Source organism: Mus caroli, unplaced genomic scaffold (assembly GCF_978045245.1).
Source record: "Mus caroli unplaced genomic scaffold, Mus_caroli_1 scaffold_19, whole genome shotgun sequence".
Classification (NCBI taxonomy): Eukaryota; Metazoa; Chordata; class Mammalia; order Rodentia; family Muridae; genus Mus; species Mus caroli.
The window spans coordinates 87,968,063-88,040,151 of NW_028227274.1; the positions used below are offsets into that span (position 1 = coordinate 87,968,063).

Here is a 72,089-nt window from a genome sequence, read left to right on the forward strand (position 1 = left end):
TAGTTTTTATTAATTCTGTTTTAAATAAAACACTTTAACTATTACTTCATGCTATCTTTACTCCTAAAGACACATTCCAGTAATCCTATCTTCAAAAGCCCTTCTCTAATATCTTTTAGCATTGGTCTTTTGAAGTTTCTGGTTTTCTCTTGTACTGTGAGCAAACTTCTTGAGGATACACTTATTTGTGTGTGTGTGTGTGTTTGTGTGTGTGTGTGTATGTGTGTGTGTGTCTGTGTATTCATGTGTACTTGTACTTGTGTGTGTTTACATGTGCACACGTGCTCATGTATACATCAATGCTTCGGGGCTTTTGGATTTATGTGTCTATATCTATTTGTGTGTTTGTACACATGAATGCATGCACGAGTATGCAAGAAGTCATCGGGTGTGCCCTTCCCCCAGCCTTGAATAGGCTAAACAAACCTCCAATGGTTTTACAACCTGGCTGGAGTCTGTATAAACTCAGAGCTGAAAATTAAGCTTTGAGCCTTGATCAGAAAACTTTGTCTTGGCTTAATCCTTCTCTCACCTACCCATCCTTTTTCATTCCCAGCCTCCTTTCCAGGTACCCAGTTCTCTGTGGCTCCTGGACAGCTACAAGTGGTACCTGAATGTGGGGACTAAACAAGGGAGAGTCAACTAAGGAACTCTGTCTTTGGTGGAGCTCCAGAGAAAACAGAAGAAGTTACAGTATCCTGTATGATAAGCAACATACAGTATCAATGCTAGTGCTAGCCATAAGTTTCATTTTTGAAGGCTGTTGTTGGAGGTGCAAAAAGATACAGGCTAGTCTGGGACAGTGTTGACCTGACACTAATCGCACCTAAGGGTGTGACAGAGCAGATGGGACGGGGGAATTCTAAATAGGCATTTGTCCTCGGCCTCCAAGAGCTGCTTCAGGTGACAGGGGCAGGGTTTAAAGAACAATTGTTAGAAAACATTTTAGATTAGATAGATTCATGCTGCCCATGGTTCCAGAAGAAAGAACTTTGGATAAGGAAACCTGAGAAAAAATTAGAGAAGTTCTGAGAACCATCCAGGCAGATTCTATTACCCCCTGCCTCTGGGCACTAATAAAAGATGCTATTGATGAAAAGACCTTGCAGGTTAGCTAGTGTCCAGGGAGAGCTTGAAGAACTTCAGGAAGAATACCTGTCAGAGGGCTTCTTCAGAAAAAGGCTCTCTCAAATCTAAATCATAGAAGTATAGAGACACTGATGATGAGCTAGCTTCAGAGGAGGAAGCTCGTTTAGAAAAAGGAGCTGTCAAATATTATGGTCAGGATTGGCCTCCTTGTACAACTTCTGCTCTGCCTATGGCCTTTACTGCAGAAGATGCTGCCCAGATGGATATACAAGTACACAAATTAGGGTTGGAAATTAAGCTGCAGAAATTGACTAATGAGCTACAGGAGCTAAAGAAGGTATCAGGTAAAGGAAAGAGCAGCAATCCTGAGATATGCCTATAGCCACTGGAAAGAGCTGTGAATCAGGCTTGTGGGAAAGGGCAGGCTACATCTAACATGTTCACTTTCCCTGTAGTTGAGATAATTAACCAGCAGGGCAATAGAGTAAGACAGAATCAGATGTTGGATTTCAAAGTGATAAAAGAATTAAAAAGCAGCTGTGGCACAGTATGGACCTACAGCTCCCTTTGCACAGCTTTGTTGGATAGTGTGATAGAGACAGATTTAATCGCCCATATACCTGGTGGCCAGGCCTTGTGTTTGATCTTTGCTAATTAGCACCTAAATTGAATAACTGAGACAATCCTGCAGACAACTTTAATCTTGTTCCTTTTAACTTTTGAATTTGTATCTTAAGCAGATTGGTTGCCTTCACACAGGATGCTTTCAGCAAGCTCAGTAATTCACTATGGCAGTCATTCCTTGCTATGAAGAAATGCATTGAGTGCATATTCATATGTCCTTCAAGGCTTTGGTTTGAATGAGAAAGAGGGTGTTTTTGAAGGTCAGTGGTCAGAGATGGGCAACCACACTCTTGAGCTCCTATCAACCTAAACCAGACACATACATCAAAAGCTATGTATGCAGACACATACATCAAAAGGCTATGTATGTAGTCCAGAACAAGATAGGTAAGAAGGATCAATATAGATCCAGACCTAAGACAGGCACAGCAGCCTAGCCATTCTATTCCCTAGACGGGATCATAGAATACAAGTAAATCTTGCACAGCCATCCATCTCATCTTTAAAAAACAGAAAAGGGGGAATTGTGCCCTTCCTCCAGCCTTGAATAGGCTAAACAAACTTACAACCTGGTTGGAGTCTGCACCAGGCCTCTCTGCATTTACATTTCCCTACCAGACCCTTGAGGAGTTGACCACCTCTTGCTGAGTTTGCTTTGCAACTCAATCCAGATGAAACAAAGGATGGGTCTTTGGGTTTTCTCCTATATAAACACAGAGCTGAAAATTAAACTTTGAGCCTTGATCAGAAACCTTTATCTTGGCTTCATCCTTCTCTTGCCAGCCTGTCCTTTTTCATTCCCAGCCTCCCTTTAAGATACCCAGTTCTCTGTGGCTGCTGGACAGCTAAAATCAAGTGTCTTTCTTCCGACATCCCATCCTTATTTTTGGAGATAGGGTGTTTAATTGTACCCAGACCCCACCAATTGATTAGGTGGCTTGGTCAATGGATCTTTTTCATCATGGCTTTCTCAGTGCTAGGGATCTAACCAATCAGGGGTGCATGCTACTGTGCCTTGCTTCTTTCATGAGTGTTAGGAATCCAAATACAGAACCTTATGCTGTGTCACAGGTGTTTAGCCTTAAGTCATCTCCTCAGGTCCAATCATTCCCCCACCCTCACCCCCATTTCATTGAAGTAGACTTTCCTGGGGAAATAGATTCTCACTTTCTCATTATCATTACCTGTTGTAGTGCCAAGCATGTAAAACAAACTACTATTAGTTAGTGTGTGATGATCTGAACCTGGACCTTGCTAAGATTAAACAAACTGCCATGACTGTTAAGTTTTCAGGTCTCCATATCCAACAAAGGACATATTTATGATCACAGACTTCTATTTGAAGAAACCAATGAAGAGAACCAGAAAGAGGATGTGACCTAAAAGAAAACAGCCTGTTTTCTTACCATAAAATTGCATTAATCTATGATGGAGAGTCAGATTTTCCCTAAAATTGTGAAAATTGTATTTCTCATTTACAGATTTTTATTTAAAGAGGTTCTTCTTCTTCTTCTTCTTCTTCTTCTTCTTCTTCTTCTTCTTCTTCTTCTTCTTCTTCTTCTTCTTCTTCCTCTTCTTCCTCTTCCTCCTCTTCCTCTTCTTTCTCCTCTTCCTCTTCTTCCTCCTCTTCCTCTTCTTCCTCTTCCTCCTCTTCCTCTTCTTCTTCCTCTTCTTCTTCTTCTTCCTCTTCTTCTTCCTCTTCTTCTTCTTCCTCTTCTTCCTCTTCCTCCTCTTCCTCCTCTTCCTCTTCTTCCTCCTCTTCCTCTTCTTCCTCTTCTTCTTCTTCTTCTTCTTCTTCTTCTTCTTCTTCTTCTTCTTCTTCTTCTTCTTCTCCTTCATCTTCTTCTTCCTCTTTTTTTTTTAAAGGAATCTTGGTTCATGTGTGTTTTTCTTCAATGTTAATCATGATATAAAATAGTTTGTGCTTGCAATAACATTAATGATCACTCTAACTTCTTTTTCAGGTAATTATATATGCTAATCATAGTCAGAACTTAAAGTGATCAAGAAAATATACATAAAAGCTAATATATATGTTTTAATAGTAGGTATTAAAGTTTAGATAAAGGTAATATGGATACTTAAAGGGTATTTTTGACAATGTAATTAGATCACAAGGACATTTCAATTATTCTTAAATAGGTGCAGAATTGTTTTTTTGTGATTGCTTAAACTAGACATCAAAAGGCAGAAAAGAAAATTGACTTTTAAGAAAACACACTTTAAATAGCTAGCTAAAAGAATAAGTGGCAACCAAGCTTTAGCTAACATATAAGACTCATTACTGACAAAATTTACTGCACAAACGCTTCATAATAACTCAAGAAAAAAAGCTATGGATAGTCATTCATAAATGCATTTGTTTATATTATGAATTATAAACTCATGTTATCTATTGGGATTTTTTTTAAGATTCTATTTTTCTAGATCAACTAAATAGTTTTGGTCTATGTAGTATAATACATCTTCAAATATATATGTAATGAGTAAATTTTTTAGTCATGTTTGATAAAATAACTGTAACTTTTAAAATAATATGATCATAATTATATTAATTTGTTTTATGTTTTGGTTAGTTTTGACTCTATTAAAGTTGACATATGGTGACTTAGCTTCCACCAACCATTCAATAATGTAATATGCCAGTGTGCACGTGATGATTAAAATTTTGGTGATGTGCTCAATACTGAGGATTGAGTCAATTCCCAATTACTGTTCACACTTATGCATAATCACATAATATTATGAATAATAAACAACCACCATAGCTTTCTTTTCAAGTTATTTGTAGAGTACACTAGTCCCCAGTGATGAATGACCTCAACATGCACCATTGTGATTCTCTCATGTATCAAAAGAACACTTGTTTAAGGAAAAACAAGCTGGAATTAAAAAACTGAAAGCCAAATGCAATTTAGTTTACCAATTGCACTTCACTGCCTTTAATATCTGTCTTAATTCATCCAGATTGGCTCAGAATAAACATTACATATGATGCATCAGCAGGTATATGAGAAGAGAAGACGATTTTTTTCGTTCCAGCTACCAAACTTCTTATTTCCCAGGCAACTGTGTGAGGAGACTGTTAGAACATTACTTATCAGCAAAACAGAAGTATAAAGAAAAGTTTTGTCCTAGTGGCCAAAAAAACTGTCTTAGACAGTAAACTGTCTTTTCTATTCTTCTTTAGGTACATTTTAGACAGGATGTCACACAATTTTAAAACTTGCTTACTCCAGCAGTACCACAGAGAACAAAGGAGGAGAAGGAAATTACACACACACACACACACACAAACACACACACACATATATATATGTGTGTGTGTGTATATATATATATGTCAAATTTCCATAAACTTTATGTGCAATAGTGCAAAGACATTTTGTGTCATGTGGCCAGGTTTAAGGCTCAGTATCCCTAAGATATAAAAGTACCTAGCTTTCCTCCAGGCATGTAGATATGACCATGTAGAAGAAACATTGAAGAAGCAAGAGGAACTTCTGTTCCCTCACAGATTATGATAATAATCTCATCAGGTAGCAATCAAGGAGTAATCTGTTCTTTAAGAGTCAATGGACATGTATTCTCAATCTACAAGTAGTTTGTGAAACCCATTTGAAATTTTGTATGTGGCATACAGTTCAAGTATCTTTTTCAGTCTGAACTCAAATGATGGTATAAAGTGAGGAAAAGTAAGAAACACTATCTTCCTGGTTTTCTTCCTGGGCTGATTCCCAGGAATTGGGCTTGATCATGGTACAAACTGTTCTTTATTAATATAAACATTTGGGCTGGACAGGTAGCTTCATTAGTAAAAGTAGCTATAGTAAAATCCTGAGGACCCAAGTTTGAATCTTTAGAACCCACATAAAAGCTGAACACCTACTTTGTGTTTGTCAACCTAGTATTCTTAATGAAGAAAAAGAATACTCTTTAGAGACTCACTGGCCAGATAACCTGGTATACTCATCAGTAGAGACCCCGCCTAAAGTGGTATAGAAGGCAAGAACTGACAATGAAGTTGTCTTTGGACAGACACAAGCATAATAGCAATATAAGCATACTTGTATGCATATAAACACACATATGTAACAAGTACACATCTACCTCTAAAACATGGGTGGATTGTGTGGACGAAACACAGATTAAGAACTGGAACTTCCTATACTAAAATACCCACATAACCTTAGTCATGTTAAGTAACTAAGAATTAATAAACTCAGTACTATAAATTTCTGAAGTTAAGACTTACGACGATGTGTCAGGGGTCACGTAACATGAAGGAGAAATATATTCTAAAATAACATAAGGAAATAGAGTGTAATAAAATGAGTCTAAAAACAAGATTCATGGTGAAAAAGGTGAAAGATGCTCATGTTCAGAAATCTCAGAGAGAAAACAATCCTTAGATGAAAGGGGAGAGAAATTGACCAGGAAACCATAAATAAATAAATAAATAAATAAATAAATAAATAAATAAAAACAGGTTGGTTATATTATTAACTGGAAACACATTGATTCATGAAGAAAATTGAATCATATTTTTTTTTCAAAGAAATGACTCATTTATTGATGGAGGGTCAGCAGGGGAGACCAGGTTGGGGTACATATTAATAAGGAGCTCTCTCACTCCAGGCAACAGGCCTCTCTTTCCTCTTCCTTCAGCACTTCTCTGGTAGGAACTAAACTAAGGTACAAGGGCAGAAACACACAAGGACTTATGGGAGCCAGAGTAAAGGTTCTGGGTCAGGAGTGGGGAGCTGTGAGTTCAGAGGTAAGGCAAGGTGAGAGGCTGGGGAAAATGTTAAGTCAAGATCTAAAATATCTGGGCATATCAGAGGTGGAGAATGTTTCAGGAGTGCTGGGGAATGGACAGGAAATAAAAGAAAGGATTTTCTATATATAAGGAGGTAGGGTGGGGCGGAGGGCGTTAATGGGAACTAGAAGAGCCCTTCCCTGGCAGATTGGAGAGATAGTGGGGTTTAGGAGTTAAAGGTGAAGCAAAGAGAAACAACCTGGTCTGTGGGCTTGGCCCTCATGATGAAGGTGCTCATGGGATCAGATGGAACAAGGGAGCTGGGTGCAGAGGTGGGGTGCTCAGGATCAAAGCATTGCTGGTATGCCCCAGGGGCAGAGTAATGGCAGGAGACTTAAGCCATCTCCTCTTCAGCCTCCTCTTCGAACTCGACCTCTGCAGCAGTGGCATCCTAATACTGCTGGTACTCGGACACCAAGTTCATATTGCTCTCTGCTTCCATAAACTCCATCTGGTCCATACCTTCGCCCGTGTACCAGTGCAGGAAGGCCTTGCACCTGAACATGGTGGTGAACTGCTCCAAGATGTGATTGAACTGCTCCTGGATGGCTTTGCTGTTGCTGATGAAAGTAGCTGCCATTTCCAGATTCCGGGATAGAATGTCACACAGGGCTGTATTGACATTGCTGGAGATCCACTCAACCAAGTAGCTGCTGTTCTTGCTCTGCACACTTAGCATCTGCTCGTCCACCTCCTGCATGGACATCCATCCCTAGAAGACAGTAGCCTTGGTCAGGTAGCAACCATGTAAGGTCACACATAGCCATCATGTTCTTAACATCAAACATCTGTTGGGTTAGCTCAGGAATGGTGAAGGCCTGGTACTGCTGGCTGCCCCTGCTGGTCAAGAGTGGGAATCCTAGCATGAAGAAGTGGAGACGGGGGAATGGCACCATGTTCACAGTCAGCTTGCATAGATCTACATTGAGCTTGCCTGGAAAGCGCAGGCAGGTGGTCACCTCACTCATGGTGGCTGGTGGCTGAGGTCCCCGTAGGTGGGTGTGGTCATTGTCCAAACAGTAGGTCTCATCTGTATTCTCTACCAGCTGATGTACAGACAGCGTGACATTGTAGGGTTCCACCACCATGTCAGACACTTTGGCTGGTGGCACCACGCTGAACATATTAATGACCTTGTCTGAGAACTCCAGGATCTTGCTGATGAGCAAGGTTCCCATGCCTGAGCCGGTGCCACCTCTGAGCGAGTGGGTGAGCTGGAAGACCTGGGGACAGTCACAGATTTCTGCCTCTTTGCGCACCATGTCCAGGACTACATCCACTAACTGCACCCTCGGTGTTAGTAACCCTTGGCTCAGTTGTTGCCTGCTCCGGATTGACCACACACAGTTTTCTGGCTGCTTCCAAAGGGGCCAGAGCAGATAGAGTCCACGGTGCTAGGTTTCAGGTCAACCAGCACAGCTCGGAAGACATAATTTCCACCTGTGGCCTCGTTGTAGTAGACACTGATTCTCTTCAGCTGGAGGTCACTGTCCCCATGATAAGTTCTAGTAGGCTTGATGCTATGTCATCACTAATGACTTTCCAGAACTTGGCTCCCATCTGGTTGCCACATTGCCCGGCTTCCAGGAGCACGATTTCCCACCTGATGGTGGACTGTTCGTGGACGGGTGTCGACCAGCTGCTGTGGCTCTGGCTCTGGCTCTGAATGAGATGGTTTCGGAACCGAATTATATAAATCTTAGTACTCAAATGAGGACTAACATTAGTTCAGTACAGAAATAGGCCAAGGAAGTGTGGTAGAGGTGTATAAGGTGTAGAGACTTAGGTGATTTTCAAGTGCTACTCCAAATCCAGCAATGGCCTGTTGGTGTCCTATGTGGCAGAATGTGAGCATGGTGATTAATTTGAATTAAAAAGCCTCTGAGCTTATACAAATAAGGGAGCTCACAGTGTTAAATTATAAGAAGTATGAAGTTGGCTACATTCTCTGTATTGAGGGATCTGATTTTAGAATGCAATGTAAATAATAAGCTTCCCTTCCTCCAATTTAATTCCACTCCAATCTGCCAAAGGAGCAGAATTTAAATCCCCCTACATCTGCAGCCAAGAAAAGCACTAGCTAAGTATTTATAAATAGAAAGCTACAGGTGGAATTCGAAGGGAGTGGAACCATTTCTCAGCAATAAAAAAAGCAGGGAGCCAGAGGCTTCTACAGATGACTTATAGGAAAGCACCCTTATTCCTTGTAGAGGCAGTATTAAAACAATAATGACTACCAAAAAATAAGAAGAAACCAGAAGTAGCAGGGTGTATTTAACTCAGCCAAACTTACAAGAAAGCACATCATGAACTATCAGAAGAGAATTGATAGCTCCAAAATAGGCCTTGATGAGAAAGAACTAGACAGACTTATGAGACTCTGCATAAGTATTCACTCCATAGTAGTACTAACTAATGTTAAACTTACTGGTAGTTAAATAGTTACTGTCCCAAGCAATTGTCTTAGCTTGTTTTTTTATTTTGTTGGAGACATATCCTTGCCTAGTCTCAAACTCATAGGACTCTGTTAGCTTCTGCCTTCTAGGTACTGAGATTAAAGGTGTATGCTATCACACTCAGTTCTATTTGCTTTTAACTCTCAACTTGATAAATTCTAGAGTGTTCTGAGACGGTACTCAATTAGGGAATTTTCAGGATGAGTTGAGCCTGTGAACAATGTCTGTGGGTATTGTCTTGACTATTAGTTGATTAATAAATATTAATATTACATAGCAATATTTTCTAGGTAGATAGTCCTGGACTGTTTAAAACAGCTAGCATTGATCTTGGCATTGATCAAGTCAAGAATGTTGTGATAAGTAAAAATAATACTGATGTAACATGATGGGCAGAATAGCTGGAGAGTTAATATCTTCTGATTACTGATGTTGATTTTACACAATAATCGCTCCTACCATTTCAAATATAGAGGCCTGACTCTACCTTTACGTTACAATGCTCAAGGTCCTTTTACTAGCAGTAAGAGGTTGGGAAGTCCAGGGTATCTCCACCTCTGTTCAATGCTACTGACAATTCTTTCTATGTAGAAGAAAGCTTTAAAAAGGGAGGACAGGGTAGGGGGTTTCCGGAGGAGATAACATTTGAAATGTAAATAAATGAAATATCCAATAAAAAATGGAGAAAATAGCGAATGCCTCTAGTTTCCTTTTTTTTATTTATATTTGCTTCGCATATATTCATGCTTGTGTGTGTATTTGTGTGTATGTACATGTGTGTCCCTCAAAGTTATCTGATAACATATCTGATGTCTTCCTAGATTACAGTCCACTTTGTTCATAGAGATAGGGTCTCTCAGGTGAATATGGATTTTGCTACTTCTTTCTAGTCTAGCTACTAAGTTTGCACAAGGATCCTGTTCCTCTGCCTCTGTGGTGCTGGAATTTCAGAGGGCCCACTATATGTATGTCTCATGGTTTTTTGTAGGTTATGGGAACTTGGAATCTTGTCTACACACTTGTATGGCAAGTGTTTTATCCACTGATCCATAGTTACAGCCCTGCAAGCTAATTTTGACAATGTATCAGTTTCCCCCTGATCTTTTTTTTCTTCCTTCTTTTATTGAAAATAGATTTTTTTCCACACCATACATTCTGAATATGGTTTTACCTTCCCTGACCCCTACAAGATTCTCCCCACTTTTCATTCCATCTGAATTCATACCCTTTCTGTTTCTCTTTAGAAAAGAAAAAGGCACCTAGAAAATAATAATGAAATAAAACAAAATAAAATAAACAAAGCAAAACAAACAGGAATATGGCAAACATATGTAGACACTGTGTTACACACATTTATACACAAGGAATCCCATAAAAACATAAAACTGAAAGTCATGATATATACTCAAAGGAGTTGTAAGGTTAAACAAAGGTCCAGACAAAACATTATGAGACAAAGAACCTCCAAGATGCCATTGAGTTTGGTTTTGGTTTTGTTTTTGTGTTTTGTTTTGGTGTGTGTGTATGTGTGTGTGTGTCCTACTGCTAGACAAAGAATGAGAGACATTGGGACATTCAATCTTAAATAGAATGTTTTATTTATTTATTTTAACATAAAATATCCTTTTCTCATATAAAACATCTTGACCACAATTTCTACTCCTTCCACTCCTCCTTGCTCCCTCCACCTCCCCCACTTCCCCAATTCCACTTTAGTCCTTTTTTCTTCAAAGGAGCAAGCCTCCAAGAAACAACTAAACATGACAAGACAAAATACAGTAAGACAAAGCGAAAAAACAATAGGAGGAAAAGAATCCCAAGAGTAATCAAAAGAGTGAGAGACACACCCACTTCCATTATGAAAAGCCCCAGAAGAACAACAAGCTAAAGCTATAGAACATACTCAAAGGGCCTGGTGCATACCCATGCAGGGCCGGTGCTTGCTGAGGCCAAATTAGTCCTGATTAGGTAATTCAATGGGCCGTAATCTCCTAGTGTCCTTCAACCCCTCTGACACTCAAATATTCCTTTCTCCTTTCTGTGGAGTTTCCTGATCTCAGAGAGGGACCTGACTGAGATCTCTAAGTGACCCTTTTTCTCCTTGTAATGTCTATCTCTGCAACCTGCTCCTATCTGCTGCTGGAAGAAACTTCTCTGATGAGGACTTAACAAGGCTCCAATAAGAATAGAAGATTGTCTTTAGAAATCATTTCTTCCATTTATTAGGTTCCACTCTAGGTATCTGAGATATCCAGTCTCTAGTTCCTGGCCCTTTAGACAGTGTCAGACGTGGTGGTGTGATCCTTAAGTTAAATGAGGCATTGGTTAGCCACTCCTAACCAACTACTGTGCCACCATTGCCCCAGCATATCTTGTAGGTAGGACAGATTTTAGGTCAACGGTATTGTGAGCTGGGTTGATGTCCAGGTTTCTCTTTCTTTAGCCTGTGGAGAACCATCTTGCAACAAAGAGACTAGAACATAGGGGTGACCAACTGGTTCTAACTGAAGTACAATTATAACACTTTCCCTCCTCTTTTCTTTCTCTTGCCCAGCCACTCCCAGTTACTCTCCTTCAAACCCTTCTCATACCCTCACACTCTCAAGTGGATAACCCTTTTTCTTTGATTATATTTGTTACAAAATCATACTACACATACACACACACACACACATACACACGGTGCAATATTTCCTAACTGGTTTTTACATAGTGAAATAATCCCTTAATGTCTGTGAGTACAGGCCATTAGACAATTTATTATTAGCATCGAATGCTTTCTCATTACAAGAAATATGTACATACATATTTTCTGTTGTTCATGTGTATTTTTTCTTACACTGGATTAAGGTATAACTTTTAGTGTCCTCTACCTATGTCACTACATCATTATTAGCAAGGCTTTTATGATCTATTCTATATCTGTTCTTTAAAAGAATTATTTAAACTCTGGTATATGCTAAAATCATAGAAGTATTGAAAAAAATCAAAAGACTCAAAGCACAGTAACTGGTCTCAAAAGATTAAAATTCTACTAGAGAAGTTAGGCATAAAGACAAGCAAATCAATCCATGTACAGTATAGAAACGACAGAGTTAAGTGAAGAGATGGATGCAGTTGATGGGTTTGCATTAGAATCAATGCTGTAGACATAATGGAAATTTTATCTAATATTCATTGCTTCTGAAAACCAGGGCATGTGTGGAAACTCTGTTCTCTTTTTTACTACAATATGGTTACACCTATTTGTATCTTAGAGCTATGATTCTTAATCTCTATCTATCAACCCTCCCCCATTTCTTTCTTTTTGTACCATGATGAGACTTCTTGGCTCATATGGTTAAATACAATTTTGTAGTTTTAGGCACAGTAGAATCATCATATCTACTTCTAAAAAAAAAACACCAAGGCAGAGTTTTCCAGTTAAACACTGGTTGATGTTTCATAGGCTTTTTCCAGTTTGTGTTAATATCTAATAATGTGTAGTTCCAGTTATTAAGATAGTATTAATAATTAAAAAATAAGCACAAGTGACTAGACACCCCCAAGACAGTGTTCATTCTTCAAAGTATCTTGTTCATAAGCAGTTTCAAAAGTGTTTTGAAAATCGTGTCAACCCTTCTATTTTGAGTCATTTTTTGCACTGTATTTTGTCTCCAACATATTTCATCTGAGGAGATTGGTCTTGCCTGCATCCAGCCTGCTGAAAGCTCCTCTGACCACAGTGCATGAGGCAATTCATGCCCTCTTATCCAAGCCCCAGCTGTACACCTGGCCTGTTTCTCTCCCAGACAGCATGTGCTTGGCATCACATTTTCATTCATGTTCCAGAGTAGTTCGTTCTCAACACAGGACTTGCTCCCTCCTGTCTCCAGGTTGATCCTTTCATGCTGTGTGAACGTGTCCACATGGAATTACTTTTTCTAAACCACTTACAATCTGCTCTTTTTATATATACCTCTGATGCATCTGCCATTGTGTCTCTGTTTCCTGTGTTGTGGAAATAAATGTTACAAATTTCAGCCACAGTACTAAAGTTTTCATCTTACCAAACAGTTTTTTTTTTCTGTCTCATTTTGAACAAACGTCAAAATTTTTAATTCGGTCTCTAGTCCCAGTATATACAACAATCTCTTCAAGAATAAGTTCAGTTTATTGTTGTCAAGTTGTCATTCTTCTTAGGCTGAATCAGCTTTTAAATTTCTGTTATTTTGTAGGTAAGTCATTTATATAAATTGCATAAAGGTTTACATTAGCATGATGGACTTTCCTCAGTAAGAATATCTTCAAAGTCCATTCCTCATTTTAGTCCCCAAGCTGCAACATTCAGAATAATAAATGCAAGTTAAAGTTAGAAATAGGCTGGGGGACAGCTTAGTCAGTAAAGTGTTTACCCTCAAGCCAGGGACTTGAATCTGAGTTTAACCTGCAGGACTTACTGTTAAGAATAAGCTGGTATGTGTTTATAATCTTCAGCACATTGAGGCAGAGCCAAATGTGATTTCCAGCTTTCTAGACCAATTATATACCTCACTGGAAAAAAATGCAAATCACAGTTAAATTTTCCTCTGGATTTCAATCCTTCTATCCCCTACAAATACATGTACAATTGAACACACACAAAAATAGACACACATATACATACACATACTAAATAGTGTCATAAAAATGAGTGAAGAAATGCAGGGACAAAAAAAGGAGCAGAGGCTGAAAGAAAGACCATCTAGAGACTGCTCACCTTGGGATCCATCCCATCCACAGACACTAAACCCTGACACTATTGCTGATACCAAGATGTGCTTGCAGACAGGAGCCTAGTATGGCTGCACTCTGAGAGACTTTGCCAGCACCTGACTAAGACAGATGCAGATACTCACAGCCAGCCATTGGACTTCACCCTGGGGAAGGGCTGAAGGAGCTAAAGGGGATTGTAATCCCATAGGAAGAACAACAGAATCAACTAACCAGACCCCTAAGAGCTCTAAACTAAAGCATCAACCAAAGACCACACATAAGCCAGTCCATAGGTCCCTATACATTAGTAACAGAGGACTGCCTTATCTGGCACCAATGGGAAGGCAGGCACTGATGCTGGATGGAGGCACTGATATGGAGGCTTGATGCTCCAGAGAGGGGGTATGCTACAGGGGTGAGGCAGGAGTGGGTGGGTGAGTGGAAGAGCACCCTCTTAGAGGCAAAGGGGAGGGAGGGTGAGCTGGAAGATTCATGGAGGAGAGACCAGGAATGGGGACAACACTGGAAATGTAAATAAATAATTAATTAAAAAAAGAATCAGAGTCCAGAGTGCAGGGAAATGCAAATCAAAACAACCCTGAGATTCCACCTCACAAGAGTCAGAATTGCTAAGATCAAAAATTCAGGTGACAGCAGATGCTGGTGAGAATGTGGAGAAAGAGGAACACTCCTCCATTGTTGGTGTGATTGCAAGCTTGTACAACTACTTTGGAAATCAGTCTGGCGGTTCCTTAGAAAATTGGACATAGTACTATCGGAGGATCCAGCAATACCTCTCCTGGGCATATATCCAGAAGATGTCCCAACCGGTAAGAAGGACACATGCTCCACTATGTTCATAGCAGCCTTATTTATAATAGCCAGAAGCTGGAACGAACCCAGATGCCCCTTAACAGAGGAATGGATACAGAAAATGTGGTACATTTACACAATGGAGTACTACTCAGCTATTAAAAAGAATGAATTTATGAAATTCCTAGCCAAATGGATGGACCTGGAGGACATCATCCTGAGTGAGGTAACACAATCACAAAGGAACTCACACAATATGTACTCACTGATAAGTGGATATTAGCCCAAAATTTAGGATACCCAAGATATAAGATACAATTTGCTAAACACATGACACTCAAGAAGAATGAAGACTGAAGTGTGGACACTATGCCCCTCCTTAGAATTGGGAACAAAACACCCATGGAAGGAGTTACAGAGACAAAGTTTGGAGCTGTGACGAAAGGATGGACCATCTAGAGACTGCCGAATCCAGGGATCCATCCCATAATCAGCTTCCAAACGCTGACACCATTGCATACACTAGCAAGAATTTGCTGAAAGGACCCAGATATAGCTGTCTCTTGTGAGACTATGCCGGGGCCTAGCAAACACAGAAGTGGATGCTCACAGTCAGCTAGTGGATGGATCACAGGGCTCCCAATGGAGGAGCTAGAGAAAGTACCCAAGGAGCTAAAGGGATCTGCAACCCTATAGGTGGAACAACATTATGAACTAACCAGTACCCCGGAGCTCTTGACTCTAGCTGCATATGTATCAAAAGATGGCCTAGTCGACCATCACTGGAAAGAGAGGCCCATTGGACCCACAAACTTTATATGCCCCAGTACAGGGGAACGCCAGGGCCAAAAAAATGGGAATGGGTGGGTAGGGAAGTGGGGGGGGAGGGTGTCGGGGACTTTTGGGATAGCATTGGAAATGTAATTGAGGAAAATATGTAATAAAAAAAAAAGAATCAGTGATTATCTCTAAGCATAACTTCAGATTTCTTTGTATTGTTTCATTTATATATAGGTTTGTAACAAACCCTTCGGGCCCATATAACATTTCCATGGATGAGCAAATGCCCTTTGAATTAGAATGAATTGTGCTGCTCATGTTTCTATTGAAAACTGCCTTACACTTAAAAAAGAGTCTCAAAATGCTACTACTATGAGATAAGCATTCTGTTATCTCTAAACTGTGCTTAAAAATCTGGATGAAAGAATGCTGACTATTGACTTAAAAATGCATAATTAAAGTTCTGCTTAGCAAATAGAAAATCCAATTTAAAGAATCCACAGTCATTTTTCTCCAGAAGTCATCCTCTTCATTTAACAAGTAATTCTCCATTCTCATGAAAGCAAATATTATTGATTTACATTACATGATTTAATACTAAATAAATAATCATAACATGTGTCAAAATTAGAAGGATGCTGTTCTCTCAGGTTATGTCTGTCTGATTGCTATGGGCTAGGAAAAATGAGAACTTTTTATCTGCCTAGGAAGTGTTAATGAACCCTGTGGTTTGAAATTCCTCTTTTCAAAATGGTTTAATCTTTGCTGGTTCCCCACATCTGTTGTACAATCCCTGTAAATAGGTCCACACTTAATGTGGGCATGTTGTAGAGATAGGCTAAATATATTTAACACTTTATTTGCTGTATTCATGAGAAAACAGACCAAAAACAAAAAAACAAAAAACAAAAAAAAAATAAAAACAAAAACCCATTTCCTTCTTCTCCTTTCCAAAGAAGAGGTAGAGCTAGGTATTAGTTATTCACTTCTTCAATAAAATAGAATGAAACCTTGAGTTTTCACTAAATGCTTGCTTAACCCACAATTCTCTTTACAAATTAAAATTCAATACTTCTATCAAATGGTTTATCAGTTTATTATGTTTTTCCATATTGCAGATTAAATCTAAGGCCTCTCACAGGCAAGGCAAGCAAACACTACTACTTAGCTGTGTCTCCAGCGTTTAACATGGAGCCCAAACAAACCTTGAACTCCTGGTTCTCATTATCTTTAACAAATCTTCTGATTACTCTCATTACAAGTATCTCCATGCCAGCTTTTCATAAGTATTTCTAATCTTTCTCCTTTAATTCTCCTGAATTGAAAACTTGCACACATATTTGTCTTAGTTAGGGTTTCCATTACTGTGAAGAGACAACATAGGCAAGGCAACTCTTATAAAGGAAAATATTTAATTGGGGCTGGCTTACAGTTTCAGAGGTACCATCCTTTATCATCAGGGTGGGAAGTATGGCAGTGTCCAGGCAGCCACTATACTGGAAATGTTGGGAGGTCTACATCTTAATCCAAAGGAAACCAGGAACAGACTGGCATCCTTAGGTAGCTAGGAGGAAGCTCTATTCGGCCACCCCTACAGTGATACACTTCCTTTGACAAGGCCATACCTACTCCAACAAAGCCATGGTTCAAGTCCCTGCACCAAGCATATTCAAACCACTACAATACCCATCTAATAATATTTAATAGCACTGAAGATATTTTATTCTAATTCCTAAAATGTTATTTTTGTCTTTATAACTTTCACAGACAGCAACCACACATTACTGGATTAAACCCATCTCAGATGATTCGACAATGAAGTCACTATCCTTTTAAACTGAAATATTGGCTTACCTAATCTAAAAGAGCCCTTTAGTTAATTAGAAGGGTTGAAGAGGTTTGGATTTATAAAAACAAAGCAAAGCTTTGGTTTTTCTTTTGGGGTAGAGGACCTGTTGGCTACCTTCAGTATGGCTTGTTGACAGCCGCTTTCTTTGCTGTTTATAACATATCCAAGGAAAAATATAGTACCACTTCTCAATTAACACAGATGAAAGCTTGCTTCTTGGCCTGGCCTATATATTACCCCCGGATTTCTATGGCAGTAGTAAGCCAGAGGTTAAACAGTTTGGGAAGACACACTTGGAAGTTCTGCATTTGATTGAGTATATTATCCTTCCACATATAAATCAGAGGAGCTCCACAAAAGGAAGAATTTATGTCTTCTCACTTAGGTCCTTAGGAAATATACACTTAGTTCTAATGTGAAATTAGATGTTTGTGACATAGAGAAAACATAGCTAGATGCTACTGTTTTCTTTTATTATGAGAAAGACATGAAGGGATTAAGAAAAGAATCTGCATCTGTGAAATGATTCGAGGGGCTGAGAAGGTGAAGAGAACAGATCCCAGCTGTGCTGGAGTCTAGAATCCTCTGAATGCTGAACATAGAAAAGTAGTCATCCCTTCTTCTTCCTCTTCTTCCTCTTCTTCTTCCTCCTCCTCCTCTTCTTTTTCTTCTTCTTCTTTCTCCTCCTTCTCCCTCCTTCCTTCCTCCTCTTCCCCTCTTCCTCTTCCTCTCCCCTTCCTTCTCCTCCTCTTCTTTCCACATTTAAACGGCTGTCATTTTTTAATTTTAGAGATTCACAACAGAGATTATAACATAATTGCATCATTTCCTCCTGCCCTTTACTTTCTTCAAACCCTTCTAAATATGCCTCCTTTCTCTATCACAAGCTCATCAACTCTTTTTAAATAATTAGTTACATAAGATTAAGTGTGTATACATAGATATTCTAAATATAACCTGAGTAGTCTGTATAATGTTACTCTTTTGCAGGTTTTCAGGGATTGCTATTGGATTCGTTTTCTATTGTTGTTCTCTTCCATGGAAAAGATTATTCCCATACTTTCAGCATTCATTGGTTGCCTGTAGTATTTTGTCCAAGGTTGACACCTCATGGGATTTTCTCTGTCCATTTTGGCATGTTGGACCATGTCGCTGTACTGTTCATATTTTGGCAGTCATGTTGGTGAGATTTATGGGTCTAACTTATGACAATAGTAAGAGACACAATTTCACAGCAAACACCCTGATTTTCTGCCTATTAAATTTTATTTTTCGGTTTTTTGAGACAGGTTTCTCTGTATAGCCCTGGCTGTCCTGGAACTCACTCTGTAGACCAGGCTGGCCTCTAACTCAGAAATCCCCCTGTCTCTGCCTCCCAAGTGCTTGGATTAAAGGCATACGCCACCACTGCCCGGCTAAAAAATTGTTTGCCCTTATTCCATAATGTTCCCTAAGTTTTCGACATAGGAGTTGGTTTGCAGATATACTGATTGGATTTGGGGCTTAACAACTCTGCATTTGGCATATGGTTTTCTTTAGTGGTTGCTATATAAGAAAATTTTTCTGGATGAGGGGAGGGAACTATATTTATCTATAGGTATAAAGACAAGATGTTTAGATTGGTCTTAGAGATTATGCTGGTTTAGTAAATTAATGGTTGTAGCTTCTCTAATATCCATCACCTCACTAGCACTGATTGGTTTGGTGGATTTCTAGTACCAGTCATGGACTCCCTCCTGTTGGTCTTAGTTTAATTAAAGAGTTGTTGACTGATGCCAAGGTAGATTTGCCACTACTGCACCGTTGGAGTTCTTAGGCCAGGACAGTCACTATTGTGCTTCATTAATAACATAACTGAATATAACTGCTAGTTGTTTGGAAACTTGCATGGTACCTTCTTCCTTCTTTACCATGAAAGTTAATCCTCAGAGTGATGGTATCCAGGTCTTTTTCAGCTCACAGGCATCTAGGCCATGTTTCTGAAATTCATGATGACTTTACCAATCAGGACTTCTACCTCTAGTGGGCAACCCTTTACTATAATAATACCCTGTAAGTTTTGAGAGTCCTCTGTTCAACAATTCAAAAGAGGGCATGTCTAGTATTGGAGTATTTGTTAGATGGCCTTTGACTCCTGGGAGGTACTTTGAGAAATCGTTTAAATTATATATGTATATTAATACACAGAATTACATGTATTATAAGATTTAGAGATATGGCTAATAGCATGATTCCCTATGACATTTTCAGATATCCTTATTGTTTTTATATCCTCCTTAGTTTCTATTTGCACTCTCCTCTCTCTAAATTCCCCCCACTCTTTTCATTTCTATCATATATCATTTGTACCCTAGTATTATTCCTCACTGGACTGCCCCCCAGCAATCCTATCCCAGCAATGACTCCATTTGACTTTTCTGGTTTTTGCAGTCACTCTATGATAAGCACTCACATTTGAAGATTTTGAGTTAAGGGGCTCCAATGGGAGAGAACATGCTACATTCATATTTCTGGGCGTGATTACCTCACTTAATATGATATTTTCTGTGAAGTGTTAAGTTCAAGATTCCAATTACTTTAATATAATTAATAATTGATTATTCTATAGTATATTATATTATTTAAAGAATGTCTGATATTATGAGGAATTTATGTGCTTAAAAATAATATGGGCCTATGAAATTATTAAATTATCAAAAGTAAGAAAGTAGAGGAGTTGAAATCAGTTTGGCGGTTCCTCAGAAAATTGGACATAATACTACCAGAGGATCCAGCAATACCTCTCCTGGGCATATATCCTGAAGATGTTCCAACCGGTATGAAGGACACATGCTCCACTATGTTCATAGCAGCCTTATTTATAATAGCCAGAAGCTGGAAATAACCCAGATGCCCCTCAACAGAGGAATGGATACAGAAAATGTGGTACATTTACACAATGGAGTACTACTCAGCTATTAAAAGGAATGAATTTATGAAATTCCTAGGCAAATGGATGGATCTGGAGGGCATCATTCTGAGTGAGGTAACATATTCACAAAGGAACTCACACAATATGTACTCACTGATAAGTGGATATTAGCCCAAAAACTTAGGATACCCAAGATATAAGATACAATTTGTTAAATGCATGAAACTCAAGAAGAACGAAGACCAAAGTATGGACACTGTGCCCCTTCTTGGAATTGGGAACAAAACACCCATGGAAAGAGTTACAGAGATAAAGTCTGGAGCTGTGAAGAAAGGATGGACCATCTAAAGACTGCCATATCCAGGGATCCATCCCATAATCAGCTTCCAAACGCTGACACCATTTCATACACTAGCAAGATTTTGCTGTCTCTTGTGAGACAATGCCGGGGCCTAGCAAACACAGAAGTGGATACTCACAGTCAGCTATTGGATGGCTCACAGGGCCCCCAATGGAGGAGCTAGAGAAAGTACCCAAGGAGCTAAAGGGAACTGCAACCCCATAGGTGGATCATTATTATGAACTAACCAGTACTCCAGAGCTCTTGTCTCTAGCTGCATTTGTATCAAAAGATGGCCTGGTAGGCCATCACTGGAAAGAGAGGCCCATTGGACTTGCCAACTTTATATGCCCCAGTACAGGGGAATGCCAGGGCCAAGGGGTGGGGGTGGGTGGGTGGGGGACTGGGGGGGGGAGTGTATTGGGGACTTTTTGGATAGCATTGGAAATGTAATTGAGGAAATTACCTAATAAAAAAAAAATAATAATTCAAACCTAATAAATATAAAATATCACAGTTGTGACCCATCTTTAACATCTAGTATTATCAGAGGTGAAGAAATAACAGAGGCAGAATTATGATGGTTAATAAAATGAAAAGTAAAAGGGAATCAGAAGAAGAGGTGTGCAAAGAGGGCAATGGAAGTGGATATGGGCCAGGTGCATGATATGAATATATAAAAATGTCCTAATAAAACTGTTCATAATGTACAATGATGAAAAGAGAAACATAACCACAATGCAGATTTCAATAAATTAGAAACTGAAGATGAGTATCTACCAGTTTTTTCTGTGTAGAATATGTGAATATATATTCATACATATAAATATTTAATATATATTGAATAAACTTTCAGTTTTAAACATCTCTTTTTTCATCAAATTAATTTGCATTTTTAAATTCTCTTCTTCAGCTGAATGTGTTCTGATTTTAAAGTAGAGTCAACTGAAAAGAAAAATTACTTTTGCAGCAAATAACAATTTTTTTATTGTTTAGGTGCTTAGAGAGGGTAAGCATTCTTTACACTTGTATTGCCACTCCTGACAGACAAGGATTCTGCTGTATTTAAGTGGAGTGTCCTCATTCCTTGTCACTGATAGATGTGTTTTCTGTGTTTTCCCCCTCACTTGCTTTTCATCAGTCATGGATCAGTCATAGAAGCCTTCCCTTTATCTGAAGACTGTCAGCCCAGCCATCTGCTTAGCTGACACAGCTTTTTGGCTATGTGTACTGGAAAGACTCCTCTCACTTTGATAAGAGCAGCTGCCAGAACAACAACAAAAAAGGACCATTTGCACCTGCCTGATTGCATCTCTTATAGACCAAAAGCAAAACAGGTCTGCCATTCAACCTGTTCACCATTTACTGTGGAGATATAGTGACTGGAAGCCCAGAAATGTGGTCAGGAAAGGGAAGGCTTTAAATTTAATAGAATTTTACTTTTGTGCTTTCTTTTTATATAGTGAAAATTAGAGAAAATGAAAAGGTTATGCCAAAGGACAGTGTCAGCTTCTAATCTTATTTTGACCTCCTTCATTTTGCCTTAATGTCTGAATTAACTATAGTTTTAGGTAACCCCTTTACAGCCATTAAGCTGAATTTCTTCCTGTAAACTTCATCTCTACAATCTAACTCTCCCTTATAGATTAACTAGCAGGCAATTGATAAGCATATGCATCAGCTGTGGAATAGCAGATGTGACTGTTTTTGTCATCAGAATAGAAAGAGAAAATTGCATATGAACAATGAAAAGAAATAAGATTTGAACATGGCACACAATAAGGATGGATAGTGCTTGGAGGAAGTCAACTGAACATATCTGGGTGCACATATGAATGGCAACTTTTTTTCTGAGAAGGTAGCCTATGCAAGAAAATTTGTATCATGTATAAATATAAAACTTATGTAAATATTTATATTCTTTATATGTTATATTTTTCAAAGGTTTTTACTGCTTAACTTGTGCTCCACAATGCATATTCATTGTTTACAACTTTAATGATTTTATTGTATAATTTTACTTAATTTTTTAATATTTATTATTTTTAGTGTACTTTTATATGTGTGTGTGTGAGGAGAGAGAGAGAGAGAGAGAGAGAGAGAGAGAGAGAGAGAGAGAGAGTTGGAGGCAGGGTGTTTTTTTCCTCCTTGGGTACCCATCATGCCTTCCCAAACATGATATGCTGTACCCTCAAACCATAAACTGAAAATAACCTCTTCTCTCTTATATTATTTCTTATCATATACTTATTTTGATTTCTGAAATGAGAAGAGCAACAAATACAACATTAACTAATATACTTAGCTATAAGACAAGTTAATATGAATGCATGCTGTCATTTTACATCAGGTTGCAGAAATAGTAAATAGTAAACCCTGTCTCCATTTTTGGTCACTGAACTGTGTTGATATAAACTTTCCTGTATCTGAGCTGCAGTTAATAGATACTAGAACTTACAGCTATTATTATTTCAGACTTTTTCTTATTTATAGATGATTACTTAACCTGTTTTCTATAGTTTCTGCTTGAAAACCCTCTCACCTTCCAAGCACTGACTCAGGAAAGAAGAGGGGGGCGCTGTTCCTTCTTTGTTGAATCTGTCTATCATGCTAAGAGGTCATGTCTTTTACCCAAGACAGAGTGTGCTGTAATGGAGCCTCTTCTATTGTCTTCAGAACATGTTGTCCTTTACTTTGAAATATGAATCAACACTTTTGCTTTTTATTACAAACAAAAGTGCATAGTTTTTATTAGCAAAAGTTTAGTGGTTTGAAGGTTTTGGTGACTGAGACTTACCAGAATGCTCTGCATATAACCAAGGCTGGTAGTGACAAACTAAATTGTCACAATATTCACTCCCCTGTAATTCACATAACATCCATAACATGCATTCTGTCTACCTTCATGATCCAGAGAACATTGTAGAAAATGGAAGAAAAGATTAGATGATACTAGGACTATAAAATGGTGCCTCTTATAGATGAAAGAAGTTACAATCACCATGTAGCAGCTGTAGCTACTGGCAAGCCATGTACAGAATGAGACAAATGTAGGAGCAGATCTAGCTTGGAAGAAAAAAGAAGTCAGCTGAAGATAGGGCAATGGAATGTATGATTAAAACATATATACACACATGCAATTGTCAAAAACTGCAAATGATAGTCAAAGATACTGCAAATAGCCTTGACAGTTTCAAGTTACTAGATCTCTCTTATAAGGTAAGTATACAAGTACATACTTTTTTTGCAAAATAATTTTTATTTGAAACCTGAGGAACAGTGGCGACTGCAAGAAAACAGACTGCTTAAAATTTGCAACATCTGATCTTGATAGAAAGCCTGCAGAGGAGGATCTAGGTAGGCATTGCCTCATGTCCTGAGTGAAGTCCATAGTCACAGCATTGACTATCAACACATCCAGAAAATAAATATATGGGCATTGGTGCCTAATGTATGGTACATGGTATAATTCCAGCATTCAGGAGACAAAAGCAGGCAGATTCCCTGTAAGACAAGTCCACATAGTCAGTTCTAATCCAAGCAGGGCAAGTGTGATAAATTAATTCAACAAAATGATAACATCTTTCTGCTGACCCTCAGGGATTCCAATCCTTTTCCCCTATTTTTCTACTAGCCAATTATGTTCCCCTCTCTGCTCCCCACCCCCCAGCCAATCCCCTTTCCCTTGTGCTACCTTGGGAGGTAGGAGGTTGGCTGGACCCTCCAGAATGTACCAGAGACCTGGGAGGTGAAAGACTCTCAGGACTGAAAGAGAGGAACCTTAGATGATGCCATACAGTGGGGAAACAATTTTGTAGATCCTACCTCCAGCAGAAAGACAGGGCATCAAGTGAGGGATGGGATTGCCAACCCATAGTCAAAACTCTGATCCATAATTGTTCCTGTCTGAAAGAACTGCAGGGATGGAAATGGAGAGAAGCCTGAGGAAAAGAAGGTCCAGCAACAGGCCCAAAGTGAGATCCAGCTTAAGGGGAGGCCCCAAGACCTGACATCATTATCAAGGCTAAGGAGTGCTCACAAAAATGGGACTGAGCATGACTGGCCTCCAAAAGACCCAATAAGCTGCTGAAAAAGTCAGATGCAGATATTTGCACCAAACCAATGGACAGAAGCAGCTGACCCCTGTGGTTGAATTAGGGGAAAGCTGAAGAAGCTGAAAAGGAGGGTGGTGGCCCTGTAAGTGGAACAGCAGTCTCAATTAACCTGGACCCCAAGATCTCTCAGATACTGGAACACCAACCAGCAGCATACACCAGCTGATATGAGGGCCCCATACACAGTTTAGGACTGGGGTCTTGGTTTAGTCAGAGAAGATGCACCTAACCCTCAAGAGACTGGAGGCCCCAGGGAGTTTAGAGGTCTGGTAGGGTGGAGGTGGGGGGCAAGGACATCCTCGTGGAGACAAGGGGAAAGGGAGGAGGTTGGTATGTGGAGTCGGAGGGTGGACCAGAAGGGGAATGAAATCTGGAGTTTAAAATTAAAAACAAACAAACAACCCAATAACATCAAGGCAATGTGACCAGGCATCCTGAAGTCTTTTACTTCTTGGATGTGTATGGAGCTTTTCTTTCTGAAAGTTGGTGGAGAAAGATCATTGGGAAGAGAGGCCCCTTGGTCTAGCAAACTTTATATGCCCCAGTACAGGGGAATGCCAGGGCCAAGAAGTGGGAGTGAGTGAGTAGGGGAGCAGAGCAGGGAGAGGGTATAGGGGACTTTTGGGATAGCATTTGAAATGTAAATGAAAAAAATATCTAATAAAAAATGTGGGGAAAATAAAACAAAAGGAAAGAAAATAAGCTGAGTGCTTTCTCTGCCTCTCTGAGCTAGCAGGTTTTTATCCTAGCATATGGCTCCTGAGTCTTCATTGGTAAAATTGAACAGCTTCCAAACGCTGACACCATTGCATACACTAACAAGATTTTGCTGAAAGGACCCTGATATAGCTGTCTCTTGTGAGACTATGCTGGGCCTAGCAAACACAGAAGTGGATGCTCACAGTCAGCTATTGGATGATGGATCACAGGGCCCCCAATAGAGGAGCTAGAGAAAGTACCCAAGGAGCTGGAGGGATCTGCAGCCCTGTAAGTGGAGCAACCATATGAACTAACCAGTACCCCCCAGAGCTCTTGTCTCTAGCTGCATATGTACCAGAAGATGGTAGATATGGCCATCAGTGGAAAGAGAGGCCCATTGATCATGCAAACTTTATATGCCTCAGGACAGGAGAACGCCAGGGCCAAGAAGTGGGAGTGGGTGGGTGGGGGAGTGGGTGGGAGAGCGTGTGGGGAACTTTTGGGATAGCATTGGAAATGTAAATGAAATAAATACCTAATTAAAAATGAAAAAAAATTGAACAACTGGGATTTTCATTTTATTCACTTTATATCCTGTTCACTATCTTCCCTCCTTGTCCCCGCTCTTACAGTCCTTCCCCCAATTGTCCCTGGGTATTCCCCCCACCCTGGTACATCAAGTCTCTTCAGGGCTAGGCACTTTTTCTCCCATTGTGGCCAGACAAGACAGCCCAACCCCAGTTAGGAGAATGGAATCTCATAGACAGGCAACAGTTTTAGGGATAGTCCCTATTCTGGTTGTTTGGGATTCACATGAAGACAAAGCTGTACTTATGTAGCATATGTGCAGAGTCCTGGATCTAGCCCATGTATGCTCTTTGGTTGGTGGTTCAGTCAGAGCCCCCAAGGGTCTGTTGACTCTGTGGAGTTCCTATGTCCTTCTGGCCCCTCAATCTTCCCCCCTGCCCCAACTCTCCCAAGAGTCCCCAAGCTCCATTGAATGCTTATCTATGGATTTTTGCATCTGCCTGAGTCAGTTGTTAGGTGGCACCTCTCAGAGCACAGCCATGTGAGGCTCCTTGCGCAAGCATAACAAAATATCATTAATAGTGTCAGGGATTGGTGCTTTCTCATAGATTCATGATTTTAAAATGTAACTTTAGTCCCCACTGTAAACACACCAGATGACCTTACCTGCATATTCTACCCTTCACTTGGTGATCTCAGAGCACTGCGTTCGAGTCATCCGGGGGAGTTGGTTTGTTTCAAGAATGCAGATAGTACCCTAAAACAAAATCAAGCATAAAGTGAGAACTTGAGAAGAAAAGTAACAGAAAAGCAAACTGACCATTTTTCTCTAAATGATGAAAATTCAAAGGCAGTCCAGTATATTTGAGCCAAGAATTTCAAGCTGAAAATCATGAAAAACACCTCCCCAAAGACTGGCCTACCAAAGGCCCTGTAAGCAATTCACTTAAATTGAGCAATTTTAAAATTATAAAAATACAATTTTATCTTTTATAAACTAAGCATTTCCATTTCCCATTATAACATGCTCTATTTATTTTGTAAATGGCTTTCAAGGTCTTTTCTTTAACATAAATGAATTATGCATGAATTTAGTGTATAAAATATTTTTCTCCCCATGGTATAAAGATAGTAAACATCCAGAATGTTTTTAAAATGTAATTTTCTGAAAAAAAATATGAAAACGTTTTAAAGGATAAGGCCAAGAAAATTATTTATTTTATTATTAATTTATACCTTTTTCCCTCTGTCTGAGAATAATACTTTTTAATTGTTTTATTTATTTTAACTTTTGAGAATATAAGATAATTACATTTTTCCCTTCCCTTTACTTCCTCATCTAAATTATTCCATATACTACTCTATGCTCTCTCAAATTTGTGACCCCTTTTTTTCATTTATTTGCTATCACATGAATATGTGGGTATGTATATAAATTTATCTCTATTCATAATATTTTTATATGTTTTCAGTGTTGATCATTTGGTATTGGATAACTAGTTGGTATGTTCTTTCTGAAGATTATGTTTCTTGCTCCCAGCATTCCTTTGTTGCTTATATTTCTTTTTATAGCATTGAAGTCTTGTGACCTTTCTCCTGTCCAGTTTGGTCTGTTTATTAGTGTTGTCTTTGTTCAACTCATTTAAGCAGCCATGTTGGTGTGACATTATGAATGAAGCTTCTAACATTATGAGGAGAGACACAATTTGACAACCAAATCCTTGATCCTCCAGCTGTTAAAATTTCTAACTCTTCTAATATTTCCTGAGCCAAAGGCACAGGAGTTAATTTGTAGATTTATTCATTGAGTCTTAATGCCACAACTCTGCATTTTTTTTCTTTTATCATTTGTACTTCTCTATAGTGGTTTCTGTCATTGCAAAGAGAAGTTTCCTTGATGAAGAGGGGAGACTAGAGTTATCTATGGGTATAAGGACCTACATTTAGAGTGTAGTTAAGGATTATATTGGTTTAGCAAAGGGTGGTTGTAGAATCTCCTTCAAAATGCATTTCATTAGCTCTGTGGAATTGTTTATATTTCCAGTACCAGGCATGAGTTTTCTCTTGTTGAACAGGTCATATGTACAATTAGAAGATTGTTGCTTATTGCCAAGATATGTGTGTCATTACTAGACTATTATTATCTTTGTGCTATGATCACTGTTAGTTTTGTTCAGTGCGGAGACCCCAATGGAGGAGTTGGGCAAGGACTGAAGGAGCTTAAGGGGTTTGCCATTCCATAGGAAGAACAACAATATCAACCAACCAGACCTCCAAACACTCAGGGACTAGACCACCAACCAAAGAGTAAACATGGGGGTACCCATGGCTCTATCTGGCTATGTAGCATAAGATTGCCTTATCAGGCAGCACTGGAAGGGGAAGCCCTCCATCTTGTGGAGGCTCAATGACTCAGGGTAGGAGAATGCTAGGGCACTGAGGCAGAAGTGGGTGGGCAGGTGGTGAAGGACTTTCATAGAGGCAAAGGGAGGGGGAAAGAGTAGGAGGTTTGTGGAGGGGAAACTGCGAAGGGGGATAACTTGAAGTGGAAATAAATAAAATAACCAATAAAAATGAAAAAACAGACATCTAAATAATTATGGTTATCATGAGTACCATATAATAAAAACAAACAAGCAAACAGGAAAAAAAGAGGAGAGAAAAAGCATAGGAAACATACAGATGCAGAAACAAACACATTCACCCACACTGAAACACCACAAAAACACAAAACCAGAAGTCATAATACATAAGAAAAAGACCTCAAAAGCACAGACAAGCATTATTAGACAAAAACCTCCAAAGTTACCGTTAAGGTTTTTAATGTTCTTGTTCCTGTTCCTGTTCCTGTTCTTGTTCCTGTTCCTGTTCCTGTTCCTGTTCCTGTTCCTGTTCCTGTTCCTGTTCCTGTTCCTGTTCCTGTTCCTGTTCCTATCCCTTTTCTTGTTCTTGTTTTCTTGTTGCTGTTGCTGTTGCTGTCTATGTTTTGTTTTGTTGGTTTGGGGTTTTTGTTTTGTCTTGTTTTGTTTTTGGTTATTTGTTTTTAATGTTGGTCATCTACTGCTGGGCATGGAGTCTATAGGGTCTGCCCTTAAGTGTGATTTGCACACCCAGTGAGACCCTGTTGGAGAACACTATTTTTTTCTTTTGCAAACTGTTATAAGTTGGAGATAGATTCTGGGTTATGGATGGTAGAATGTGTCTACTTCCCCTCTGTGCTCTGGGGTCCCATCTGGCTTAGACTTGTCAATCTGTACATTTTGCTAGTCTTTGTGAGTTTATATGGGCATTAGTCCTCTTTTGTCTACATTGCCCTATTTTTTTTATTGTCTTCCATGACCACTGGCTGTTATAATCTTTCCACCTCCCCTTCTCCAGAATTCCCTAGGTCCTGAAGGGAGCTATTTTGTGGAGACGCATAGTTTAGTACTGAGTGTTCCAAAGTCTCTCACTCTGTGAACATTGTCCAATTGTGGATCTCTACATTTGTTCCCATTTCCATTTCTTCTAGGAACCAATGTCCAGGCAGTAAAAGTGGTGATCTCACTAGTATTAACAGCTTATATTTTGCTAATAGTTAAAAATCAGAAGTAATAAATTACTACTATTGATATCTGCGTTAGCTGGGGTTTTTTATTGCTGGGGAGAAAATATGACCATGGCAACTCTTACAAAAGAAATCATTTATTTGGGGCTGACTTACAGGTTCAGAGGTTTAGTTCATTATTGTCATGACAAGAAACATGGTGGCACAAAGGCAAACATGGTTCAAAAGAAGTAGGTGAGAGTTCTACATCAGAATGAACAGTCAATAGGAAGAGAGAGACACTGCCTGGCTTGAGCATTTGAAACCCCAAAGCCCCACCTCTGTGACACAATTTTTACAATACCACACCTACTCCTAATGCCATTCTCTAACCATTCAAATATATGATCCTATGGTGGGGGCAATCTCATTCAAACAACCACAATACCATATTCTTAGAGAGAGGTTTTAAGATATATAAACACATATTCTCTTACTTTTCATACAACACATACATCTGATGCTAGCTAAACTATTTGAGTGGTCCTATAGCCTTTCTACTTACTCTTATGTTTGATTCTGAGTCAATTTGGCACTTTCTCTTACATTGTGAATTTGATATTTGCTTTCATATCACCCTGCTTGCATATGAGCTTTCATATTAATTCTCACATTCACATAGTTGTTATTGCTTAGTGAACATAATCTATTTTCTTATTCATGGAAATTAATATGAAGCTGAAGGTAAAATAAACATTGCAGCTTCTCTAGTATATTATTGAAAACAAAACTCTTCTAAAAAAAACTGGTTTTACAAAATCAATGTAATTGCTATTACTGTTCATATTATCATTGCAGTGGACTGTGTTTGTCTGATTAAATAAACTCAAAATCATGTAGGCTTTTAAAAGAGAGAAAGGGAAGGAGTTAGAGACAAAGTTTAGAGCTGAGACAAAAGGATGGGCCATCTAGAGACTGCCATATCCAGGGAGCCATCCCATAATCAGCCTCCAAAAGCTGACACCATTGCATACACTAGCAAGATTTTGCTGAAAGGACCCTTATATAGCTGTCTCTTGTGATACTAGGCCGGGGCCTAGCAAACATATAAGTGGATGCTCACAGTCAGCTATTGGATGGATCACAGGGCCCCCAATGGAGCTAAAGAAAATACCCAAGGAGCTAAAGGGATCTTCAACCCTATAGGTGGGACAACATTATGAACTAACCAGTACCCCGGAGCTCTTGACTCTAGCTGCATATGTATCAAAAGATGGCCTAGTCGGCCATCACTGGAAAGAGAGGCCCATTGGACTTGCAAACTTTATATGCCCCAGTACAGGGAAACGCCAGGGCCAAAAAGTGGGAGTGGGTGGGGAGGGGAGTGGGGGGGAGGGTATGGGGGACTTTTGGGATAGCATTGGAAATGTAAAAGAGAGAGAGAGAGAGAGAGAGAGAGAGAGAGAGAGAGAGAGAGAGAGAGAGAAATGCTATGTAAAAAGAGGATAATCATAATGTAAGAAAACTAAACATATTGAAGAACTGTACTCTCTAGCCACGTTTATACCACAGATGCTAAAACCAAAAGATTTAGAAAAAAAGAATTTCTGAATTACAATACCAAAAATAAAAAGATATGCTTTGCAAATTAATTTAGAAGTAACAGCCAATATTTTCCAATATGTTTTAGAGCATTTCTAATTATAAATAAAAAGAAGCAGCACAAATTGAAAGGACAACACATAAAATAAATACTTTTAAAAAGTAAACTGCAAACAGATTTTTTTGAGACAGGGTTTCTCTTTGTAACCCCTGTTTTCTGGAAACTCATTCTATAAACCAGGCTGGCCTAGATCTCAGAGTTCTACCTGAGTCTGCCTCCCTCATGCTAGGGTTAAAAGGACATGCTATCACCACTTGGCCCAACAGAAATTTTAAATAAAGCTTAAACCCAAGTTTTGTTATAGACCTTTTCTGTCTAAGATGAACCTATATTTCTCTGGCCATGAAAATATATTTTGTGAATCAATTCTTGAACATATTTATCAAAAACAAATATAAGTCTTTTTATGAGATCCCTAAGGTAAATATAATGAGTAATGAAACAAAGGAAATGAATATATCAGACATTTTCCTCAGTGATCAATATCAGGGAAAACGAAAAGAAAAATTAATTAATAAGTCAAAAAATAAGAAATGGACAACCAATAGCAACAATTAATAAATCATGAAACAGAAAAGTTTCTGTATGTCAAAGGAAACCATTATTCAGTCAAAGCTGCAGGTTACATAATGAGCAAAGTTCTTTACTCATTTCACTTCTGATATAGGTTTAGTATCAAAAAAGAAAGAAAGAAAAAGGAAAAAGTTAGAAAAGAAAAAAGAAAGGAAAAGAAAAAAAAGAAAAAACAAATTAAGAAATCAACCCAAGTAAGATGGAATGAAGAGGTAAGTAGGGGGCTCTCCAAAACATGAAACAGAAATGGCTGGGAAACACTTAAAGGAATTTTCAACATCTTTAGTCATCAGGGAAATGCAAATTAAAACTAATTTGAGATATCATCTGTCTTAGTCAGGGTTTCTATTCCTGCACAAACATCATAACCAAGAAGCAAGCTGGGGAGGAAAGGGTTTATTCGGCTTACACTTCCATATTGCTGTTCATCACCAAAGGAAGTCAGGACTGGAACTCGAGTAGGTCAGAAAGCAGGAGCTGATGCAGAAGGCCATGGAGGGATGTTCTTTATTGGCTTGCCTCACCTGGCTTGCTCAGCCTGCTCTCTTATAGAACCCAAGACTACCGCCCAGAGATGGTCCCACCCACAATGGGCCTTTCCCCGTTGATCACTAATTGAGAAGATGCCTTACAGCTGGATCTCATGAAGGCATTTCCTCAACTGAGACTCCTTTCTCTATGGTAACTCCAGCTGTGTCAAGTTGACACAAAACTAACCAGTACATCATCTTACATTACACAGAACGGCCAAGATCAATAAAACAAATAACAACTCATGTTTGCAAGGATGCAGGAAAAGAGGAACACTTTCCCATCACTGATAGGAGTACAAACGTTGCAGCCAGTATAGAAATCAGTGTGGTGGTTCCTCAGAAAGCTGAGAACAGATCTACCTTAAGATCCAGCTATACCACTCTTGGATACTCTATATCCACTCTTGGATACAACCCAAGGAGCATCAGCCTCCTACAGAGATGCTTGCTTATCTGTTCATGTCCATTGCTATCCTAGCCATAATGTTCAGAAATAGAAAACAGTAGATGCTCCTCAACTGACAAATGAATAATGAAGATGTGCTACATCTACACAATAGAGTATTATTATGCTTTTAAAAGAAATTAAACTATGAAAATTGCAGCTAAATGGATGGATCTAGAAAAGCATCATCCTGAGTGAGGTATCCCATATTTCAAAAGACACATATATTATACTTTCTCTTAAATGTAGATATTACCTGTTTCACCTTCAATATGTGTACTACAATACATATTAAGTACTAATGTTAGGTCTTGAGTAATGGACTGAGCTGAAGGGACTTCTTCCAAAGAAGGGGAATTTTATATATATATAATTATGGACAGACAGGGAGAGATTGGTGTGGAAGGATTAAATGGAGAAGGGAATAGAAGAGAGGGAGTCTACAGATGGACAAGTAACACTCAAGATTATTTGATGGAACATGTCAACACCTAATACTGTATAAGCTTCCTACAATATATACATAAATGAAAGAAATCGAAGTAGAGTCACCAAATACTGGGAAGTAAAATTCCTGAACTTGAAATCTTATGCCACCAAGTGAAATCTGTAGTTTTAGGAATGGGTTATATCTAATATTTGTATCAGGTTATTATCAAGGCTATTGATTGTTCTCTACAACTGATGAGAAGGTCCTATAGCTGAAGACAATAGTTACATATTTTATTGAATACAGAGCAGTAGAACTGGCACCTTACTACTGCTGCCTCGTGTTCGTAGTACTGCAAGTACTACAGACAACTAGAGGAGAAAGATAATCATTAATCTAGCTACAAACACTAATATCTAAAATAGTGACCTACCTGCAGGATATGTTGGTGCTGTGATGGAAGTTGTTATATAAGGAGAGTCAGTTGAAAATGCTTATCAGAAAATGCTTATCAGAAAAAAAAATGTTTATCTGCTTCCACATGTAAGAAACATGCTTTTAAGAATGCATATGTTGAATATATTATGTCAGTGAGCTGAGGTATCCCAGATGTCAGCAGGTGAAAGAAGAGTCATCAGTATCCTTAAAAGTACCACAGATATACTTTCTTCAGACTGCCTTGTTTCCACATGGCTCCAAAGCAAACAAAGAACATCTCTTATCAGGTTTTCATAGTTGATATTACTTGTGTGCATTCATTTGTGCTATTTGCACTAGGAAACAAAGGTATGATGAGTTGAATACATTGAATTAAATATGAATGTGATTATGCTTTGGAATGGCTAGAGAAAGTGTCGGATTAAATTACTAATAAGTACTAAAGTGTTGGGAGATAATTTCACACACAACTTGAAAATATATTTTCTATTAAATGAATCAAGTTCATTTCTTTCAGCTTCTCGACTCTTTGTGTATTCATTATGAGTATCAGAGTTCCAAGACTACTGTGACTGGTGGAAGAAGTCTGAGTTACAGTGAACTCTGAGACTAGTAGTGTGGACACTGGGGAGGCTCTAGCAGTGTATTCCTTTCTAGTAAAGGAAATAAAATTAGTATGTGATACCTACTCTTTTATAAAATATACTTCTCTTGAACTGGTTCCTGTGCTGAAATCTAAGTTTTTTAATATTTGTGTTTGAATGTTTATGTTAGGAGTGATAGGTGCAAAGGTGCTGTATTAGACCTTGATCAAAATTATGGAATCAGAATAATAGAGCTATTGGTTTTTGGTTGGTTTGTTTTTCATTTAGTAGTCTGGTATGGTAGTTTGTGCCCTCTGGAATGACTTTACCTCCTCCAAAGACAGTTATAATACAGAAGTTACTTGTAAGTAGACTGTAAAAGGAGAAAAACCAACCTGATATCCCTGTTCCTTTAGGTATCAATTCTGAAGAGGGACTTGACAATAGAAATTGGGGGGGGGGGTTGGACATCTCTGGTGGCTAGCTGAAATCCTAGAATGGGGGAGGGTATGGGGAGTCTCTAGGGATGATTCTGAGATTCCTACCAGAGGGAGATATAGAGACTGAAGTGGCCAACTCCTGTAGCCAGGCAGGACTTCCAGGGAAGGGAGGGGAACATCAGTCTACCCACAAAAACTTCAACCCAAAATTTGTCTTACCTACAAGATATTCAGGAATAAAAATGTTGTAGACTGAGGGAACAGCCAACCAGTGACTGTCCAAATTTGAGACCAAATTTGAGACCAATCCTGTGTAAGAAAGCCAACCCAACACTATTAATGATAGTCTGATATTCTTGGGGACAAAAACCTAGCATACATGCCTCCTGAGAGGCTTTGTCCAGCAGTAGATGGAAGCAGATGCAGAGACTCACAGACAAACATCAGTCAAGCTTGGGGAATCTTGTGGAAAAGTTGGGGTAGAGAAGTGAGCAAGCTGCAATTCAGAAAGGTCAAGGACATCATTTGAAGACCTACAGAATCAACTAACCTGTCATAATGGGGGCTCATAGAACCTGGGTCACCAACCAGGGAAAATATGCGATTTGAATCTAGGCCACCTACACATTTGTGGCAGAAAAATTTTAAAAGCAAGATGTAGTAGAGCTCTGCAGCAAAAACGATAATTTCCAAACATGACACAAAATTTTCCACAGGAACTGAGACTGCATGCACCAAACCTTGACAATCAAGTCAGTCAAAACTTCAGACAACTGAGAAGGATTTCATGAGGTTCCACCCATAACTTTCTAGTAATAAGCAATAGCTGGTTGGCCTGAAAAGAAAGAGTTAATTTTCTTAAGAGCTCGAGCTCCTAAGAACATACATCTGCTCCAGTAGATGGTACATATTCATGTACATACAGATGGTACTACATAGATTCAGTAGATCTTTTAAAAATATTAGCACGTAACATATGGAGGGAAAGGTGGTCTCTGGGATTGTGAAGAAATGAAAGGAGGGAAAACAGGAGAGATTGATCAAAATATATTATATACACATATTAAATGTCCAAACAACAAAAAGACAAGAGGTAATTCATATAATTACCCATTAGCTCAGGTATGTTTTTTGAAGTAACATATATATATATATATATATATATACTTAAATTTTTATTTTGAGTGTTATGGAGATTACCTCTGAGTAAAGAATGTACAATAAAAGTAAAACCTTTTCATGAAAGGTTTTTAAATTAGGCATGAACATCTTCATCAGTTATTACTCTAAGCCCTGCATTTCCAAAAACTACCACATATTTGTTAACCAAACACAGTTATATGCAAATCAAAATAAATCATGTATAGATGTACATGTATTTGAATACATAAATTAAAATATAACTAATAAAAATTAATGAAAATGTCTTTAAAATAGCTTGAGAATAGATTTTTTTTCATACAACATATTTTAAGTATGATTTAATCCCATCCAAATCCACATTCCTTCTGTCTCCTATTAGGAAACAGACAGACATCTAAATAATAACAACAAAATTAAATGAAATAAAGAAAAAAACAAATAAACTGGAGCAGAACAAAACAAACAAAAGAAAAATAGCAAAAGAAAAAACCCACAAGAAATACATACAGATGCAGAGGCACATATGTTTGAATACACAGGAATTCCATAAAAACATAGATCCAGAAGCCGCAAAGAACTTGTAAGGTAAATGTAATTAATTTGTTAGTTAATTAATTAATTACATTGGGAAAACATTATGAGACAAAGAATCTCCAAAGATGCCCCTTAGTTCATTTTCTTGACATTCCTTGAAATTTTCATTGTCTTGACATTCCCTTACTCATAGCTTGCCACCTTTTCCCATCTGGGATTGTGACTTTATTGTTATAAAGAAAACAATTACTCTAGCCAAGGTCATCAAGTTTTTCCCCATGTTGTTCTTCAGGAATTTTCTTGGTTTGTATTTTTATATTTATAGGTTTTTGATTCTCTCTGTGTTGATTACTGTGAAGGATAAGTACAGACCTCCACTTTTTTAAAGGAATGCTTGAATACGTTCTAATGTGATGAATACCAGTTATTTTATGGTATTTATGTAAGAATGTTGCCAATGTGCTGGAGGTAAAACTCAGCAAAGCTTCTCTCCCATGGCTACATCCCTGTAATTTTTATTCCAGAATCATTTGCTCAGGTTTTACTTCTGTTTTCTAGTCTGATTGTCCATGTTGAAGTGTAGCATTTGTTGTGGTTTTTTGGTTGGCTGGTTGGTTTTTTGTTTTGTTTTGTTTTTTTAATTTCAGTAAGATCCACATTTTACTTTCTAGGAAAATTGGTGAGGTCCAAGTTCCTCTCCTGTGCTACTAAAGTTGGAAAATGAATTTTTAAAAAATGCTAATGCTCTTTATTATCTAAAATTGATCAAATTGCAGGATCTTACAGATGCTGTCCAGCTAATTCAATACATTCTACTAACACCTTCAGTTGACCTCCAAAAGGCAAAGCAGTATCACCTACACTTTGATTTGAATCTTTGAAAGAGACATAGAACCTCATAACACAGGAGTAGGAAAAGCTAAGGAAATTAATAAATTTTAATTTAGAGCCTTTAATTTTGGATATAACTACTAAAATAACCCCCCTTATAGTTGTTTTTGTCAGAAATGATTTCAAAGGTATATTTTGCTTTTAATATCTACATTCTTAAGTGAACTTACTATTTTTATGTGGTGCTGGAAACTGAGCAAATGGCTTTCCAAATGCTATGCAGACAGTAGTCCCTAAACTATACGTCATCTCTACTCCTCTGAAAATTACAAAAAAAAACCCCACAGATATTGGGGGAAAATGAAATATAATAGAACCTGGAATCATACAAACCAGAAAAGTGGATTTACCATGATAAATGACATCAATAGAAACAGAAGATGAATAAATCCCAAATGGCCTAGAGGAAATAAAGGAAGATCACACTTAAGGAGAAATTGTCATTGAGATAGAACTTTTGAAAATAACCTTACTTAAAATGTTTGGTCAGAATTTTTCTCATTTAATTCAACTTTAATTACAAATGCATTCAAAGAAGCTATCAACAGTATATTTATCACTTGACTATTAAATTTTTAGGATTCAATGGAATAGCACTCATGGAGAGTTCTGGGGGTTTCAACAATACATTATTCTAATTGTAAGGTCATGTGTGGTTGTTTTGGTAACTTAAGATGACACTGGCTCAGTAAGAAGTTTGTAAACTCCACTGAGGATTGTATACCTATAGTATAGTGCACTGTTTTATCACAAATGTCTTGAGTGTTTATGGTAACATTTGACTGTCAATATTTTTTAATATTTTACTGGTCATCTAGATTTAAGCTTTTAATATACTCAATAGTTTATTTTATACTATTCTAAGTATATTTAATTACTTTTAAAAGCTATATAACCTTAAATCATAGGAAAGAAAATATCTAGAGAGTATATTGGAATACTTCCAAGTATTATAATATCATAATTTGGCAAAGAGAGATAGGAATCAATAACAAATCAGAATAATTTGTTTTTGGATCAACAATAAATCATGCATAAATGTATCCTCATCAGAAAGACCTGCTAACATGAGGTCCTTATTTTGTTTTGTTTTCCTTTAAAGTGAGCCTGCCAAATGTAAGATTAATTAGTAGAATATGAAGTGATTAAAGTCTCCTTTCTGCCTATGAACTTTTAGGAGTAGCTGAGCCAAAGGGAAATTTTTCCAAAGTTGCTAAATATAAAATCTTCTTGAAGACATAGTGATAAAGACTCCTTTCAAATTGAGGCCATCTTTGCAGCAACAATGATGGAAAGCAGTAGGGAGATAATGCTCAAAATTAGAATTAACAAGGAGTATTGTTGTTGAGAGCCTTGGCACATCCACCGTGGAGTCGTGTAATTAACTTTAGTGAAACCCACAAGGTAGAAAAGTCTAAAGACATCTACCCAACACATGCAGTTTACTTAGGAACACTTCAGTCATAATCAAGTAAAATGTAAGCCTTGTAGAATTGTGTCTTTTATCAGACATTAAGATCTGCACTAAGCTGAACATGATGGCATATCCTGTTGTCATGGAACCTAGGTGTAGAGGAAAGATGGTTGCAAATTTGAGTTCTCCCTGAGCTACAAATGAGTACCATTGAACTAGAACTTCATACTGGGACTATGTCTCAAAAAACATGTACTGAAAGCAAACCAAATGAAATATTGGTCTATTGTTTTCCTGCTTTGTTTAGGTGAAGAACAACTAGTGAAAAAGATTGTCAATTATCAAACTCACTAACCACTTATACCCCAACCCTAACCCTGAATATTATTTCTGTAGCACAAAACATACCCAAAATAAAGCAGGAATAAGATTTATTATAATGAGTGAAATTATCAACATATGAAAAACTCACAAGTAGTCATAATTTCTACATGCTACTTTTAATTATGTAGCATGATTTAATACTAGGCTTATTTCCACTGAAAGAGGAATAGATGTAAAAAAGATCTCCCATAATCTCCATAACAACGATGACTTGAAAATCTCCATTGTATCTGCTAACAATAAATCACACATCTGCTAATAAAAAAACAATTGAAATAGATTTTTGAGACTTACAAAATAAAATTTAAACTTAGACCATCAAGATCTTCTCAGTTTTAATGACAAGTACTTGTACATGATAGTGGTTATATATCTTCACAGTCTTATCCCTAAAAATTCTTTAAATATTATTTTATTACAATATAAAATAATTTTTGCTCAAATTATAAGTATGAATCTTGAAGATGATACATCATAAAAGAATATTATATGATGTGCAAACCCTGAATTCAGTCTTCAGCACTAAATTACAAAAAAAAATGACTGAAAGTAAATTTACTTTTTTTATTAGATATTTTCTTTATTTAGATTTTAAATGCTATCCCCTTTCCTAGGTTCACCTATCCTCTCCCTCATTCCCCTGCTCACCAACCCACCCACCCCCATGTCCTGACCCTGGGAATCCCTATACTGGGGCATAGAACCTTCACCGGACCAAAGGCCTCTCCTCCCATTGATGACCTACTAGGCCATCCTCAGCTACATATGCAGCTAGAGCCATGAGTCTCTCCGAGTGTTTTCTTTGATTGGTAGATTTGTGCCAGGGAACTCTGGGGGTATTGGTTAGTTCATATTGATGTTCCTCCTAGGGGGCTGCAAACCCCTTCAGCTCCTTGGGTACTTACTCTAACTCCTTCATTGGGGACCCTGTGCTCCATCTAATGGATGGTTGTGAGCATCCACTTCTGTATTAGTCAGGCACTGGCAGAGCCTCTCAGGAGACAGCTATATCAGTCTCCTGTCAACATGTTGGCATCTACAAGAGTATCTGGGTATGGTGGTTGTATATGGGATAGAGCCCCAGGTGGGGCAGTCTCTTGATGGTCATTGTGATGGTTTGTATATTCTTGGACCAGGGAGTGGCACCATTTGGAGGTGTGGCCTTGTTGGAATAGATATGACCTGGTTGGGGTACGTGTGTCACTGTGGATGTGGGCTCAATACTCTCACTCTAGGTGCCTGGAAGTCAGTCTTCCATTAGCAGCCTTTGGATGAAGACAGAACTATCAGCTCTGCCTGTGTCATGCCTGCCTGGATACTGCCATGCTCCTACCTTGATGATAACGGAATGAACCTCTGAACCTGTATGCCAGCCCCAATTAAATGTTGTTTTTTATAAGACTTGCCTTGGTCGTGGTATCTGTTCACAGCAGTAAAACCCTAACTAAGACAGTCATGCCTTCAGCCTCTGCTCTGAACTTTGTCTCTGTAACTTTGTCTCTTCCATGGGTATTTTTTCCCCCTTCTAAGAAGGATCGAAGTGTGCACACTTTATTCTTCCCTCTTCTTGAGTTTCATATGGTTTGCAAATTGTGTCTTGAGTATGCTGAGCTTCTGGGCTAATATCAACTTAGCAGTGAGTTCATATCATGTGTGTTCTTTTGTGATTGGGTTACCTCACTTAGGAAGATATCCTCCAGATCCATCTTTTGTCTAAGAATTTCATGAATTCATTGTTTTTAATAGCTGCATAGTACTCCATTGTATAAATGTACCACATTTACTGTATACATTCCTCTGTTGAGGGACATTTGGGTTCTTTCCAGCTTCTGGCTATTATAAATAAGGCTGCTATGAACATAGTGGAGCATGTGCCTTATTAGAAGTTGGAACATCTTCTGGGTATATGCCCAGGAGAGGTATTGCTAGATCTTTCTGTAGTACTATGTCCAATTTTCTGAGGAACCACCAGACTGACTTCCAGAGTGGTTGCACCAGCTTGCAATCGCACCAGCAATGGAGGAGTGCTCCTCTTTCTCCACATCCTCAACAGCATCTGCTGTCACGTGAATTTTTGGTCTTAGCCATTCTGAATGGTGTGAGGTGGAATCTCAGGACTGTTTTGATTTGCATTTCCCTGATGATTAAGGATGTTGAACATTTTTTTTTTAGGTGCTTCTCAGCCATTCAGTATTCCTCAGTTGAGAATTCTTTGTTTAGCTCTGTACCCCATTGTTTTTTTTTTTTTTTGGTTTTGGTTTTGGTTTCTTTGTTTGTTTTTGGGATTTTTGTTTCTTTGTTAATTTGTTTTTTGTTTTTTTTTTTGTTTTTTTGTTTGTTTGTTTGTTCTTTCGAGACAGGGTTTCTCTGTATAGCCCTGGCTGTTCTGGAACTCACTTTGTAGACCAGGCTGGCCTCAAACTCAGAATTCTGCCTACCTCTGCCTCCCAGGTGCTGGGATTAAAGTGCATGCGCCACCACCACCCTGCTTGTACCCCATTTTTAATAGGGTAATTGGGTTTTCTGGAGTCCAACTTCTTGAGTTCTTTTTTTTTAATTAGGCATTTTCTTCATTTTCATTACAAATGCTATCCCAAAAGTCCCCCAAACCCTCCCCACCTCTTGAGTTCTTTATATATATATTGGATATTAGCCCACTATCAGATTTAGGATTGGTAAAGATATTTTCCCAATCTGTTGGTTGCTGTTTTGTCTTATTGACTGTGTCCTTTGCCTTACAGAAGCTTTGCAATTTTATGATTTGTTGATTTGTCAATTCTTTTGTTGATTCTTGATCTTACAGCACAAGCCATTGCTATTCTGTCCAGGAATTTTTCCCTTGTGCCCATATTTTCTGGGCTTTTCCCCACTTTCTCTTCTATAAGTTTCACTGTCTCTGGTTTTATGTGGAGTTCCTTGATCCACTTAGACTTGAGCTTTGTACAAGGAGATAAGAATGGATCTATTCACATTCTTCTACATGCTAACAGCCAGTTGAGCCAGCACCATTTGTTAAAATGCTATCTTATTTCCACTGGATGGTTTTAGCTCCTTTGTCAGAGACCAGGTGACCATAGGTGTTTGGATTCATTTCTGGGTCTTCAATTCTATTCCATTGATCTACCTGTCTGTCACTGTACCAGTACCATGCAGTTTTCATTATGTTGTTATATAGTTTCATTCATGTTGTTATTGAAGATCAGCCTTAGTCCATGGTGATCTGATAGGATTCATGGGATTATTTCAAATATCTAATAAAAAAATTTAAAAAATCCACAGTGATCACATATTAACTTCATCCCAGAGATGCGGAGCTGATTTAATGTATGTAAATTAATAAGCATAATCCACCATATAAACAAACTGATATATTAAAAAGCATATTATTACTTCATTAAATGCAGAAAATGCTTTTGAGAAAATCTAACACCCCTTCATGATAAAAAGTCCTGCATATATTAGACATATAAGAAATAAGCCTCAACATAAGAAAGGCAACTTACAGTAAGCCACATCATTCTAAATGGAGAGAAACTCAAAAGTTCGCCACTAAAATCAGGAACTAAACAAAGAGCTTAGCTCTCTCTATACCTATTCAATATAGTACTTGAAGTCTTAGCTAGAGCAGTAAGTCAACTGAAGGAAATCAAGGGAATACAATGGGAAGAAAAACATCAAAATATTTTTATTTACAGATGAAAATAAGTTATGATAAAAGTCCACCAGGAAAGTTCATACAGTTGATAATCATTCTAACAGTAATATCAGGATACAAAATTAACAAATAAAAATCAGTAACCTTCCTACATACAAATGTCAATCAGTGTGAGAAAGAAATTAGGGAAACAATGTCTTTCAAAATAGTTTCTCTCTCTCTCTCTCTCTCTCTCTCTCTCTCTTTATATATATGGAAGTAAAAGACTTATGGGATAAGACCCCTAAAACTTTGAAAAATATTATGGAAAACACATAAATTGATAAGATTAATATAATGAAAATGGTCACTCAACTAAAATCTATATACAGATTCAAAATAATTCCCATTAAAATTCCAGCAAAAATTTTCATAGAAAATGAAAAGACAATTTTCATCTTTATACATAAACATAATAAGAAATTCAGGATGGGTAAAATAATCATGAATAATAAAAGAAATGCTAGAGGCATCTTAATTCCAAGATAATCTACAAAGCTATAGCAATACAAACAGCACAGGGTTGGTATTAAAAACAGACTGATCAGTGGAATCAAACTGAAGATGAAGACATAAGTACAGATACTACGAACTCCTGGGGTTGTTTGTTTGTTTGTTTTGTTTTGGGGGTTTTTTAGCTTGTTTTTCAAAAAAGACAAAAATACACACTGTAAATAAGGCAGCATCTTCAATAATCGGTGCTGGTCAAATTGGATGGCTGCAAATAGAAGAAAACAGAGAGAATCATACTTATTACCCTGCCCAAAACTCAACTCCAAATGAATCAAAGACCTCAACAAAATATATATATACACTGGTAAAAGATAGATAGAAAAGAAAGTTATAGGAACTCACAAATCTGAAAAACGTCTCTATGGCAAAGGATACTGTCAGTTGAACATAGTAGTAGCCTACAGAATGGGGAATGATCTCTAATAATTACACATACAAGAAAATATAGAAAAAACAAAGAAACAAACAACTGGCTGTCAAAGAAAAAATTACTCAGAATATGAGGTACAGAATAAAATGGATTTTTCAAAATCTCAAAAAAATGTTTGAAACACTTTTAATAAACATCTTTAGTCATCAAGAAATATATAAACTAAGTTTACTTTGATATTTCATCTTACACCAGTCCAAATGGCCAAGATCAAGAAACAAAAACTCTTGCTGGCATAGATATGAAGAAAGGGGAAAAATAATTCATTGCATATTGGAGTTCAAATGTGTACAACTATTATGAAATTCAATATGATAGTTCCTCATGAAGCTGGGAAAAGACATACTTCAAAATCCAGCACACAATTCTTGGACACAAACCCAAAGGATTCTACATCCTACTTCAGATATACTTGTTTGTCTTTGTTTTTGCCACTATATGCTGTATTCACAAGACCACAAATTGAAAATAGTCTATATATCCATCAACAAATGAATGAAAATTAAAACGTAGTATAATTACACAATATATTATTAAGCTGTTAAAATTTATTCTGTGTAATCCTACTATATAGTAGAAGCATCTTAAAATATATACCTAGAAGAAAGAAATCTAAATGGAGTTCCCAAATAATGGGAGAGACAAAGTTCCAACTAGATATTTCTCACCACAAAATGAAACCTCTAGTACTAGGAATGTTACATTGATCTGTTTTGTTGGCCAACTAGGGCACAAATAAACCTCCAAACAATCCAGGATATTGCAGACTGTGGGTGCACTTCACAAACCTATGTTAATGCCCTATTACTGAAGACAACATCAGCATACCTCACTGAACATGGAAAAGTAAAGCTGGTACTAACCTAGAGCCTTCACCATTACTGAGAAGTGACCACAGAACACCAACCTAGCTAAAAACTCTTTAATCTACAATGTTGACTTACCTGCATCATATGCTTGTACAGTAGTGACATTGAGGAGTAGCCAACCACTATGACTGAATTTAAGGCCCCTCCAATGAACTAGAACTCATGCAGGACACTACTCTGGAATCCAAAACTCTAAGACTAGCTAGGCCATAGACCTAGGAGAAAACCAAAACTATTTCTCTCCTAAACTCTAGTGGTTCTCAACCTCTGTTTTGTGACCACTTTGTCAAGCCCCTGTCTTCAAAATTATTACATTACAATTCATAATAGTAGAAAATAACAACTATAAAGTTGCAGAAAAAATAATTCTATGGTAGGGATCTCCACAACTTGAGGAACAGCATTAAAGGGTTGCACCATTAATAATATTGAGAACCACTGTGCTAGAGGGATGTAGTAATAAAAGTGTTCCTAATAAGATTCTTCTCTACCCTAAACCAGGGCCTCACTTAACCATTATCAGAGACGCTTTCTCTTGCAGTAGAGAACATATATAGAAAACCACAACTGACAATATACAGAGAATGAGAGAACTTGGAAAACTTAGTCCTAAGTGAAATGGCTATCAAATGCCTCCTCTTAGGGCTTAGCAAGCTCTGCAGAAGTGGAGAGAGAAAGATTTTAAGGAGATGAATGACATCAAAGAAATTGTGGGTCTCACATATGAATTCACAGAGATTGTGGCATCTTACACAGGGCCTGCAAAGGTTCAAACATTATGGAGTCCCAGTCCATTGCAAATGTATGTATACACACACACACACACACACACACACACTCACTCACTCACTGGAAAGCAGCAAAAAAAATATACTGGCAATTAATGGAGGTCAACTAGTAGATCGACTCCAGTGAATAATGGCAGAGGTAGATGGAAAGAGGTCAGAAATGGAGCCCTATAAACCCGCAGCTATCCAAAGGATATTTGGATAGCTGATTCTTTAGCTGATGTCTCAGTGAGTTACACAAGAGGCCAACTTTATTAAAATATCCAATTATATACATATAATAAATATAGAAAATCCCAGAAAGAGGACGTAATACCTAGAGTTAAAATATCATCTAAAGTTTCAAACCAAAATATGCATACAAAAAAATAAGACATGTTGGCACATGCAGAAAGCAATCCCAGGTAACAAACAAGTGAAAATGTTAAAAAAACACAATCACATTTTTGTTATGCTCTTCAACAGAAATATGTCTACTGTGAAGATAGATCAATATTAAATTCTAATGTTTAGACTGTTGAGAGTAGGAAAGTTGAAGAGTAAAACAAAGTTTACCTTATAAATAATATATTCATATCAAAATTTGAGGCAAAGAAAATTTTTATAACTTCAACTAACTTTTACTATTTATTTGAAAAGTGAAATTACTTGGAGCCATTACGAGGTGATGTTTATTTATGCAATATTCCTCAGTGGAATTTATTATAACAGCTGGCAGAGACATATTGAAATATATTGTGAATTATTAATCTCTGAAACCACTTTGAATTAGGTTCAAAATGCCAGATGACGTTCATATAATATATCACTATTAATTAGTTGGGAAATTTCCTGCTGAGGGGCTTACTTTAGATAAAAATAAATGATTTACACTAACTAATAATTAACCTGGCAACATTATGAAGGTCAAAATTAGTTTATGGCACACAATACCTTACCTGCAGTTTCTATAAAGTATATTTATTAACATAAATGCTCTTTTAATAAATATCGGAAATTGCATAATCATGATAGGTGAAAATAGCACTGATTTTCTAGTAGAAATGAGTTACCTATTAGATAAAGCTGAAAGGAAATGAACTTTCATGGCTCACATATTGATAAAGTATATTTATTTGGAACAGTATGATACAATTTTATTTCCACATTAAAACAATTTGAGAGAAAATAATCTTTAATAAAAATTAAAAACTGTTTCCTTAGCACTTGATTGAAGCATGAACACAGACATGAAAAGTAGATAGCAATATCTAAAAATAAGCTTAATTTTTCATAAAGAATTTTATGGCTAGTTTTACATATCAAACTTCTTGGGAGAAATAAAAAAAATGGTAGTATGAAAGAAACAATAGCTAATACCAATGACTTGTAATATTTGAACTGTAGACTGGACTATTGTTTTTAAGGCATAAGCAAAGTGCCCCACTATATTAGTTGTTTGGAGCTTTCTCTTGTTCTACTTGAAGATACATGAGTTCAGTCCATAATAGTAGTAAAAGCAAGTCATTAGGGTCTCAGGCTCAAATTCAACCTGGCAGCCTATGTCTCCTAAAAGTAGCATTCTTTGAAATCAACCAGGGATATTTCAGGAAACCAGGATTTGGTAACTATCTGTACATTGGAGCTTTTAAAATCAGACTAAAATAACTTTAATTTGAATTTATAATTACAATTTGGTCAATCTGATTTTAATGGTTGACAGACTTTGTGTGGGGTTTGACATAACTTCACAACAGAGGTAACACTAATGGGTAATTTCAAGCACTTGTGATTTTCTTGTAAAGTGATGAGATTCTTCCTTGTTTGTTAGCAAATAGATTTTCTTTTTCTCTCATGAGTCTTGGTAATGGAATATTTTAGAACTGAGGAGAAAAACCTAAAATAATTTGTGTAATAATTATAAATTGTTTATTTGATAGACGTCTTCCTGCTTTGTAGAAGATCAAGGTTTCTGCATGTAACTGCTGTATACTCCCATAAAATCCAACAGACAGATTACTAAAGTCAGGCAGGGGGAAGGCTGAAGAGAATAGTGACACTGAATCTTCAAGGCACTAAAACTGGGGCCCAGATCTAGGGGGTAGTTCTATAAAGAATATTTAGAAGTCATATAGAAATTTTAAAAAATCATGTTAGCTCAAAGGTACAAAGAAAAGTCATCATGAAAAAAGGAGCCTGAAATAGTCTGAACAACAACAAGCAAACAACTAGGTAATTAAATTTTGTACAGAAATGCTGGCTGATGCTCTGGCAGACTGTTTAACTACATATGTGGTTGTTAAATTCAGGGCAAAAAAAAATAAATAAATGAGAAATAAACAACAGAAAAGGAGTTCTGGTTCTACATTATAAAGACCAAAAATTTAAAATTCGAAGGGAATCTTTTTGTTTATTTTTCTTGAGATAATACTATAATTACATTTCTTCTTTCCCTATCTTCACTCAAAAGCCTTCCATATACCCCTCCTTGCACTTTCTCAAATTTATAGCTTCCTTTCCCATGCATTAGTATTGCATGTATATATAATGCACACATATATTCCTAAATATAACCTGCTCTGTGCATATATAATATTACATGCCTGATCATTTGGTATTGGATAATTGGTAATATAACCTGTTCTGTACAGGTCTGACTATTTAGTATTGGATAATCAGTTAGGGTGCACTTCCCCAAGGAAGACTATTTCTTTCCACTCTCAGATTTCTGTAGCTACCTGTAGTTCTTTGTGTAGGGTTAAGGTCTCATGGACTTTTCCCTGTCCACTTTTACAAAATGTAAATAAAAATTTTAAAACATTTCCTTCACAATAAAATAATGTTTTTTTTAAGTTTTCAAAAATGTGTCAGCCGGGCGTGGTGGTGCACGCCTTTAATCCCAGCACTCGGGAGGCAGAGGCAGGTGGATTTCTGAGTTCAAGGCCAACCTGGTCTACAAAGTGAGTGCCAGGACAGCCAGGGCTGTACAGAGAAACCCTGTCTCGAAAAAAAAAAAATGTGTCAATAGCAATACTCACTATGTAATTCAAAATGAATATTATTTAAAAGAAACACAATAATGTAGATGTTAGCCACTAACAGAGGCAGGCAACTTCAGGTGCAAACTCCTAGACTAATGCTTCTAAATGTGTCTCCTGTCTTTTCATTACAATGTTTTACTGTGATTACTCAGGAATATAGTAAGATGGACATGCTAAGAAATACAGAACCCCTATTTTAAAAAGCTATGTATAGGCTTCTTGAATAAAATGGCCATTATCTTTTTTAAAGTATACTACCCCTTATTTAATTGCCTGTCATAGGGAATAAGTGTTTCTTCCTGTATGTTTTAGTACTGTTCCTTATGGCTTTGAATTCAGTAAGATGACAATGTATTCTCTTTGGTTATGTAGGTATGACAGACACAAATCATATGAACACAATGAGCAGATCCATACTCAGGATAACAATCAATTAATCAATTATATCACAGTATTGAAATTATCTGACCCTATTCATAAGAATATAAGCAAGCACTGCTCAAAGTAAATGAATGTTCAGAAAATCCAGAAGTAAAATAAATCCTGTTAAAAGGTAATATGAAAAATTTAAAACATAAAAAGTAGCATATAGTAAAGACAGTTGATTGAAATCTTGGTATGTAAATAAAACACCAGAAAAGTGGAAAATAGGCTGATACCATCCATCCAAGGGAGCACAGATTGACAGGTTAGCAGAATATCAGAGTCTTGTGGGACAATTTTGCTAGATTTATTCAAAAATAATATATATTTCCTTTAAAAGAGGAATGAAAAATAAAATGGAAAAAGAAAATATTTAACAACATCATGTAGGCTAAATTTCACCCAAGTTTTGTGAAACAGAGAATAACACAAGGAGTTTACTATAACTGAAGAAGAATATATCTGTCAACAGAACTTGCTTCCCATGCTTCACAATAACAGTATCAAAAAATTAAATACAAAGTGGAAACTGTTTTATAGGCAATTAGGCATGTGTTAAGTTTAATGAAAACTATGATGTATCATGACGCTGATATCACACCCAGCTATTTACATGCCATGACTATTGCACAAGGCATGTGGAAAGATAGGAAGTTATAGGGCTTCAAACCTTCAGCCTTCCATAAACAACAAAATTATATTAACCTAAAAGGATTATTAAAATCTAAGCATGTATATTGTAATCTCTAGAGTAAGCAATAATTATTGTTCAATTCTAAGAATTTTGAATTTTGTATTTATTCCAGCAAAGGACAAATGCATCTTTGCAACTGAGAATACCATTGCTGAAGCTATTTCTGTGACTAGCATACCCAACTTGATGGTGCCACCAAAACTGAAACCAGGTATGGTTTCCTTATTCTGGTTTAGAAGCAGAACCAATTATTGATGAGGAAACTTCAAGGTTTTTGTTTTTGTTTTGTTTTGTATTTTTGTTGTTGTTGTTTTTTGTTTGTTTGTTGGTTGGTGTTTGTTTGTTTGTTTGTTGCTTTTAATTCCTTTACCTGAATAAATCAGGTCCTCAAATATTTTAGAGAGTAATTTGTTTCCCTTGCTTATATTTACTGAGTTACAAGTTAGTCATGTTTTAGTTAATACTTTCACTACAGTATTGACATTATTGTACCAATCAGTTGATCATTTAAGCCTAGACATATTGATACACAAAGTTAACTTACATGAATATTTGAGCATCTATATTATCAATGAAATAAGAAAATACATTCTAATAAGGAAGTATTCTAGTTCTCCTTCAGTACACTGAAAAAGAAAAGATACAAATAGGAAAAGGGGTCATTTAAATTGATTATAGTTTTACCATCAAACTGCCATCTGATGCCTGTAAGGACTTGTTTTCAGGACCACCCATAGATCCTGTAATAGAAAATCCTTGCCTGCCCAGGAGGGCTTTGCCAGAGCACCTGGGGGAGCCAACTAGGTTCCCAGATCCCTCTGAGACAAGTCTGTGCAGGTGAGAGTGTGGACTACAGAAGCTAACAGCTTCTGGGACAGGCCCTGTTTTGGGCCTACATCTTCTACCAGGAGGCAGGTCCTAATGCCAGATATATGTGCACTTTCCCTGCAAGAGGAGAACTTGCCTGCAGAGAGTGCTCTAACCACTGAAACTCAGGAGAGAGCTAGTTTCCCAGGTCTGCTGATAAAGGCTAACAGAATCACTAGAGGAACAAGCTCTAACGACAGACAACTAAAACAAATAAATTGAGAGATTACCAGATAATGAAAGTCAAATGTAAGAATCTTACGAACAGAAACCAAGACCACTCACCATCGTCAGAACCCAGCACTCCCACCTCAGCCAGTCCTGGGCACCCCAACAGACTCAAAAAGCTAGACCCGGATTTAAAAGCATATCTCATGATGATGGTAGAGGACATCAAGAAGGACTTTAATAACTCACTTAAAGAAAGACAGGAGAACACTGCTAAAGAATTACAAGTCCTTAAAGAAAAACAGGAAAACAACCAAACAGGTAAAAGTCGTTAAGAAAAACAATAAAACACATCCAAACAGGTGATGGAAATGAACAAAACCATACTAGACCTAAGAAAGGAAGTAGACACAATAAAGAAAACCCAAAGTGAGGCAACACTGGAGATAGAAAACCTAGGAAAGAAATCTAGAACCATAGATGTGAGCATCAGCAACAGCATACAAGAGATGGAAGAGAGAATCTCAGGTGCAGAAGATTCCATAGAGAACATCTGCACAACAATCAAAGAAAAGGCAAAATGCAAAAAGATCCTAACTCAAAACATCCAGGAAATCCAGGAAACAATGAGAAGACCAAACCTACAGATAATAGGAGTAGATAAGAATGAAGATTTTCAACATAAAGGGCCAGCAAATATCTTCGACAAAATTATAGGAGAAAACTTCCCAAACCTACAGAATAACATGCCAATGAACATACAAGAAGCCTACAGAACTCCAAATAGACTGGACCAGAAAAGAAGTTCCTCCCGACACATAATAATCAGAACAACAAATGCATTGAATAAAGATAGAATATTAAAAGCTATAAGGGAAAAAGGTCAAGTAACATATAAAGGCAGGCCTATCAGAAGTACACCAGATTTTTCACCATAGATTATGAAAGCCAGAAGATCATGGACATGTTATACAGACACTAAGAGAACACAAATGCCAGCCCAGGCTACTATACCCAGTCAAACTTTCAATTACCATAGATGGAGAAATCAAAGTATTATACAACAAAACCAAATTTACACATTATCTTTCCACGAATCCATCCTTTCAAAGGATAATAACAGAAAAGTATTAATACAAGGACAGAAACCACACCCTAGAAAAGGCAAGAAAGTAATCCTTCAACAAACCTAAAAGAAGACAGCCACAAGAGTAGAATGCCAACTCTAACAACAAAAATAATAGGAAGCAACTATTACTTTTCCTTAATATCTCTTAATATCAATGGACTCAATTCACCAATAAAAAGACATAGACTAACAGACTGCCTACACAAACAGGACCCAATATTTTGCTGCTTACATAAAACCCATCTCAGGGAAAAAGACAGACACTACAACAGAATGAAAGGCTGGAAAACAACTTTCCAAGAAAATGATCTGAAGAAACATGCTAGAGTAGCCATTCTAATATCAAATAAAATTGACTTCCAACCCAAAGTTATCAAAAAATAAAAGGAGGGACACTTCATTCTCATCAAAGGTAAAATCTCCCAAGAGGAAATCTAAATTCTGATATCTATGCTCCAAATGCAAGGGCAGCCACATTCATTAAAGAAACTTTAGTAAAACTCAAAGCACACATTGCACCTCACACAGTAATAGTAGGAGACTTCAACACACCACTTTCATCAATGGACAGATAATGGAAACAGAAACTAAACAGGGACAAGGTGAAACTAACAGAAGTTATGAAACAAATGGATTTAACAGATATCTAAAGAATATTTTTTCCTAAAACAAGAGGATATACCTTCTTTTCAGCACCTCATGGTACCATCTCGAAAAATTGTTCATATAATTGGTCACAAAACAGGCCTCAACACATAAAAGAATATATATTGAAAATATCCCATGCATCCTATCAAACCACCATGGACTAAGGCTGACCTTCAATAACAACATAAATAATAGAAAGCCAAAATTCACGTGGAAACTGAAAAAACTCTTCTCAATGATACCTTGGTCAAGGAAGAAATAAAGAAAGAAATTAAAGACTTTTTAGAGTTTAAAGAAAATGAAGCCACAACATACCCAAAGTTATGGGACACAATGAAAGTAGTCAGAAGAGGGAAGCTCATAGCTCTGAGTGCCTCCAAAAAGAAACTAGAGAGAGCACACACGAGCAGCTTGACCACACACCTAAAAGTGTGGAGAGCCGTGCGTGCCGTGAGCAATCGCCATTATAAGATAACACTGGCATTGTCTGTGCCTAACTAGTAAACAAGCCTTGTACGCAGGTGCAAGAGTGAACTCACTCCTAGTCACTGCCTATTCTCGGGGAGTAATAGTGGGGTGATGGGCGAGCAACAAATCAGGAGCTGACACGCCACATCAGGTACTGAAACGCCATGGCTGAGGGCTATATAAGCAACTCCATTTTCTGGGGTCGGGGTCTTCCTGAGAAGTAAGCAATAAAGCTTTGACCCAGAAGATTGCGGTTGTCCTGAGTGTGTTTCTGCAGGCTGGAACAAAAGCTCGGGATATAAAAACTCTAGAAAAAAAGGAAGCAGATTCACCCAAGAGGAGTAGAAGACAGGAAATATTCAAACTCAGGGGCAAAATCAACCAAGTGGAAACAAGAAGAGCTATTCAAAAATCAACCAAAAGAGAAGTTGGTTCTTTGAGAAAATCAACAAGATAGAAAAACCCTTAGCCAGACTCACTAGAGGGCACAGGGACAGCATCCTAATTAACAAAATCAGAAATGAAAAGGGAGACATAACAACAGATCCTGAAGAAAACCAAAACACCATCAGATCCTTCTACAAAAGGCTATACTCAACAAAACTGGAGAACCTGGATGAAATAGACAGGTTTCAAGACAGATACCAGGTACCAAAGTTAAATTAGGATCAGATTAATGATCTAAACAGTCCTATATCCCCTAAAGAAATAGAAGCAGTCATTAATAGTCTCCCAACCAAAAAAAGCCCAGGACCAGATGGGTTTAGTGCAGAGTTCTATCAGACCTTCAAAGAAGATCTAATTCCAGTTCTTCACAAACTATTCCACAAAATAGAAACAGAAGGTACTCTACCCAATTCATTCTATGAAGCCACAATTACTCATATATCTAAACCACAGAAAGACCCAACAAAGATAGAGAACTTCAGACCAATTTCTCTTATGAATATCAATGCAAAAATACTCAATAAAATTCTCGCTAACCGAATCCAAGAACACATCAAAACAATCATCCATCTTGACCAAGTAGGTTTCATCCCAGGGATGCAGGGATGGTTTAATATATGGAAATCCATCAACGTAATCCACTATATAAACAAACTCAAAGATAAAAACCACATGATCATCTCGTAAGATACAGAAAAAGCATTTGAAAAAAATCCAACACCCATTCATGATAAAAGTCTTAGAAGGATCAGGAATTCAAGGCCCATACCTAAACATGATAAAAGCAATCTACAGCAAACCAGTAGCCAACATCAAAGTAAATGGTCAGAAGCTGGAAGCAATACCAATAAAATCAAGGACAAGACAAGACTGCCCACTTTCTTCCTATCTATTCAACATTGTATTTGAAGACGTGGTCAGAAAAATTTGACAACAAAAGGAGATCAAGGGGATACAAATTGGAAAGGAAGAAGTCAAAATATCACTTTTTGCAGATGATATGATAGTATATATAAGTGACCCTAAAAATTCCACCAGAGAACACCTAAACCTGATAAACAGCTTCAGTGAAGTAGCTGGATATATAATTAATTCAAAAAAGTCCATGGCCTTTCTCTACACAAAGAATAAACAGGCTAAGAAAGAAATTAGGGAAACAACACCCTTCTCAATAGTCACAAATAATATAAAATACCTTGGCGTGACTCTAACTAAGGAAGTGAAAGATCTGTATGATGAGAATTTCAAGTCTCTTAAGAAAGAAATTAAAGAAGATCTCAGAAGATGGAAAGATCTAACATGCTCATGGATTGGCAGGATCAACATAGTAAAAATGGCTATCTTGCCAAAAGCAATCTACAGATTCAGTGCAATCCCCATCAAAATTCCAACTCAATTGTTCAATGAATTAGAAAGGGCAATCTGCAAATTCATCTGGAATCACAAAAAACTTAGGATACCAAAAACTCTTCTCAATGATAAAAGAACCTCTGGTGGGATCACCATGCCTGACCAAAAGCTGTACTATAGAGCAATTGCGATAAAAACTTCATGGTACTGGTATAGCGAAAGACAAGTAGACCAATGGAATAGAATTGAAGAGCCAGAAATGAACCCACACACCTATGGTCACTTGATCTTTGACAAGGGAGCTAAAGCCATCCAGTGGAAAAAAAGATAGCATTTTCATCAAATGGTGCTGCCACAACTGGCGGTTAACATATAGAAGATTGCAAATTGATCCATTCCTATCTCCTTGTACTAAGATCAAATCTAAGTGCATCAAGGAACTCCACATAAAACCAGAGACAGTGAAACTTATAGAGGAGAAAGTGGGGGAAAGCCTGGAAGATATGGACACAGGGGAAAATTCCTGAATAAAACAGCAATGGCTTGTGCTGTAAGATTGAGAATCAACAAATGGGATGTCATAAAATTGCAAAGCTTCTGTAAGGCAAAAGACACCATCAATAAGACAAAAAGGCCACCAACAGATTGGGAAAGGATCTTTACGTATCCTAAATCAGATAGGGGACTGATATCTAATATATATAAAGAACTCCAGAAGGTGGACTCCAGGAAATCAAATAACCCCATTAAAAAATGGGGCACAGAGCTAAACAAAGAATTCTCACCTGAGGAATACCGATTGGCAGAGAAGCACCTGAAAAAATGTTCAACATCCTTACTCATCAGGGAAATGCATATCAAAACAACCCTGAGATTCCACCTCACATCTGTCAGAATGGCTAAGATCAAAAATTCAGGTGACAGCAGATACTGTCAAGGATGTGGAGAAAAAGGAGCACTCCTCCACTGTTGGTGGGATTGCAAGCTTGTACAACCACTCTGGAAGTCAGTCTGGCGATTCCTCAGAAAATTGTACATAGTAGGAGGATCATGCAATACCTCTCCTGGGAATATATCCAGAAGATGTTCCAACTGGTAAGAAGGATTCATGCTCCATTATGTTCATAGCAGCCTTATTTATAATAGCCAGAAGCTGGAAAGAATCCAGATGCCCCTCAACAGAGGAATGGATATGGAAAATGTGGTACATTTACACAATGGAGTACTACTCAGCTATTAAAAAGAATGAATTTATGAAATTCCTAGGCAAATGGATGAACCTGGAGGACATCATCCTGAGTGAGGTAACCCAATCACAAAAGAACTCACATGATATGTACTCACTGATAAGTGGATATTAGTCCAGAAACTTAGAATACCCAAGATACAAGATACAATTTGCAAAACTATGAAACTCAAGAAGAATGAAGACCAAAGTGTGGACATTTTGCCCCTTCTTAGAATTGGGAACAAACCACTCACGGAAGGAGTTACAGAGAAAACGTTTGGAGCTGAGACAAAAAGATGGACCATCTATAGACAGCCATACCCGGGGATCCATCCTATAATCAGTCTCTAACACTGACACCATTGCATACACTAGCAAGATTTTGCTGAAAGGACCCTGATATAGCTGTCTCTTCTGAGGCTATGTGGGGGTCTAGCAAACACAGAAGTGCATGCTCAAAATCAGCAATTGGATGGATCACAGTGCCCCAATGTAGGAGCTAGAGAAAGTACCCACGGAGCTAAAGGGATCCGCAACCCTATAGGTGGAGCAACAATATGAACTAACCAGTACCCCCGGAGTTCGTGTCTAGCTGTATATGTATCAGAAGATGGCCTAGTCAGCCATCAGTGGAAAGATAGGCCCATTGGTCTTCCAAACTTTATATGACTCAGTACAGGGGAATGTCAGGGCCAAGAAGTGGGAGTGGGTTGGTAGGGGAGTGGGTAGGGGAGGGTATGGTGGACTTTTGGGATAGTGTTGGAAATGTAAATGAAGAAAATACCTAATTAAAAAAATATAAAATGCTAGCCGGGCGTGGTGGCGCACGCCTTTAATCCCAGCACTCGGGAGGCAGAGGCAGGCGGATTTCTGAGTTCGAGGCCAGCCTGGTCTACAAAGTGAGTTCCAGGACAGCCAAGGCTACACAGAGAAACCCTGTCTCGAAAAACCAAAAAAAAAAAAAAAAAAAAAAAAAAAAAATATAAAATGCTTAATCCCTTACAGTGTGCCCTATTATAAATTGGCATGTAGCCTACACATATCCTGTCACATAATCATTTCTAAATTACAAAAACACCTGGTGCAATGTGAATAACAATAGCTATATAGTTTAGATAATAATGACAAGAAAATCTTCCCTATATATGTTGATAACATGTAATTATTTTCAAATAGTTTCCATATATTCTTGCCTAAATAAATGATATGATAACCAAAGATATGGAGAGCTATGTTTTAACAATTCAAAAGCATTTAATTTTGTAATCACTTATTTAAATTTTATATTTTAAAATATTTTAGCTTACAATACTGCTCATTAGATATATTAAATATAACTTACATGGATCACTTACAATTTAAACTTTCTGACACATCCAAAGAATGACCTTATTAAAGAATACACTATTAATGGCCTTTTCCTTTTCCATATTTTGTTTTTGTTTTTGTTTTTTCACAAATCAGCTATGTCAGTGAATCTGCTATGATAGCAGCTGCATGTTACAGAAGAGCACTGATATTTTAAATAGCATTGAAATTATCATCAGCCAGATTTCAGGTTGGGTCCACTACTTTGCAGAAAACCTCATTGACTTTTGGGGTTGTTTTTTGTTGTTGTTGTTGTTTTGGTTTTGGTTTTGTTTTTCGAGACAGGGTTTCTCTGTGTAGCCCTGGCTGTCCTGGAACTCACTCTGTAAACCAGGCTGGCCTTGTACTCAGAAATCCATCTGCCTCTGCCTCCTGAGTGCTGAGATTAAAGGCGTGTGCTGCCCGGCGACTTTTGTTTTTTTATGATGAAAGAAAGAACACTTTACAGAAGAAATAACCAGAGTATAGTACGTTCCAACTATACTTCCAAAATATCCCTATCTCTTTAATAATAAGGGTTAAGTCTCTCTCATTTATCTTAATGAAACTGAAAAGATTGAATTTTTCGTATAAATTGTTGTTAGATATTGTATTTAGAAACAGAGTGATGACATCTGCCTAAAAAAAAAATCCATAATGATTTAACATATAACATATTCACACGTTTTTGAACTGCACTAAGATCATTAATAAGATATTATTATTAAGAAGCTATGTGTAAAAATTACCTAGATTTTCTTTGTGAAATAAACTGTTTACTATGTTTGAAAAAGAGATTAATCCAAATTAAGAGAATGATTTATGCTACATCAAAATCAATTAACAAATGCAAAATTTCTAATGATTAAAGAATATGCCTATATTACATTTTGTTGTAGAGAGGTTATTTGAATAGGCTTAGTTTAGTCAATACATTTTATGACAAACTAAGAACAATATATTGAAAAATGACAAACTAGATATTGATGTACACCAGTAATTCATAACTGCTAAACAGTGCTTCAATGTGTATCTTTACTTAAAATTCAGGAAATCATGAGATTTTCAAATAGAGGAAAATGCTTAATCATAAACAGCATTAATCACAGAATTAAAAAGAGTGAGTTCTGTTCTTGGGAGAGATCTATGGAGCTTTGGAAATGTCTCTAAGTAAGCAGACCCATTGGATCCTTAGTGCACTGCAAATAATCTCTTATGACTATAAAAGAAAAAAGTTGTTTAAACTAGGAAATTCTACTAAACACCCTACAATGATGAAGTAGGTAAAACTATCACCATTTCTCCATGCTATAAAAAATTAGCATTTATAAATGTTCAAGGATTTAAAGGAAAATATAATAAGTGGGCAGGCCGGGAATCTCAGCATGGAAAGTATGAAAATATAGGGAACTCTAGAACATGCAACTGAAAAAAGACCAGTGGCTGAATGGACAGAATATAATAAGTTAAGGAAATGTGCAATTGTAGCTGAAATCAGGACCCCTATGTGGAGGGTCTTAAAACCACACCCGTCAATCACTTATTGATTACAAGTGGAAAAACAAAATTTCACAGTTCAGAATGCCAAGCCATTCCATTTTGACAAGTGGTCAATCTAGCATGACTGGTGTTGGGAGAGCCATGTGCTTTTGGCTACAGAATACAATGAGAAGGTCAAATTTTTCTGAGAAGTCCCTGCAGAAAGAAGGCCCACAAGCTGCTCTTGTGGTGTCTCTAGCCTCTTGAGCAGGAGCATTTGCAGTCAGTGAACTGTGGGGCTTCTAGATGGAACAGAAAACAGACAGTGCCCCAGTTCTGCGAAAGGAGGCCCAGAAGCTGAGCGATGGAGTTATGAATTAGTTCCTAGGACCCTGGTTGGTAGTCGAAAGGGCATCATCAGAGTGTGTGACAGCTTAAATCCTGACTGTGGTGCAGAAATTGTGAAACATCATCATTGAATGCTCTGAGTGTGAGTGACAACTGAACGGCTGTGCAGGAGGAAAGGTCCTGCCAGGCAGTGGTGGCACACGCCTTTAATCCCAGCACTTCGGAGACAGAGGCAGGTGGATTTCTGAGTTCGAGGACAGTCTGATCTATAGAGTAAGTTCCAGTACAGCCAGGGCTACACAGAGAAACCCTGTCTCTAAAAGCCAAACAAAGGGGGAGGGGCGGGGTATAGGTCCTGGTGCCTTGGGAACATAGGCTCAGCTGCTTAGGAGTAGAGGGACACCATGCTGTCAGCTTACTCTCAACAGTCAGAGGGTTGGGAGTGGGTGTGGAAGGGGGTAGTGGTATGTCTATTTGTCACAAAATGGAAATTGGTTAATCTGGAGAAATAACATATAGAAGTTACCACTGTCTTAGTAATTCTCAAAACCTTTGAATACATCTTTAAATAAAATTTAGGACAAAATATTAGTTTCAGAAGGATACCCAGGGACCACATTAATATTTTGACTAGAAGATAGTGGAAGTGAGATTATATCAATCCAATGAGTAGCCACAGATATTTGGAAGTGCAACCAAAAGTGTTCTAGACTTTAGTATGTGTTTATTGCTCAGTTCCTGGACAGTTCATGGTCTTAAGAAATATTAAAAATTAATCAAAGAAATCAACCATAATACTGCATTAAAATAGAATAATAATAACAAGAAAAATCATTGCTATGTCAAATAGTTTTATATAAAGGAAAGAATTCTGAGAAAGTTTTTATATTACAAGGGAAAGGTTTGAAATATTATTCAGTTATATTTACTATCAACTCACAAAATTTTGTATGTAAAATAGTTTTATAGCAGGAACTGTTCTTGTCATTGAAAATAGCAAGATGGACAACACAATCTGGTTTTTATAGCTCCCCACAGATTTATGGGAGACATTGTTAAGTAAAAGTATATTAAAGATGAGAAAAACACTGTAAATACAGAGTACAGAAACAATTACAGGGGCATTTATTTCATGTTAGATCAAAGGCAATTTCACAATGTTTACCTTCTAGCATTCTCTTGAAAAGTTAGTAAGATGAAAGAGGGGGCAAATGGATGTTGTGATACAGAAGTGAGGAAAATAGAGGAGTGATCCAAAAAGACAGAAGAGAGCCAGGAGTTAGACTGAACTTGGTGATAGATGCTTGTCATTAGAATGCTGCCAAGACAAACCTATATCTTCATTAACAAGATCCAATCCAGATCAGGAGTTCCATCTTTGTTCCACACACTGGCACACAGTAAGAGAGGAATACATAGACCTGCTGATTATCTTTCCCGTGAAGGCTCTATGCCTCAGTATAGGAGAATGCCAGGACCAGGAATGGGAGTGGGTGGGTTGGGGAGCAGGGGGAGGGAGGAGGGGGATGGGGATAGGGGATTTTTTTGGAGGGGAAACTAGGAAAGGGATAACATTTGAAATGTAAATAAATAAAATATCTAATAAAACAGATTGGAATTTAATATGAAGTTAAGAAAAGAAGGCACATACAACAGATGTGCTGGTGAACTGAAAGGGTGTGGCACAGAGCAGAAGATTTCTCAGGGATAAATTTCTAACCTCACTTTCTTTCACAAAGAAGTTCCTCAATATCTGTAAGATGTCTCTGATAAGGGTGCTAAAAATAGACTATTTATGTTAAGCTCGTGCCTCTTGTGCTACTCTGTAACATCTGCAGAAACTCATTTTTTGTTCTTTTATTAAGACATGTTAATTGATCATAGACTTTTTTGCAAAAGACATTGGCTCATCTTCCCAAACTTCTAATGGCTCATGCAGCCTCAGGGAAAGCATTTTATCTGCCCTTCTCTCTATAAATAAAGTAAGTTCCATATCAGAACCATCATAACTGATGATTGCCTTGGCTAAAATTACTTCCCTTTTCTTTTAGCTTCTCCCACCCTTACATTTTCTATAGGAACAAATGTATAAATATATATGTTCTATATTTTCACTTAACTTTCCCGAGCATTCACAGACAGACCTTTCTCTGAGTCATCACTTACTGTAAAGTTCTTATGTGTTTATATAAATTGTTCTGCAGCCTCAAAATAAAATGTAGGAATGCAAATGTAGTGGGTGTTTGGCAATATTTGTGGAAGTGACTATTCCCTTATCTTATTCAGTCTAAAGCAAGGGCACAATTTAATTTTGAATTTCTTCACATGAAAATATTGTTGAATAACCAGGAGAACATGTGTCTGTTACAGGACATAAATATTAACTACTTAACTGATTTTTATTATTTTATTATTTTATTGTAAAGTATTGAAACTAAGAATACTGACATTCATTCAATCCTGATAGCTATACATATACATGTAGTGGAGTTATTATCACAAATTAATTCAAATTAAGTGGAAGAATGCTTGTATTTATAAAAATGTGAAACAGAAGAAACTCGAGTTCATTTTAAGACAGAGTTATCTACTTTATAGATACCCTTGATGATAATTAAGTATAGACTATATATTGGATAGCATGTTAATTAGGATATACAAATTTAAATGCTGTCAGTTTTTACCACTTGTTTTATTTTATTAGCAAAGTTAATACCTACATTTCTCTTACTGAAGAAAAACTATACATACTCATTGAAATCCATGCCTACACTTGGTCTTTACTATCTGGTGATTAGCAAAAGAGCATTTTGGCTCTTATGCAAAAAGAAAAAACTTGTACAAGACCACTAAGATAAAAAATATAATGAAACTTCAGAATAATAAAAAAAGACACTGACTGTTGCAAAATTTTCAAGAATGAGAAGTTTTCAAATAATACTTGAATGGTAAAAATTATTTCAAGAGACAATTTTCTCTAAAATACAATTATTACTCTCATTGCCTTTCTTCCTCCAAACTTACCTGTTCCTTTCCTTGAAATTTTTCCTTATCTTCCTCTTATTCCCTTTCAAATTCATGGACTCTTTTTCTTTGATTATTATTGTTGCACACTCACTCACTCTCTCTCTCTCTCTCACACACACACACACAAATAAAACCTGCTGAGTCCATTTAGTGTTGCTTGTGTTTCTATGTTTTCAGGGTTGACCTTTCATGTTGGAAAACTAATAAGCTCATCCAAGGGAAAAACTAAGTCTCCTTCTTTCTTCAGTTCTTATTTGCCTATATTCCTTGTCTAGGGGTGAGACCTTGTGAAATTTTTCCCTTTTATGTTAGCATGTTTATTGAACATGTTCTCATTCACGTCTTATTTTTCCAACTAGTTATTGCAGTATCATAGAATCACCCTGACATTTCTAGGAGACAAAATAGCACAGCAGATTTTTAGTCTTCTAGCTCTTACATTTTTCTGCCAGTTGTGTTCTGATGTTTTGTAGACTTGAGGTAAAGGAGTTGTGCTGTAATTGTGAGGTTGGGTATCACATTATCATTGTATCTCTGCATTTGACAAGTTATATTTTTCTGTAATGGTGTTTTATAGCAGACATTTCCTGGGGAGATAAAACATACACACTTCAACCCCCTTTACTAAGAGAATCCAGGATAAACCCAAGTAACAATTTTTTCAAAGTCCAATTTGGTGAAACATTGAGGTTTTGTTTGTTTGATTGTTTTTCAATTACTAATATGAGTATGGATAGTGAATTATTTACAAGGGACAGGGATAAGTAAAAAGCACCTCCATTATCAGAACTCTCAGCCACAGATGGGTGCTGACTCCTGAAAATTGCAATGTTGGAGCTCTATGTAAATTTCAAGCAGTTAGCTCAAATTCAAACATTTCTCTTATTTGCATTTTGGCTCATCAGAATCAATATCCCCAGCAACTATATACTCTTTTTAATACTGTTAGGAGGACTTACAAGAATCTTCCAAGATTTTGTTCTCTTAAACTTAAATATTTCTGTTTATTTCCTATTTACTACAGGAGCTCCTATGCTTCCCCTCCTCCTGAAGAAAATATTTTATTTTGGGGTTAGTATAGCAATTCAGAGGAACATGAAATAACACAAATCACCTCCAACTGTTGCAAAGAAACTTTTTGATAAGGGAGAGGAGTCCAATTATCTTTGTGCATAAAAGTTCTAGAATGCAGTTAGGAATTATATGGATCTAGTAAAGTGGCAGTAAGAGTGCCTCTTCTAAGATCTATGTATAGGGTAACACAGGCCAGTGAAAAATAACCCTGTCCCTGGCCTGTCCTGGAATACCAAACTTGGAAATCCCCACCCCTATGACTGGAGTTAATGGCCAAACACTGCTTCTGGCCCACTGTACTTTTCCACTAATGTATTGTACATGCTCAGAAAGTCCTATGAATCCCTCCCCCTTTACCCAGACCACTGATGCCTCTTTTCCCTCTCAGAGGCAACTGCCATTCTTTGTTTCTCCCACAATAAATCTCTTGTGTGAGGTTTATTGTACAGTGTTACCTTGTATTCTTTGTCTCCTACTTGCTAAAGTAGCCTTGTGCTGAAAATCCTTTCACTATGACCATAATAATCTTGGAAAGTTGGCTAGGTTTCAAGCATCAGGTATGATTTTTATGCTGTTTAACTGCTTTTAAGTCCAATTAGACAGCTATTGGTTACACCAAGATGATAGTGCCACCCACTCAGAGAAGAGGAGTGGGAAGAAGAAAGAATTGTAGAAGGGGTGAAATGGGGGGGGGAGCAGTGAGCAGAATGTAAAGTAAAATAATTCACAACAATAACAATAATACAGTTACTTGATTAAAAAAAATATATCTTGTATGACGACCATGCTGCACATCTGCTATATAAGTACAGGGAGTCTAGGTACAGCATATGCTTGCTCTTTGGTTGATGGTTTAATCTGGAAGTCCCCAACAGTCTCGGTTAGTTGACTCTGTTAAGTCTTGTTTTGGAGTTCCTATCCTCTTCAGGTCCCTCAATCCTTCCCCCAACTCTTCCATATGACTCCCAAGCTCCATCTAATGTTTGGCTTATGGGTCTCTGCAAATGTCTCCATTAGCTATTGTGTAGAATCTCTCAGAAAACAGTTATACTCAGAGAAAAGGGGGAGGGCTTGTGGAAGGGGCTTGTGAGGGGGAAGTGGGGTGGATCTGAATGCAAAGTGTGTACACAAATAAATAAATGAAAACGGCTATCTTGTACTCACAGAAAATTTAATAAATCTGCAACAGACACAGTTTTTGAACATTTATCTTTTCAATAGTCTATAGTACTTGACTTAAAGGACCATAAGCTCTCAATTCTCCAAGAGCTACCCTATAGTACCAAATATTTTACAATTAATATCATCTCTCCACATTAAAAATTTATTTAAACATCATATTATTTTATCAAATGATGTGTTGGCTCAACATAGAAATTATTCTTTTTTTTTTTTTAGTATTAACAAGAAAAAAAAACTAAGAAGATAATGATCCAACTTTATATCATTTTACTATTTGGAAGTTAATATTAACCTGGCCAACAGGAAGCCTTCATAATAAGCCCCTAACTCTTTGCTCTAGTATTTCACAGTGTCTTCTCATTTGGTTTTATTATAAAACAATAAAGCAGAAACATCTTTTAAGTAGGAAAAAGTGGTAGAAAATAGGAGAATAGCTATAATTCTATAATTTCAACTACTTAGGAAATGTGGGGTTGTAGGGAACTTATTAACATCTCCATACTAAGTCCCATGATAATAGTAGCATTCCTGTGTTAGCCACTGTTCTATTATGATAAAAGAACAAGACAACTTATGGAAGACTCTGTTTGGATTTACAGTTCCAGAGGAACAGAGGTCATCACAGCAGTGAGGCATATCAGCAAGCACAGGTGTGGTGGCATAGTCAGGAATTGAGAGCCACATCTTCAAACAAAAGTAGGAAGCACCAGATGGAGGGAAAGCAAGAGGCTCCCAGGACCCAACAGGAATGAGATTAGCTGAAATGCCCAACAAAGGGTAGGGAGAACTTGTAGAGACTATATCCAGAGGTTAGGCAAGGTTTCAGGGGATGGGGCCACCCACTCATCTCCAAATATTTAGCCCAGAATTGTTCCTGTCGAAAGGAAATATTGGGACAAAGTATGGATCAGAGACTGAAGGAAAGGCCATCCAGAGACTGGATGCCTCACATGGCGATCCATTCTATATACAGACATCAAACCCAGACACTATTGCAGATGCCGAGAAGTATTTGCTCACAGTAGCCTGATGTACCTGTCTCCTGAGAGGCTCTGACAGAGTCTGACAAATACAGATGCAGATACCTGCAGCCAATCATTGGGATGAGCTTGGGGACCCCAATGGAGGAGTTAGTGGAAAGACTGAAGGAGTTGAAGGGGTTTGCAACTCCATAAGAATAATAACAATATCAACCAACCAGACTCCCCTGCCCCCAGAGCTTCCAGGGACTAAACCATCAACAAAAGTACACATGGAGGGACCCATGGCTCCAGCTGCATGTGTAGCAGAGGATGGCTTTGTTGGTCATCAATGGGAGGAGAGGCCCTTGGTCCTGCGAAAGCTCTATGCCCCAGTGTAGATGAATGCCAGGCAGGGAGGCAGGCAGGAATAGGTGGGGGGAAGGGGAGCACCCTCATAGAAGCAGCGGGAGGGGAGATTGGATAGGGGGTTTGGGGAGGGGAAACCAGAAAAAGGGCTAACATTTGAAATGTAAATAAATTAAATATCCAATAAAAAATAAAATAAAAATAAGTAGGAAGCAGACAGAGAGGACTGGAGAGGGTTAAGATTATGAACTTTTAGATCCTGTCTCCAGTGATATTCTTCTAGCAAGGTGGTATCACCTCAACCTCCTCAAACACACTTCCAACTGGGGAATAAGTGTTCAGATGTCTGAATTATGGAGGACATTTAACTTTCGAATGATCATGATCCTTATGTTTAACTAATAGTAACATTCCTATGATAGAAGTGCCATGATACTGCAATCACTAATATGATGGGTTGACTCTGCCATAGTCACTGGGATGAGTGTGCTCTGATTTTGAGCACTCATTTACAGAAAATATTTTTGAAGTTTTCTACTTAATTTTAGCTATCATATAAAACAGTACAGCAGAAGGTTTAATGGGCTAATTAGTGAATAAACTGAAAGAACAAATTATATAGAACAATGTAACACTTTGTCAAACACCAACTAAGAAGAGACAATAATACTCTCTAAATCATTGTTCTTATGCAGACTTACTTTTGTTATACTCAGTTTGTCAATTTTTTTATTCTTCTTAATATTTCTTTTCTCTTTTGAACTTGTCTATTGTGATGGTTTGTATACCCTTGGACCAGGGAGTGACACCATCTGAAGGTGTGGCCTTGTTGGAATAGGTGTGACCTGGTTGGAATGGGTGTGTCACTGTGTGTGTGGGTATAAAATCCTCACCCTAGTTACCTGGAAGTCAGTCTTCCAGTAGCAGCCTTTGGATGAAGACATAGAACTCTCAGCTCCTCCTGTGCCATGTCTGCCTGGATATTGCCATGCTCCCACCTTGATGATAATGGACTGAACCTCTGAACCTGTAAGCCAGCCCCAATTAAATGTTGTTTTTTTTTTATAAGACTTGCCTTGGTCATGGTGTCTGTTCACAGGAGTAAAACCCTAAGACATCTATCCTATGCCTATACTTCTACCATCTCCATTGACCTGGTTATCCCTGCCTAGGCTCTTCTCCCAAGAGTACGTGGAGTAGTCAGGATCCTGACAGGTAGAGCACTCTTCTTTTTATTTCTGGTTTATTTTTTTCTCCTCTCTTTTATAAAGTGGTATGGAGAATCTCTTAGTGACCTCCGAGGCACTTGGTTATCCTCTACCATGTCTGTCAATATGGGATTGATCAGTGATATCCTTTCATAGAAACTACATATCTTCTGACCTAGGATGGTTTCATTCGGTTTGTTATTAATTTAACAAAATGACAGAACAAACCACCTCAAGGGACAAGAGCTGACCTTTGGTAATATTTGAAGATATTTCAGTCCTAAAACAGCTAATTGTCATGTTTGCATTTGTAGAGGCAGAGGGGTATAATGGAAGCCTGTAGTATAGCAAATTTTCCTACTTTTTGTCTGTCTGGAGACAAGAGAGTGAGGAAAGGGTCATAGGAAAAAAAGGGCAAACTTCAAAGATTACCTCACAATGTCCTATTTCCTCTATGTAGACTTCACCTCCTAATAGGCTATAGTGGATGAACTCATTGATGAGGTTAACAAATTCATATACTAATCACTACTTAGCAGTGCCCCCAGCTGAACAATAATCCTTCAGTGTGAAAGTATTCTGCCAGGAAATATCTTTACAAATGACAACATTAAGTTTCTCAGTATTTTATTGAAGGTCCACAATGTGAATTTGCTGTGAGTTTCTGCTACTGACAAATCTGTTTAGAGCTGAAGTGCTTTTTTCTTCTTTCTTTAGATAACTACCTTTCACTAGCAAAGAGTCCTTTCTATTAAGTTTTCCTTATTCAAATATCTGCTGTGCTTCCTCTCTTTTACCTGAACTCTCATTGATTCAGGTGGATAAATGAAAATTGTTTTTCTATAGCAAGATTTTCAAGATTTTACAAAATGGAGATTTTGTTAGCTAAGGTCTGCAGCTATTTCTTTTAGATGGTCTTTCTTGTCTCTTACATTTTATTTTCAGAAATTCAATGTCATTCCCTCCCCCCACCTAAAAAAACAAACAAACAAAGATGGAAAGTGAAAACCTCACTTCCCCTTTCATATGGCTTTATTTGAACAAATCTTATCAGTCTTATATGTAAGTTAAATTAGGAATAGTCAGATCCAAACCAGTGTGACCTGTTCCTCAGAATGAGTTTTTGTTTGTTTGGTTGGTTTGGTTAGTTTGGTTGGTTTGGGTTGGGTTATATACTATATTTAATAGATAGGGGTGTGTCTATAACATCTATGTCCAAATAGCTGTATACTTGAAATAAAATTCTGAATCAAAAATATTTTGGGATGTAACTATTATGTGTTGGTCATTTATTCACAGGAAATACTGTAAGCAGTGATAGTACATTCTGTAATCCTAGCATTTGGAGGTTGACACAAGAGGATGCTGAGCTCAAAGCCACACTGGACTACAGAGTAAGGTCTTGCCTCAAGAAAAACTAAAATAAACTACACTAAATTAAACTAAAGTAAACTCAATTATTGCTTCATGAATCAGAAGCAAGCCTATATCCTTCACTGTTAGTTGCAGGTGCACTCCCCCCTCACCAGGAATCAGCATGGTCCTGATGTGGTTTGAAAACCCCAGACTGAATTGTATGATTTTGTGTATTTAAGTGAAAAGGGAAACTCATTAGGAGTACTTACCTTTCTCTGCCTAGAAATGATTCAGTTTTCTAACTGTAGTCCCTTAGTCCCCCAAACCTCCTTTATGTCTTTACTTTCTGTCTCACTGTCATTAGACTCCCAATCAAAATGCTGGAAATGGAAAGTTGTTTTCCCAAAACTTTGCAGTAGAATATGAAAGAGTATGCCATGTTCACTTGTTAATACTGATCCAGTTCAGAAAACATGGCCAATGTATTTCATTCCTTCTCTCCTTACACCATTCTGCTGACAGAAACAGAGACTGAAGTTCAAACAGGTTTTGGAGTATTGGTGTGTGTGTGTGTGTGTGTGTGTGTGTGCGCGTGCGTGCGTGCGCACGCGCGCATTGCCTAGCATTGCCTGTATGAGCCACTAGGCAACATGCATGTGGAGGTCAGATAAAAACTTTCAGCGCTCAGTTTTCTCATCTAAGTCTAAGTCCTGGAAATCAAACTTGGCTCATCAAGCTTAGGGCAAAATGCTTTAAATTGATGAATCATATTGCTGTTCCATTAAGCAGGCTCTAAAAACATCCAAATGTTCCGTAGACATTTTCCATATAAAAAATGTGGTGTTTTTTGATAGTTTTATAAAAGGCATGCCTTAGAATGATCAGAATGTGAAGAGGGCTTTGAGTATAACTATCCATGAACTATGATTACAGACTCAACTCACTGTATTTTCTATTTGAATCCATACAAATAAAAAAACTGATAATTATTTGTAAAAGATTTTTCTCTGAAGGGAAAGCAAACCATAGATTCTACAAAGTTGTACTCTAACTTCCACACCATAGCATATGCACACACACATCACATCTGTCTCTCACATACACATACATTAATAATACATAAAATTTATAAGAAAGGATTAAAAAAAGAAAATCTGTACCCTGGATTCAGGAAGAAATTATAACAAAAAGGCTTTGTGTAAATCAAACAGATTGTCTAAATAAAATAGGCAAATGATGTTACTGGAACTAAAGATAATTCAATCTAGAGATAACAATGTAAGGATATATAAATATAATTTGTTGTATATTTTTATATGGCTCATAACCTCCTTAGTACATGATTGTCTTAATATTGGCTTCTGTTCCTGAACATCAGAACATATGCCCTTCCCCTAAGTTTGTAATAAGCAATTATGATCTTAAGCTTAGTAAGAAAACCACAGACAATGCCCTGATTTCAGTAAATACACATTTGCTCTACAGTTTTACTTAACCCCAATACTTCAGACCATTGTTTTGTTTTGAGATATTTTGAAAAGACACTTTCTTCCTGTGCTGTAGAGTAGATATACTTAGTGAGAGAGTTTGAGAGCACTATTAAATAGCATAAATCTCTCAGGCTCAGTTCAGTTAATAAGCAGAGTAAGATAGTCCATCAAATCTAATCAAAGCTCTATCAAGTATCATACTGACAGGCAGACAAGAACAGCTTTGATATGATCATATTTTCCTGGACATCATGACCTGAAACTACTAAAAAGTAATATCAACTTTCATTCTAATGACGAATTAAGAAATGTGCTTTAAAAGGTAGAACAGTTAAGAATAGCTCTGCTAAACTATAGACTACCAATACATATAGAAAATATTTAGCATATGAAACAATACCTAAATATCATTGTGTCAAATAGAAGAAATTTTATTCATTAGACATGAAAGCTAAATATCAAATCGATTACTATCTTACAGGTCACTGAGAAAAGATTCAGGGCATTCTGTCTTTTCTAAATGCCACAAAGATGGACCTGAGTGGTTCTGAAATGTCACTAAATTGACAAACTTACATAGAAAAGTCTGTTTAAAAATTCAGTTACCATTTTCATTCTTTGTCTCAATTCACAAAGTATTCTCTGCTCAGAGTCTGATTTTATGAAATTTGTTTCTGATTAGGAGACCTGTGACAATCTGAGAGCCATTATATTGTGATTCAGAAAATGACTAACTTTAAGTGAACACATTGTTGAACATTGATGAGAAAAGTCACCAAAAGAAAGAGATCATTTACTCACACTGTGTACTTCATTGAAGTCAACAAGCCCCCTTGCTATTTTTTAAGATAATTTTTTGCAAACACAATTATACCAGACCTTCCCCCTACCCCCCAAACTCTCAGGGACTAAATCACCAACCAAAGAATACACATGGAGGGACTCGTGGCTCCAGCTACATATGTAGAAGATGATGGCCTTGTCTGGCATCAAAGGGAGGGGAGGCCCTTGGTCCTGTGAAGGCTTGATGTCCCAGCATAGGGGAATGCTAGGGAGGTAAAACAGGAGTGTGGGTGGGTGGGTTTGTTGGAGAACACCATTGTAGAAGCAGGGGGCATGGAATGAGTGTTTGCAGAGGGGAGACAGTGAAGGGGGACAACATTTGAAATGTAAATAAAAAACCAACACAAAAGAAAGAAAACACAATTATAATAGAATTACTTGCATACTTTTGGTGATCCCATCCTTGTTTAAAATATTAACTCTTCTAGATTTTTAAAATCCAGTCTTCGGGCTTTTGATTTACACTAACGTATTTTATTAATGTTATAATGCTTGAAATGCTGAATAGATAATTCACTTTGTCTAAATGTTTTCTACTTGATTCTTCTCATTTTTAATTAGTTTACTTGTTTTACTTAATTATACTGAGAATTTTATATTTGAGTGCTGCATGTGAACATCATTTTTACCTCTAATCCCCTTCCTCCTAATTCCAACTTTAATTACTATCCTCTCCTTTTATAATTATTAAAGTTACATGCAAATATATAGTTCTTTTTACATACATACATACATGAAAAAGATATATATCATATACATATAAAACAAGAATGAAGGAGATATTTATATACATCTATACATATAAATATGAATCTATCATCATGATGCTTGTCTCTGGGGAAATGTGATTCTCCCTTACTGATTGCACGCTCAACACATACACAGTGGCATGTCAACTAATGAACTTGTCAAAAAGGTATTGCTAAAGCAAACATATTGTTAAGATTTCATGGGTTCCACACACCTAATGTCACTTGATCTTTGACACAGGAGTTAAAACCATCCAGTGGAAAAAAGACAGCATTTTCAACAAATGGTGCTGGCTTAACTGGAAGTTATCATGTAGAAGAATGGGAATTGATCCATTCTTATCTCCTTGTACAAAGCTCAAGTCTAAATGGATCAAGGAACTCCACATAAAACCAGAGACACTAAAACTTATAGAAGAGAAACTGGGGAAAAGCCTCTAATATATGGGCACAGGGGGAAATTCCTGAACAGAACACTAGTGGCTTGTGCTGTAAGATCAAAATCGACAAATGGGACCTCATCAAATTGCATAGCTTCTGTAAGGCAAAAGACACTGTCAATAACACAAAAAGTCCACCAACGGATTGGGAAAGGATTTTTGCCAATCCTAAATCCGATAGGAGACTAATATCCAATATATATAAAGAGCTCAAGAAACTGGACTCCAGAAAATGAAATAACTCCATTAAAAAATGGGGCACAGAGCTAAACAAAGAATTCTCAACTGAGGAATACCGAATGGATAAGAAGCACCTGAATAAATGTTCAAGATCCTTAATCATGAGGGAAATGCAAATCAAAACAACCCTGAGATTCCACCTCACACCAGTCAGAATAGCTAGGGTCAAAAATTCACGTGACAGCAGATGCTGTCGAGGATGTGGGGAAAAAGGGAACACTCCTTCATTGTTGGTGGGACTGCAAGTTTGTACAACCACTCTGGAAATCTGTCTGGTGGTTCCTCAGAAAAGTGGACATAGTACTACTGGAGGATCCAGCAATATCTCTCCTGGGCATACATCCAGAAGATGTTCCAACTGGTAATAAGGACACATGCTCCACTATGTTCATAGCAGCCTTATTTAAAATAGCCAGAAGCTGGAAGGAACCCAGATGTCCCTCAACAGAGGAATGGAACAGAAAATGTGGTCCATTTACACAATGGA

At 37.4% G+C, this 72,089-nt stretch overlaps 1 pseudogene; it reads right to left on the reverse strand.

Annotated features, from left to right (window-relative positions):
• Positions 1 to 6,866: 6,866 nt before the first annotated feature.
• Positions 6,867 to 37,206, reverse strand: LOC110284585 (tubulin beta-4A chain pseudogene; annotated as a pseudogene).
• Between the last annotated feature and the right edge of the window lie 34,883 nt (positions 37,207 to 72,089).